This window comes from Staurois parvus, unplaced genomic scaffold, assembly GCF_062004578.1.
Source record: "Staurois parvus isolate SC_StPar_1 unplaced genomic scaffold, SC_StPar_1.0 ptg000546l, whole genome shotgun sequence".
Taxonomy (NCBI): domain Eukaryota; kingdom Metazoa; phylum Chordata; class Amphibia; order Anura; family Ranidae; genus Staurois; species Staurois parvus.
The window spans coordinates 3,115,633-3,187,721 of record NW_028318342.1 but is presented as its reverse complement, the minus strand read 5'-3'; positions in this window follow the sequence as shown (position 1 = coordinate 3,187,721).

Below are 72,089 nucleotides of genomic sequence, written 5' to 3'. Positions count from 1 at the left end.
GTCATGTGCAGTGAGGTGTGATGTGTTAAAATACAACATGAATGCATTTTAACCTCCCTGGAGGTATTCCCGAGTGTAGCTCGGGGTAAAGTTTCAGCACAACAAGCGGTGACCCCGAGCTACACTCGGAATACCTTGCAGCGCTGCTCCGGGATCTCTTCTGCAGTGTCCCCGACAATGTCTTCCGGCCGATGCTGGCATCTGTCTTCTGGGTTCCTTTCACTGCGACGTCAGGACGTACGGGGACGGAACGGCGGGAAATTTAAAAAAGTGCCATTCACTAAATACACTAAAATCACATAGTAAAACATTACTGTATCAAACCATTTCACATACATTTTGCCCCTAGTGCTTTGTCCTGTGCCCTGCCTGCATTTTTACCGTTCTTTCTGCCTGGAAACTGAGAAACGTCTATGGCATCCAAAAAACGCCCCTTTAGAACAAAAGCGGTTTTAGACCAGCTAGAAAACAGTGATAGTAAATTAGAACCACTTGCAGAATTGCGTGATAATGATTTGTGGGGAAATTCGTCATCAGACACTGAAAACGATTTTGCGACTTTGCTCAGTGATGTGTGAACTTGGCGCTATATTTCAAATTTCAGTGTGTTTGGTTTGATTATATTATTGACTTAAATGTATTATTATTATATTATTTTTTTATGATTATTTATTAAATTATAATTTATGATTTCGTGTTTCAAATTTTAACATACCCGGTATGTTTACTAGACTCTTGTTCGGACAGATTTCAGTGAGTTATTCCTAAAAATTACAGGCCTACAATAAAACAAAAACATATTTCCATGCAAAAAAATTTACCGTTTTGAGCACAGAAATACTGACATAATCAGACCGCTAGGGAGGTTAATACAACACAATGCACGAAAATGCATGTAAGTCAATACAATGTAAGTCTATTGAAAAAAAAAACCATATTTTTTTTTCCTTACAAAGAACCATATGGAAGATATCTTAGTGGAAAAGTAGAAAGCAGGCAGTAAAAAGCTGGATAGTGAGGTGTATCAATGGCAGTGTTTATAGAAATAGATAAGTGACATCATAAATACTACCCTTTACTCTCTTGTTGTGTGAGCAATGGATGCATTCAATAGCGCCATTTGGCGTGCCCCAATCTTCTCATCCGTTTCCTTCTACTCTATACAGCTAGCACAATCACAATGATTAGACTGTTCTGCTAAACATCCTGTTTGCCAATGCCTCTCCGAAACAAAAATGTGTTGTTCTCTTTCTATTTTTCTCCCTCACTCCCCCTTTCAAGTCAAACAGGAAAAAGGTGTGATGTCAAAGGAAATAACCTGCAAAATGCATAGCAATTGAACATGCATAAAAACGCGTGAGTGCGCGTCAACGTGCATTAAAATGTGTGTCAACGTGCATGTAAATACATGTCAATGGAAGGCATTGCATGTCCATTTTGTGAGCATTTTTATGCATTTTAATGAACCTTTATGTGTGAACAGGCCCTTAGAAGTAGATTTACTTACATACAAAAGCAGCATTCAATCTGATTCCTATCATCTTTATAAAAAAGATTTGTCTTCTGGTGGCAAGAACTACATTTTTTTCATCAAATGATAATAGATCTGCTTTGACCAGCAGATAAAAGTCGTTCAGTGCACCGATTCCTCTATCCATGCTATACAATGCAAATGGACGAATCCCCCATTGCTGTCAAGAGTAGTCAGAATTTCCAAACAGCGGCTGAATTTGACTTGATGCAGCCTCTGTTCAACTGACAAATTTCCTCCCGACAACTTCGATTTTTCAGTTGAAAGATGCTTAATGGAAGGGAGCCGACAGGGCCACCCACTAAGCGAATTTCAGCTAGTTCACCAGGAACTGGCTGAAATTCACACTTATGTATACTTAGTGGTGGTTTTTGAATGTTCTATGTACATCTTAAGAATAGAGAAACAAAAATACAAATCCTTTGGTCGGTAAAGCATCTCTCTCTTTATTTAACTTCAACTTTACATTTAGCTTTTTGCCTAAAATTCAGCTTTAAATATTAATTTCAGAAGAGGTTAGTACTGTATAAAGACTGTGCCGTTTTTCCCACATGGGTTCAACTAATAAAGAGCCATCTACATGGTATCTCTGTAGTAGCAAACTTCAATGGAGCTCTGCAAAGTTTATATTAAGGAAACTCACACAGAACCTAATGCAAATGTGCAACCTTAATGTGATTCAATCATTTTACTTCCAAACCTCTGTGCATATGTGCACTGTAAAGATCAATGTATTATTTAATAAAGCAATATTAGTGTAGAGGGAAATATTGACTTGCCATTGGTGGCAAGCCATAATTTATGTTATCATTCAGCGTTTAGAGTAATATTTGATGAGCATCCATCAAGTATCAAATAGGAAGGATACTAAATGAAATTGCATAATGACATGAGTGCCTTGGGAGAAAAGCACTATAGAAATATTATTACGTTGTATTATTATTAATAATTTATTGTATCTGGACATTTTATGAACACAATTCAAAAAGGAGCACAAGGCACTTTTGCACAGTAGCATTGTCAGTCTGGGGTGAGCAGATTTAAGCAAGCTAACAAATTGAAGGTTTTACATTAATAAATAAAAGCACCTCTGTCAGTCGTGAATGGTTTGTCTCAAAACTGATACATTTGCAGGGCAGCTTGTCCTGTTGAAAAACAACAAATTTACTGGCCAGATCACCAAATGAAAAAGAAGGAAATAAGCCTAAAAAATGAATGCAGCCACCATATCTAAGAATCAGTAAGGTGCAATATAATAAATGGTTTGGATTAAATATCGCTTTAAATCCTATGTGTTCACTTCACAACACTGGTTTGTATTGACAGTTTTAGGACATGCAGTACTTTTTTCAATGCTGTCTTGCAACACGGTATACTGCACTGCAACCCACTGAGGTGAATTAAGATGAATAAAATGTCATTTTGTAACATTACAAAAAATAAAAAAAAATTAAAAAGCAAGCAGTGAGATGCATAATTTATGACACATCGGCACCTCTGCCTTCACAGCACACACAAGCGACCATGGTAGAACATGGCTGCTGGTATGAACAAGCCGTCAATCTGTTTGATAAGTAACTGTGTCAGTTACATCGTTTTTTACTATCTCCGAGAACTACAGAGCTATGGCTCTCTATGTTAGGAAGGAAAGGAGAGAAGCGGAGTCCTATACTCCTATCCTTTTTCTGCTTTCACCTATACAATAGAGCGAATGAGCAGTGTCCTCTTAGAACTTGAAGATACAGGTAGAATCACCAGGTGAATATAAAAGTAATACAGATTGAAGAAAGAAAATAAATGCCTTCACATCCAAGCATTGGTAAGCTATAATATAGGAGATTGGAGATAACACTGACAAATACATTACGATTGTAATTGCAGATGCACAGTCCTAATTACTGTTGAAATTAAAGTTTTCATTCCCTCTTAGCAGTCATCCTCATCCAATGAATTAATGTCTTTCTGCCACTAACTCAACCAAGTGTAAAAGGGTATGGGGCAGAGACTGACGGTGGGAGTTAAATGACTCTACCATCTTTTTAACAGAGTCATTGAGTAATTTGGTATGTTTGAAAAATTCCGTTCAAATCACAAAGCACCACAATTTTAGAAAGTTCAGTGTTTTCTCTTTCAGCCTTTCTTAAACAACTTCGTGCTTCTTAGGGAGAGCTAAATAGTCCTATGGAAATATATTGGTTATCCAAGCTGTGCAATTTAAATCACAAGGTTGGCTGACCAGACTGCACATCCTTTGGCTGATAAAATGGTTAGCATGCATGTATTTCAAATATGCATTTTTCTGTTTACCTGAGTTTAAATTTAAAGCAGAACTCCACCTAAAACGGGAAGCTCCGCTTGTTTGCACCCTTCCCCCCCACATTACCACATTTGGCATTTGTTATGGGGGAATGGGCCCCTCCTTCCTTTCGCAGTCTTCTGGGACACGTCACAGGTCCTAGAAGACTACGGAACCAATCACAAGGTGCAGCGTGACTTGTGCATGTGCGGTAGGAAACTGGCTGTGAAGCCGCAAGACTTCACTTCCCCTTCCCTTACTTGCAATGCTGGCACTGGGAACCCAGAGGCTAGTGAAGAAGTCTGGGTGACAGTGGCGCTGGACCCCTGAAAAGGTACGTGTGGTTATATTAAACGTCAGCAGCTGCAGTATTTGTAACTGCTGACTTTTATTTTTTTGGAGGCAGCCTGGAGCTCCTCTTTAAGTGTACTTTCTACATTTTATACTCTAATCTTCTTTATTTGAATCCACTCCCACCTGAAAATTTTCAACCAATCACACCCCAGTTATTTAATTCACCTGACTATTCTCACCCAAGTGCAGTACATTCCCATTACCTCACTCATTCATCCATTATTACCCCATCACACCCCAATTATGTCATTCACTTGACCATTCCCACCTTATACTTATTACCTTACTTACCTGACTATTCTTACTCCATCCCACCTCCTTCATCTCACTCATAAATATCCTCAGCCCTTCATATTCCCTTTACATGGCCAATCTCACTCCATGACACCCCCATAACCTCTCTTGAATCTTCTCAGTTTATCACATCCCTATTACCTCTTTACATACCTCACATTTCCTCACCTCCCGAGTTCACTGTTAAATTTACCTCTTTTTCTATTAGTGCTCCCAGACTCTTCCCCTTAGCAAAACTTCCTGCAATTTTTTTTCAAACATTGCTGTTCATTACTGGTGCAGTTGCATTCAGAGCTGAAAATAATTGTAAATACTGTAAACACATCTACAGTTGTGCTTTGTATTAGACATTTATCACCATTCCTTAAAATTTAGCCAACACTACTAACCTGCACATTAAAGCTGATCTCCAGCATTTAGTGTTTAAAACAGCTTGTTGGGACAAAGCTGGTCCAAATGAACTATTACCTTCACTAAGTGATGGAGCAGTTGGGAGCACTGTGTGAACTGTATGTAGCCTAAGCTACAGGTGAAACTCGAAAAAATTAGAATATCGTGCAAAAGTTCATTTATTTCAGTAATACAACTTAAAAGGTGAAAGTAATATATGAGATAGACTCATTACATGCAAAGCAAGATAGTGCAAGCTGTGATTTGTCATAATTGTGATGATTATGGCTTACAGCTCATGAAAACCCCAAATCCACAATCTCAGAAAATCTGAATATTGTGAAAAGGTGCAATATTCTAGGCTCAAAGTGTCCCACTCTAATCAGCTAATTAGGCCATACCACCTGCAAAGGGTTCCTGAGCCTTTTAATGGTTTCTCAGTCTGGTTCAGTAGGAATCACAATCATGGGAAAGACTGCTGACCTGACAGTTGTGCAGAAAACCATCATTGACACCCTCCATAAAGGAGGGAAAGCCTCAAAAGGTAATTGCAAAAGAAGTTAGATGTTCCCAAAGTGCTGTATCAAAGCACATTAATAGAAAGTTATGTGGAAGGGAAATGTGTGGAAGAAAAAGGTGCACAAGCAGCAGGGATGACCGCAGCCTGGAGAGGATTATCAGGAAAAGGCCATTCAAAAGTGTTGGGGACTTTCACAAGGAGTGGACTGAGACTGGAGTCAGTGCATCAAGAGCCACCACACACAGACGGATCCTGGACATGGGCTTCAAATGTCATATTCCTCTTGTCAAGCTGCTCCAGAGCAACTAACAACATCAGAAGCGTCTTACCTGGGCTAAAGAAAAACAGACCTGGTCTGTTGCTCAGTGGTCCAAAGTCCTCTTTTCTGATGAGAGCAACTTTTGCATCTCAATTTGAAACCAAGGACCCAGAGTATGGAGGAAGAATGGAGAGGCACACACTGCAAGATGCTTGAAGTCCAGTGTGAAGTTTCCACAGTCTGTGTTGATTTGGGGAGCCATGTCATCTGCTGGTGTTGGTCCACTGTGCTTCATTAAGTCCAGGGTCAACGCAGCCGTCTACCAGGAGATTTTGGAGCACTTCATGCTTCCTTCCGCAGACGAGCTTTATGGGGATGCCGACTTCATTTTCCAGCAGGACCTGGCACCTGCCAAAAGCACCAAAACCTGGTTCAATGACCGTGGGATTACTGTGCTTGATTGGCCAGCAAACTTGCCTGACCTGAACCCCATAGAGAATCTATGGGGCATTGCCAAGAGAAAGATGAGAGACTTGAGACCGAACAATGCAGAAGAGCTGAATGCCGCTATTGAAGCATCCTGGTCTTCCATAACACCTCAGCAGTGCCACAGGCTGATAGCTTCCATTCCACGCCGCATTGAGGCAGTAATTGCTGCAAAAGGGGCCCAAACCAAATACTGAGTACATATGCATGCTTATACTTTTCAGAAGTCCGATATTGTTCTATGTACAATCCTTGTTTTATTGATTGCATGTAATATTCTAATTTTCTGTGGATTTGGGGTTTTCATGAGCTGTAAGCCATAATCATCACAATTATGACAAATCATGGCTTGAACTATCTTGCTTTGCATGTAATGAGTCTATCTCATATATTAGTTTCACCTTTTAACCATTTCAATACCGTGCAATTTTACACCTTCCTGCCCAGGCCATTTTTCACGTTTCAGCGCTCTCACACTTTGAATGACAATTGCGCAGTCATACAACACTGTACCCAAACTAAAATTTTATCATTTTCTTCACACAACTAGAGCTTTCTTTTGGTGGTATTTAATCACCGCTGGGGTTTTTATTTTTTGCTAAATTAACAAAAAAAGTCCAAAAATGTTGAAAAAAATACACATTTTTCTTTGTTTCCGTTATAAAAATTTACAAATAAATAATTGTTCTTCATAAATTTAGGCCGAGATGTATTCTGCTACATGTCTTTGGTGAAAATAACCCAAATTAGGATGTATTATTTAGTTTGTAGGAAAGTTATAGAGTTCACAAACTATGGTATAGATCTGATTATTGATCAATCCTGAAGTACTGACGGCCAATCTAATTTTTTGAGGTCTAAGAATGTCAGAATAGTACAGATATCCCCCAAATGACCCCTTTTTGCAGAGTAGACAGTCCGACGTACTTCATAAGAGGCATGGCGAGTTTTTTGAAGTTGTATTTTTTTTGTCATAATTTTTCGGAAAATTAAAAAATTAAAAAAATTATTTTCACTATTTTTTTTTTTACATACTGTCACCAGTGCAGTACAGTGTCATCATATAACTGGCATGGCAGTGAACAGGGACACTGACTGGTGACAGTATGAAAAAAAAATATATATTTTTTTTTTAATTTTTTTTTTTTTTATTATTTTTAATTTTTTATTACTTTTTTTTAAACATTTTTTTTCATATTTTACTATGACCAAAGTAGTACAATGTTACCATAGTAACATTGTACTACTTTGGGGAAGTGATCAGTATTTTTTTTTTTTTTTTTTTTACACAATTTGCTTATAGCAAAGAAATACTTTGCTATAAGCAAGCATTTACCTGAATGAAATGGATTCATTCAGCTTTTTTTTTTTTTGTGCTTAGCTGTGATTTGGTCACAGCTAATCACATGACATGTGCATGTGATTAGCTGTGACCATTCACAGCTAGGCACTAGTATACAATGGATGGCATCATGAATGAAGCCATCCATTGTATACAACTGTCATGTGACCTGCTGTGATTGGTCACAGCAGGTCACATGGTACCTGCAACGGAGCTGGTACTCGGATCTGTCATCGGCCGTGTCCGAGGTACACGCCCGGTGACAGATCGAGCCGCTGCGCCGCTCTGCATTAGCGCAAATGGCGCATGTGCGGGAGCACGCCAAATGGCGCGCACCAGGAGTGGAGAAGCAACTTTCAAGCCGCCAAACGGCCATTGGCCGGGCGGCAAATGGTTAAGTTGCATTACTGAAACAAATGGACTTTTGCACGATATTCTAATTTTTAGAGTTTCACCTGTACACACAATATGCAATGCTGTGAGTGCGATCGGAACTTCCTTTCTGACATCTGGGGTAAAATCAAGCTGGGAAGAGCTATGTTCAGCCTTTCACAGAGAGCGTTGTATTCCATGGTTGTCTCTGCTCCACAATGCCTGCACTCTGCAGAGCCGTTGATTGAATATATTTAACCCTAACCATTCTCCAAGAAATAGAGCCCTGAAAAAAGGGGAAGAAAATTCCTCTGAAATGCATTGGCTCTACTTGTTTACTTTTATCTTCAATAAACTATAAAAATCATCAAGTGAGACTTCTTTTGGACATTGGGCACTCCTCTTCAGTCACCCAGGTGTTCCCTGCTGTAATGCCCCCATTGTCGTTATCAGAAAGGTAGCAGCCCTAGACTTCAATGGAGTCTATCACCCACCACCTACAATTGTGATATAACCCATTGGAATCAATACCTTCCACACAGTAATTTGCTGCTTGGCAGCCTCCAGCGGCACCAGTCCAGCACTGTCTTCCACCCAAACATGAATGAATGCAAAGCTTCCTTTCATTGGCTCAGTCAGAGATCATTACATCATCCACCCACATCTCGGCCTAAGGCAATCAGAGGAGACTTTATGTCCATTCATTGAATAGAAAGCTCCCTGCAAATGCTTGAGCAGTGTTCAGCCTGACTATTTTGTTCCGGGTGTGAGAAGGGAAGTCCCACTGGACAATTACATGGCTTGCATACACTTTACAGTTTGATCCATCAATGTACATTTTTATTGTGCCCAGATGTGCTCTTTTATGTTTAGTGCATTTTTTCATGCTTTGTATGTGAGAATCTGGCCTTTGAACTCTAGATACTGAACCTATAGCACTCCATACAACTTTCAGCTACTTTAAATAAAAGGAAGATGCATTTACTTTAATGAGGGTGGTGCATATTGTGGTGCCTGGACAGATGACAAGGCTTACAAGCAAAACATCCATATAGGACCCAATGCACAGAAGAGTACTTGAAGCAGTAGAGTCTTAGTAAACATATAAAAACAACAGTATGTCATATGTCAAAATTTATAAAAGTGTAAGGGCTTTAACTACTGCAAAACTGAACACATACTATGAGCCCAGGTAGTCGAAGACCCACCCCTAGTCTGCGAATGAAAGAAGCAGCACAGAGATGAGTTCACCTCTCTTTCACTCTACTATCTCCTCCATCCAGCATGTTTCTTAATACTATTTCTCTCCAACTCTAGGCTCTGCTGTACAGCAGCCGAAGAGGCTAATGCCAAGTCAATTTTGTGCACTCTCACTACCTACATTTAAAACATTTGATTTTAATCTTTACGTTTTGAATACATGCTAGTCAATTAATCTTAGAGCAGCTTTTCTATTGCAAAATACAAATAAGCAGAAGAGGAAATGTGGCAAAGGTGAGGATAAGTGGGTTGATGGTGGGCTGAATAGACAAACTGATGGTCTTTTGCCACACTCATTACAATCTGTAATTGTAAAAGAAAATGGAGCATAGGATTGTGCCAACATTTTTTCTTCTAAATAAAATCCAGCATGTTGGATAAGGCACTTTCGATTGCGACATGAAAATCGCATGTCGCAGCTGGCACAGTAATGATGCAAAAAACAAATGACCAAGGATTTTCGTTTGGTTTTTGACTCATCTATGGTCTGCTTTAGGGTCTGCCTAATTAGATACAAACTAGTTGGATTGTTTCCAAAATTTTGGTAAATCTAAAGGAGATGATATAAAAAATGTGGATACAAACCTAATTACTGAAATCTCCTATAAGCTTTAAATGAAAATTTCACTGAAATCCAGCCCTGGCCAGTAGCTGACATGGAGAAAAACTGCTGCACTGTGTCTGTTGCTGCCCTTGCTTAGTTCACAGGAGACTGCTATAGTTGAGCTGTGCAGCCAGTGTCAAGCCCGCTCTCTACCAAATTCACACAGGATGTGGACTGCTAGGATTGGGGAAGTTTAGTCTCACACAAACTGAGCTGACCCGATAAGCTGGAAAGAGGAAGCTACAGATTCCTGAGCTAAGGAACTGAAGGGACACAGAATGTGTTTCACCCAGCACATAGAGGGAGACAACTTGCTAACACAGGAAGTTAGTGAGAAGCCGTTGGCCAAATCCACACTACACTTTGACAAAGGAGGGATAGTGTTACTTGTACATATCACAGAGCCAGTGTTATTATCAGTACTTAAAGGGACCAGAGTCATTGCCATCATCAGGGACATTTTCCTAAGTACTCCATCATAATAGTTGGGCCCCAACGAACTGGCCAGCAGAAGAGAATATGTTACAGACTGCTGTACTGTAGCTCTCCTTAGTTCAGATTGCCCACTATAGGATTAACTAACAGTTGATTTCTTCACTCATTGGTTGTTATTTACAGTATATTTCTTTCCACTTTTTGCCTATTTTCAATAGATATATCTATTTTGCTACTGGGGTACTGCACATACATCTGTATTAAATTTTCCCAAACCAGCCATAGGTGGTGGTGCTATTATCGTCGTGAGCACATCAAGAAGGGACCCAATACATCCAGCAGTTCTTTGAGGGTAAGTGCTATAGAAACTTTTCTCCACACCCCACTAGGTTGCAGCTAGCTAGTAAAATGCTTATCTTCAACCCTGCTCCTGATATCTTCACTGTACAACCTGTCCAGTCCTGCAAAGCATTGCACCAAAAACTTCCTGCCATGTTCAGCCTCTACTGAACATGTGTGCTGCTCAGCCCATTCATTTCTGAGCCACAAGATGAATGAGCTGCGTGTCAACCACATGCGGTAGGAGTTGAACTTGAGTTTTTGCTGCAAAGGCCTTGCGCTGCCATGCAGGACTGCACAGTCAAAATCCTAGGAGTAGAGATGAATTGGAGATGAATTTTTTACTAGGTGGCAGTCATTCAGGGCATGGGGAGAAACGGTAAGGAACAATTTCACTGAAGGGAATTTTTGGAATTGGCAGCTTTTTTAACAATATTATCTGTTGATCCTGCAATGAAGGGTACTTACTGTTATGAGGTTAACTTTCCAGATTCTGCTCCTGCATTATAAGCTTTTCACATACTCCTTATGGAGGCTACAAGTGGCTGTGCAGACACACAGAAATGTTCATCAATTGTCACGATCATTAAAATGATCCTGAACAATAATTTTTAGATGAAACTGGAGCAAATGCAAATAGACAGTACGTAGCTGGAAGAGGATGGTGGAGATAAGTAGTGCTGCCAGGCAAGAAAAGATGGGAAAAAGTAAAAAAAGTATGTAAAAAAAAAGGCAATTTTTTTTCTGATACACAATGCTTTATAAAGCCAGGTAACATCCAAGTAATGTTTACATTTATTTTAAATCTGAAGTTTAGTGATAAAAAAAACAGTACTAGAGATAGTACTTACATGAATGGAGAATGTCCCATATAGCTGGTGGCTGTTCTGTTCTTTGAAATCTTCTGTACTATACTGCGAGATACCTCTGCAGATGTGAGGTTGTGCTGTGGGGGTTAATATGAGCTGATTCCCTTCTTGTAGGCACTTGCCAAAAGTTGCCGGCTATTTCCACCCTTTCTGTCCCCCTGTTCCATTTATAGAAGCTGTACTATTAGTTTCAGCAAGGAAAACAGCTATAATAATTGAAGAGGGGGACCTTTTATTCACCCAGCCTCCATTCATAGAGCACTTTTTATTTCAGGAATTCATTGGCTTCAACGAATAGAGCAGAATGGCAGCAAAGGATGGCATAGCCAGCAACTTTTGACAAGGGTCTGTGACATGTAAAGCCCTTTGATTAGTGCCTGTGACATGTTAAAGCAAAACATAACAGTTTATAAGTACCAAAATCCAAAAACACTATTTAAATTATTACTAATAGTTAAAGAAACCTCACCCATACATCCATGTCTCCATGCTTTATTCTGTTGAGAAATCATTTTGAAAAACACCCCCCCCCCCAGCATATCTAGTCATGGTCATCTTGAGTAAGGGTGAATGATTCATGTAGCATTTACATCCTGGAATCCATTTGTCTTTAGATCAGGCATGCAGGCAGGAGAGTGTGCTTAGCTAAGAAAACCCCTCCTGCAGATGTAAAAAAAAAACACCCATGAAGACTCCTGAAATGTATGACATAATTTTGGCCTAGACCAGAAACCAGGAAGCAACTGAAGAAATATAAAAAAAAATCAGTTTAAATACACCTTCCTATCTATTTACTAAGACTAGCAGCACAAGCATTCAAACTACCTGATGTTGATTGAGAAAGCAAAGTTCTGCTTTAGCCCCCACACAGCACTGGAAAATATCCACTGCAGGGATGTGGTGATGATGATGGTGGTGTTGGTGGTGGGAGGGGGCAAAACAATTCAAGCAACACAATATACAGGACACCCTTCATTCATGTAAGTCCTTGGTGGTGATTTACGAAAACAAACTCCCTAAACTTCAGCTTCTGCTTATCAGGTCTGTAAATGTTTTAAGTCAGCAGGTCCCTACAATAAAAGATACTAACCTCTCTGGCAGCCCATTTCTCCTGCTCCTCTGTTCCAGCACTGCAGCCTCAGAAAGCATCTTTGGCATTTGATACTTCCAGAACTGTTGGATATCTGTCTCCCCATCATCCTCTGGTTCCTTCCTCCGATCTCCTACTCAACTGCCGAGTCTTGCAGTGGTATAAACGGGACCTGCTAACTTAAAACATTTAGAGACCTGACAAGGGCTCTTTAAGCTCTTTAAGCATTCTACAAACCAAGGCAGTAACCTTGCAGTTTTTAAGCATAATTTGTGTGAATGACACGTGAAACAGTCATGGCTCTAAGTTATGAGAGATATAATACATACACCTGGGTAATCAAGCAATTGTGACATCATCTTAAGAACTGTGCCAAAAATGTACTTTGAGGCTTTCAAAATGTTAATTTACTGTTGTAAAACAAAATAAGGTATACCGTTAATATTCACAGCTGCCTCTTAAAAAGAAAACCCTTTCAAAAGAGCAAAATTTGTATGATAATTGTAGTTGGCAAAAACTCATAACTGGTGGAAGATAATAAAAATGAAGTGAAATTTTAAAACATAAATTTATGTGAAAGCAGACTATATTGTGCAAATCTAATGGCACTCTTAATAATGCAATCTATTAACTGCGAAACGAACTTTGTTAACTGCATCAATTTCATATTGTTTTACAGGGTACATTAGAAAAGACTGGAAATTAATGACAAAATAGCATAATTGAAAATACAGTGACTCAGTTCGTTAGAAGAGGTGACACTGAAGATAATCTACTGCAGGACATTTTTCTATCAAAAAGTGTTTTACAATGCTAAGCCTTTCATTTTCAAGTATCTAAATTGTTGCATTTGTAGATTTCAAAGCCAGTATAAAGGAATAGTAATGGTAAAACAAGGACTTGTGGATTTAACTAGTCATTTTTTGTGTATTAATTCTCCATGTAACAGCGGTTTGATAGGGATGTTCCCTTGTCTACATACTTTTTGCTAATAGGATTCCTTCTTTCCCATCTCAAAAATTTGGATGGTATGCACAAACCTATAATTGATGTTAATGTTAACATAAAACCAAACCAATTTTTCCAAGTTTCTGATACAGGGAATGGTTGAAACCTCAGTAATTGTTTTTTTTCTCCTGATTAGGGAGACTTTTCTTCTTTTTTCTGTCCTGGAGGCACAACTGGACAACTGGATGTGAAAAGAAATCTCTTTAAAGTGGTATTAAAGGCTTGTTTTTTGTTTAAACAACAAACATGTTATACCTGATCTGTGCAATGGTTTTGCACAGAGCAGTCCTGATCCTCCTCTTCTTGGGTCCCCTTCCGCCCCTGCTGAGAGCATTTGTGCATGCTCGCTCCCTCCCTCACTCTATAAGACACACAGAGTGGTGCTCAGCCCCACCCCTGCTCCCTCCTCACTGGCTGTGATTGACAGCAGCGGGAGCCAATGACTGACGCTCCTGTGCACAGGCACTAGATCAGGCTCCTGTGAGTATTAGGGGGGCTGCAGGCGGAGCAGCACACAGAAGGTTTTTTACCTTCATGTATAGAACTATACAGCATGGTTGGATGAATCTCCCACTGTGCATTTTGTATTTTGATGGCCACTCTCTGGCTGATTTCAATCCTCCAAATGAGAACAAAAGAAAGTGCACTAACCTTGTGTATTACCTCAGTAAGAAGATGTGATTTTATTAAAATAAGATGTATTCTCACAAATGTAGCACTATAAAACGCATATAAAGTCCAAGATTGGAACATTGGAGTACGAGACGCGTGCAAATCCCACCGAAAAGGGAGACTCTCAGAGTAAGGCTGACACATTTTGAAGGGAGATCTCCTCTTTATCAGAGCTGATGAAGATCCAATCTTGGACTTTATATGCATTTTATATTCCTACGTTTGTGAGTATACATCTTATTTTAATAAAATCACATCTGTTTACTGAGGTAACGCGCAAGGTTGGTGCGCTTTCTTTTGTTCTCATTTGCAGTATTGGTCGGGCTTCCCCAGCCTTGTTAAAGAGCTGCATAGCCTTTGATCCGTTAGATGGACGAACTTCCATAGAAGTTGATCCATCCACTTACTTCTGATGTGGGCCCCTGAGTGCAAGAGGTGTTGTTTCTGCTTTCACTGATTCCAATCCTCCACCTGGCTCCTTCAATTTTTCAATAGAGGGATATTGGGCTGAGGCAGCTGACAGTGCCACCAACCTAGTGAATTGTGACTGGTTCCTGTGGTGGTCATGAGAAAAGATTTCCTCATTTAAAGATTTCCGTTCACTTCCTGATTTAGTGACAACTGTATTGAATATTGGATTTCCCATTACTGACAGTTGTCATAATGACATAGAGAGGTTGAATTAAAACACACGCAGAAAAAAAAAATCCCTACTTTATTCAGATCTAAAAATAGTAAAAGTTTTGGCCTATATATACACATTCTTATATACTATAAACGACAGCATTTTAGCAATAACTATGTGAATATAAAATTGGTTTCATTTGTATGTCTTGATCTCTGATTCAGTTTACCCTTAATGCAGTAACTGAAAAACTACAGCCCAGTCTTTGGTAGAAAATACTGTACATGTGGTTTTAATAAGGAATTCACTGTAGGCAAAATAATGCAATTTAAATGCATCTGGCCACAAAAAATAAATAAACAGAATGTGTGGTTTTGCATTGTGTGCTCACAGTAGAGCAAATAGATTACCTTGTTTCTTCATTTATTGTCCAATTTTGTCAAATTTTTATTGCTGTCTATGACATCATTGGGGAACTTCTAATCTTTTGTATGATCATCAGGATAAGAACTAGGTGGAGTTTCTCTAACAGGGACACAGAGAATAGTTATAGGTTTGTTTTAGAAGAGTGAGGGCTGTTCACCCCAGAACAAAGTGGGGGAAAGGCATGCTCCGTGTGCTTTTCCTGCACTGCGCTCTAAACGCACTGCCTTTGCGATCTGCTGTGGATGTAAATTTATTGTTACTGACACCCCAAGGGCAGATCACAAACTCAGTGTATTTGCGGGCACCAAATTGCATGGTACCAAAGTATCATGCGACTTGTTGCAGTGCGTTTTTTCTGAAGTAGTGCATGCACTACTTTCTTTGCATTCCGATGCCATTTCAACCTATTTTAAATGAATGGGCTGCAAAATCGCCCCACAAGAGAATGTGCAGGAATCACACAAAAATGCACGTGCTGTGACTGGTCCTGAGGAAGGGTTAGAGTCCATTTGCTTTTTTAAAATTACTGTCTGTGTCCCCATTTTGGTGATATCTCTCACTTCCAGTGTTATCCTCATGGGAAGACATGGTGAGATATCCCTCTATTATGGAAACTTAATAAAAAATAAGTTTGGTTAGGGTAGAGTTAGAAGTGTTCCTATTTTTGATCTCTGAGACCTGTGGCCATAAAAAGAAACATTGGCATGATACAATGCTTGTTTGTTTCTTCATTATGATGAATTAAGTATCTGCAAAAATAGCAGTAACAGAGTTAAGAATGCCAGTCAAAGTATAGGAGCAGTATGGGAATAACTATGAAAATTAACTGTGACATATGAGAGAAGGAAAACAGCTGCAGTTTCCTCTGGGACAATGTTATTCCCTTTTTCCTTTACAGATAAGCCTTCGCCCACATCTACACGAATAAGTACCACTTAAGCTGAACATTATATAGATGAAAATACCATTAATAGTGGATTACTTTAATCCTTGTATACCTTTATCACTAATTATTCATCATGAATGACATATAATAGGTCTACGTAACATTTATGCCCATACCGATTCTTTATTACATATCACATACAAATATTAACCCTTGATAACATTTTGTTCTGCCAATGCATTACCAAGCCAAAAAAGCTTGTTGACAGTATAGTTGCCTATATTAATTTGTCTAATTACACATACATTTGCTGTACACACAATATATTTCCTTCTTGTTTTTGTCTTGCTCTATCATAAATTACAGCAGGGGAGTCATTCCAAGTATGTCTACATATACAAGCACTCTGTCTGCAAACCAGTTCAGTCCAATATATTATATCTTGTTATACCTGTGCACTCCTGCTTTGCTTGTAAATGTTTCCAATGACCCGTGGCATTCAATTCCATTGTCCACAGGTATCAATTTATCTTTCAACAGATACAAACTTCATATACAGACATCCAATTGCAATGTCTATATTATCTGTAATTTGCAATTTGGTATCCAGTTGCAATGCCCACAAATCTCTATTGATTTTTCCACAGTGAAAAACTTGAAGTGTTGGCATCCATTCACATTGGCCAAAAAAATCTCTAATCCCGGTGTACTGGACATTTTATCCTATTTATAACTTTGGTTATATAGAATTGCAGATTTTTAGGCAATTTTTCCTGTTCAACATTCATTGCTCTGTCACAAGTACTGCTAATACCACATGCAATCAGTAATGCTACACAATTTATATTTCTCATAGGTAAGGCCTTGGCTACCAGTCACAATGCCTTGAGGCACTTTGTTTTGGCACATGAAAAATGTATGAAAGTGACATAAATACAATTCAAAGAACTTCAATTCTCTTTATCCCAGCATTACACTGCTACTGTGCTGGGAGTTGCTGGCTGCAGGGACCAGGAGAAGGAAAGGCACATGCTTCCATGGATGTTCCAGAGAATGAGCAGCCATTCCAGTATACAGTTGTTCCAGAATGTTGTAGAATTTTCTAGACAGATCCAGTATCTTCCATTTTGCTTGAGGTGATTGTAGCTGTATTAGTGCATTTGCGACAGGAACAATTGAGTACTGATACTTTTTTTATTTGCACCGTGAGGATGTTGAAGATGAAACGCGTAGGGCGGCGGGACTTTGATTGATGTGACGTCATTACGTTTCCCAGCGATCGACTGCGTATGTGCCGAGTGGCTGGGTTCGTTCATTGTGTTTCTTACATGCTGTTAACGCTGGTGTCGGCTGGGACACCTTTTGAGTTAAGTGCGATGAGTGCATAATAAATGAAGTTGTTTTAAAGGTACTGCACTATGAAGTTGTTGTTGTTTTTTCCAAGTGTCTGGCATAACACCCTTTGGATATGAATAAGGTGAAGTCTTGGAGAAGTGGATTTCCTTAGTGGTATATTTGATCACAGATCATTGCTTCTTTCACATTGGTTTGTTTGGAGCCGGTTTCTGCAGAATATCATTCCCTGAAGATCTATCCATGAGTGGCTCATTACCCTGCTAACCATCGCTCCCAGAGCAATATATGTTTTGTTATCTCTTGTGTCAAATAGAATTATCATTCTTAGTTCAAAAGTTTTTCTTTCCTGAATGGATTTGAAATTTCCTTTAAGAACTAAAACATTGAGGTCTTCCATAATGTGGTCTGGTTGTGCAAAATGGTGTCCCACAGGTGTGCAAAGGTCATCTTCTTTATGTTCCTTGATGGTATGTCTGTGCAAATTCATCCTTGTTTGCAACTTCTGTCCTGTTTCGTCAACATTGCATTGCGAAATTGCGAGCTACATCCCTGATATCCACCCAGCAAAAGAAAATTCTGTACAATCTTTCACCACTAGAGCGAAGGGCTATACATGATTTGCGCAATAATCATGCCATCACCATCAAACCAGTGGATAAAGGGGGAGCAGTTTTTGTGATGGATACAAACAAATACATACAAGAAGGCCAGAGGCAGCTGGAAAATGCCATCTATTATAAGAAACTGGATTATGATCCGATCCAGGACTTTACAAAGCAATTAAAAGGTCTCATTAAAACACTTCCAGCCCACCTACATTCAGAACTTATAAATGCGATTCCGGATCATCCAGAAATCGGGGACTTCTACATGCTGCCCAAAATCCACAAGCCAGGAAATCCAGGCAGACCCATCATAACAGGTATGAATACACTCACTGAACAAATCTCAGGCTTTGTAGAAAAAAATTTAAAACCGTTAGTCAAGAATACTGCTAGTTTCCTGCAAGACACAACTGACTTTCTGAACAAGATCAACAACATACAGCAATTACCATCTAATACACTTCTAGTGACTATGGATGTAGTATCCCTGTATAGTAATATCCCTCACAAGGATGGATTAGCTGCATGTCACAGATCCTTATCATCCTCACCAAACCACAAATACACTGCTGAGGATGTTGCACAGCTCATTGAATTCATACTTACACACAAATACTTTACTGTCAATAAAGACATCTATCTTCAATGTATGGGTACTGCGATGGGAAGTAAAATGGCACCCCAATATGCCAGTTTATTTATGGCTGACCTGGAGGAAAAATTCCTGAACAGCATGGAACAAAAACCATACAGATACTATCGCTATATTGATTATATTTTCATCCTATGGACAGAAGGTAAAGAATACCTAAAACAATTTTACTCATTGATCAACACTTTTCATCCATCAATCAAACTAAAAATGGAATACTCAAACACACACGTCAACTTCCTAGACACCACAGTATACATCAGGGATGATACGCTTCACTCCTCAATATACAGGAAACCCACTGACAGATGCAACTACCTCCACAGTTTTAGCTTCCACCCCCAACACACGAAACGTGCCATCATACACAGTCAGGCCATTAGATACCACCGAATATGTTCTGACCCAAGAGACAGAGATAAACATCTCGGGACACTTCCATAAGAAAGGCTACAAGGACAAAACTATCAACACCAGCATAAACACAGCCTTGAGAACCCGAAGAGAAAATCTACTTCAGTACAAGGAGAAAAAAACAAACAACCGTGTACCTCTAGTAACCACATACAACCCAGCACTAGAAGGAATAAGAAAAATAATCAAAGATTTACAACCCATCATAACAGAGGATGGAACTCTGAAAGAAATATTCCAGCAACCACCAATACTACCTTTCAGAGAATCCCCCAACCTCAGAAATAAACTAATCAGTAGGAAACTTCCTTCTGATTATGATGTCACAAATAATGGAAGCAAATCCTGCAATAAGAAACGCTGCAAACTGTGCAACCAAATCAATGCATCAAAAAGTGTCGACACTCAAAAGGGATCTTCAATATCTCTGGCTCATACAGCTGCACCTCTAGTAATGTTGTGTACCTTATTCAGTGCAGAAAATGTAGCAAAGGATCTTATGTTGGCGAAACAGGACAGAAGTTGCAAACAAGGATGAATTTGCACAGAAATACCATCAAGGAACACAAAGAAGATGACCTTTGCACACCTGTGGGACATCATTTCGCACAACCAGACCACATTATGGAAGACCTCAATGTTTTAGTTCTTAAAGGAAATTTCAAATCCATTCAGGAAAGAAAAACTTTTGAACTAAGAATGATAATTCTGTTTGAGATAACGGCCTGAATTTGGACATGGGATTCCTCAATCATTATCCAACAGTTTTATGACTATCAGCTCAAGCATGACTGCCTCTGCTAGTGTTGTATCCCCCCCCCAGACTTTGCTCTTGCTGTATCTTATCTGTTTTTTTTTGTTTTTTTTTCCCACCCCCTACATCTCTTCCAACATTCTGCTAAATCTTTGTTTCAGTACTGCTGACATTCCCCAAAAGCTTGTCCTCAAAATTGTATGTTAGTGCAAATAAAAAAAGTATCACGGACAGTACTCAATTGTTTGCTAGAGAGATCCAGAATTTTCTAGCTGTCCGAGATCCTGTGCTGTAAGAGAATGCATCTTGATCTGGTAAGAGTTGGCTGCCATTTCCTCACCTTCGAATAAAGGGCCACCTACTACTACTGCTTGATGCTGACACGAGAGGGAGGAACCATTTGCTGCACCATGGGACCATTTGGAACCTAGAGACCAGCTATAGGGGAGTAAGTGCACCACTTCAAGAGCTCCAACATCAGAACTGCTATAGAAACATAGAAAAGTGACAGCAGAAAAAGAATTTGTATTTTTTTTATGTTTCATTAAATTTTTTATCTGTTTGTCCCAAGCATGTTAAAAGCCATTTACTGTTGACTGGCTCACTACCTCTTCTGGAAATTTATTCCAAGCATCAAGTACCCTTTCAGTAAAATAACACTTTCTATGATTAGTTTTGAACATTCCTCCAGTTTGTTTAAGGTCATGGTTTCATATTGAAAAGACTGCCCTCTTGAACTTTATTCATCCCCTTGATGTATTTAAAGGTTTCAGTCATGTCTTCCCTTTTCCCTTCTTTCCTCCAGACTGTACATTTTAGTTTCTGAAGTCGCTCTTGATATGTTTCATCTCCCAGACCTTTTACCATTTTTGTTATCCATCTCTGGACGTGTTCTATCTTATCAATATCTCGAACTGAATTGGTCACGAATCAAGGCAAATTTTCTCATAGGGTCCAATGTAAATCAGGTTAATCTGTTCTGACCCCTACGAACATGGTTGCAAATGGAATTTGGTTGTCAACCGAATCAAATTTTCCATAATGTTCAATGTAAATAAGGTTAATCTGTTCTGAACTTTTTTTTGTTTTTTTTTTGAACCACAAAAATATGAAACAGAGTAGAGTATAGTACAGTATGAGAGAACACTAACCTTGCTTGAGATGACTTCTGGCATGGAGGACAGGAAGGCGGGTGGTAGGCAGTTTTTGTTCGGAGGGAGAGTCCCCCCTCCATTAGGACATTGGGGAGATCTCCTTCAGGGGTTTCCTGTCTTCTTTGTCTCTTAGCTGCAGGCTCAGTTTTGGTGAAAAATCTGTCCAATGTCACTTGTCTTTTCCTGAGCTGCATAACTGTCCGGAAATGAGAGACCACGTTATCGTTCATCAGATTCAACACTCAACTGTTCATTACAGTTATGTTGGGGTGGTGATTCTGGTCACCTCCATTACCATCCTGCACTTTCTTTTTAACAACATGCTTGCTTTGCACATTCTTGTCACCTTCATTACCGCTCTGTACGTTCTGGTTACCTTCATTACCACTCTGCGCTTTCTTTTCAACAACATGCTTGCTCTGCACATTCTTGTCATCTTCATTACCGCTCCTCACTTTCTTCTTACCACCACGATTGCTCTGAATTTTCTTTGAAGCCATACTGGATGTCGGGTACAGTATGTGCTAAAAAGCACACAAAAAAGCTTTCCAGTACTGTAAGTGTCTTCACAGTACACTTTCAGTGTTTGTCTGTGTCCGTGGTCTCACCTACAGGAAGTAAGAACCACGTGTCAGGGCAGGGAAGATGGCCACAGCTCATGTTCATCAACCGAAGAGGCTTTTGCGAACCGAAGTCAATTTTTGCGAACTCTTCTATTCGCGAACCGAGTTGTACGTGAACAGAAGCGTTCGTGAACCAAGGTATCACTGTATTTTAAATGAGGTCTCACTAATGATTTATAAAGGGGAATCAGGACCTTATTCTTACTGCTGGTGATGAATCCTATTTGATCTCCCCACTGCCTGGTCACAATGTTTACTCATTTTGCAATCATCTTACATAAGTATCCCCAAATCCTTTTACTCTGTAGTGATGGCAAACACTGTACCCCCAATGTTGTACTCAAGGGATTCTTTTTCCCTAGGTGCATTATTTTACATTTAGAAACGTTGAACTTTGACCAATCTTCTAGCATTGTCAAATCTTAGTCCATGTTACAGACACCTCCAGGGATATCAACCCTATTACACACCTTTCCATCATCAACAAAAAGACATTTTAGTTGTATTGTTTACATTTAGCTTGAATAGAACAGGACCTAGTACAGAGCCTTATGGTACACCACTAGTGACTGGTCTCTGTTGCAAGTGAACCCCATTAACAACCACACTCTTGTATCTATCCTTTAGCAAACTGCATAAAACCTCTCAAAGGTTAAGTTGTAGCTTGTACAAATTTTGTATTAGATCAGTATGTGGAACTGCATCAAATACCTTGCTGAAATCTATGTCCATAGCACCATCCTGGTCCATATAGTAAAAATATTTAATCAGATTAGTCTGACATGATCTGCCCTCAGTAAAACCATGCTGCTTTGGGTCCAGCAAGTTGTGTGTTTTTAAGTGATCAGCAATCCTTTTCAGGAGTGATTCCATTAACTTGACTACAGCAGATGTTAATCTCACTGGCCTGTAATTGCCAGCTTCTACCTTGCTGCCCTTCTTGTGGATAGGTACAGTATTAGCTGTCCGCCAGTCATGGGGAACTTCTTACTGTTGGTAACTTTGGCAAGTGGTGCGGTAAGTCTTGGGAACATTCGACAGGTCTAAAGTACTTTAAACCATGTTCAATGTTCGATTCTGCTGCTTATTGTTTATGCTATTGTCTAACACAAATGAATTCCTGTAGGGCTTTTCTGCTTAAAAGAACCCATTTAAAACACAACAGGTGGTTTTCTCGGGTCCTGGCAAAGGCAGGTCTTCACAGCTGCAAGGCAGAAGGACAAGCCAGTGATTCCTCTGGGGGTAGTGCTACACAAGCATTAGACATCCAATGTGCCAGGAGAAATTAGTGCTACATAGACTTCCAATTAGCCTCATTTCCTTCAGCTTTAGACCTCATATCAGCCACAAATACTGCACTTTTAGACCTCAGATCCATCCCAATTCCTGAACCTCAGAAATGCAGGGGTTTTACATTTTTATCTGCAGTAGGTAATTCCACTATGAGGAAGAAGAGGGTAGTCCGGTGGGCTTCTTCATGTAATGGTGTATATAGCTGCAGGTTGGTGTATGCTGGTACTTTGAAGAGGGCTTACACTTGAAAGTCAGTGACATCAGTCAGGCCTCTCTGAAATATTATGGACTTGGGTGTGTCAAGGGTGCAGAGAGGCAGGCCAGGCTTTGCAATTGACAGCCTGGTGAGCTAACAATCACAGCCTTTGGCCACAGCGCTGTATTTGTAGGGAAAAGGAGCCCACTATATAATCCATAAAGTGGAACCCAAACTGCAATATTTTGCATATAATTTCTAACTGTTAAGCAATTCAAAGCAAGATTCCTTAACTATATATTCCCAATATACAGAAACACTTCTGCTAAGATTATTGGCTCACTGCCAAATCTTTGCTGAGCTGATAGTGCTAACACATGCATACAAACAAAGTGCATACGTTGAAATCAGAACTGAGGAGGTTTCTTGAAAAAGTACATAACTGCGATCAAAAGTGCCTTGATGCGACTAAATACCACAGTAGGAAACATGTCATGGATTTGATTGCTGTTATAGGGTTTCTTTTATAAATGTTTTGATTTTCCTCTCCAATCAGGGACTCTATTCATAAGAATGTATAAATATATACAGTATCCTCAATTTTGGCATGAATAAGTGCCGTTTTGATTACAAAGGTCAATTGAGTTCCCCCCACCGCTAGTTGTACTATGACATGGGATACTTGGACACCAACAGGTTCTTGCTATCACTCCATACTCTTTGTACAGATTGCTTTAGAAAAGAGAAAACTCAGTGCCCATATATGGAGGAAGTGCTGCCTGCTGAAGGAAATACCATTAGGCATCATGAATCGGTTGTTTGCTTCCTTTTCAAAAGCCCTGTCATCCAAAGTTGTTTGGGCCTTTCTTATGTGAAATAGAGGAGTAGAAAACATCTTATCTGTAGAGACTTACTAAGCACATCCATAGTTAGCGATGAATGCATTGAATCTCCCATATAAGAAGGCAATCGCTGAACATGAACTTGCAAGTAAATAAACATCTTTTACTGAGCTTTGAATTACATTTGTAAACCTTTGTGTACTTTTGAGGAAAAGTAGAACAAAATGGTATGAGTGTGAAATATTTGAAGAAAATCTTTTTTTTTTTCCACCAGTAATCTTTTTTTCATATACTTTATCATTAAAGTGGCTCTAAAGTCTAAGCTTCTTTTACCTTAATGCATTCTGTGTATTAAAGGACAAGTTCATCTTTTGGCAAAAAAGTAATAAATGCACATTTTCTTTGTAGTTAAAAATGTTAATTTATTATTTTTGGTTGCAGGAACCTGGAAAGCGTTGCACCAATGATCAGCAGATTTCTGGTGCCATGCAATTCTCCTGCAGACCTGTCAGTATATCTGCTGGCCCGTACAGGATGTATGGGCCAGCAGATATACTGGCAGGAAGAATCAATGAACTACCACAGTGCTCCACAGCACAGTGGTAGTTCATTGAGAACTACAAGCTGACAGCTGCTAAGGATGTTGGGACTTGTAGTTCATTCATTCACAGAACTCTGTAAATGAATGATGCTGCTGTGCTGTTTTTACAAAGTGGCAGCTTGTATGGGGGGCTTCTTCCCATACTGCTGTCACAGGAAGGGGGGGATCGGGCAGTGGCTGCAACATTGGGAGCATGTTATATGTTCCACCCCAAAAACAGGTGGAACATGTAACATGTTCCCAAAGGTGAACTTGTCCTTTAAGGTAAAAAATGCCCAGCTGTCTGTCCCCCCTCCACATCCCTAAACACCTACTTGACTCCTCCACTGATCCAGTGCTGTCCTGTCTGCAGTCCTCCTCTCATCTCTTCCTCTTACCACAGCAGACAGAGGCAGTAGTGGGAGCCATAGGCTCCTGCTTCCATCTGTCAAATTCTGTGAAAAGGGAGTCAGGAGCTTGGCCAAGCTTTGTTGTGTGTTTCTATGGATGCACGGGTGCCCCCTAAGCGCACGGCTTGCTGAGTGGGTGCTCATAGGAAAAAGGAGCGAACAGCTCCAGCAGGAGACTCCAGAGGAAGAGGTAAGGGGTCCCTCTGTGCAATACCATTGCATAGATCAGGTAAGTATAACATATTTTTTTAATTATAAATTTAAAAAATAAAATTTACAATCACTTTGGTGCTAAGCAGTACTTTTAATGACTTACAACATCTATAATGATGTTGCATACCATTTTTTGTTGGGAATTTCTTCATGTTGCTTCAATTTCTTTAGTATTCATTGCAACCATATAACTTCCATTTTGTTGGTATTATTATTATTATTATTATTATATTCTTCCACACAGATTGAAGTGTTTCATGTTGTCTTTGTTTTAAACTCAAAGTGCCCCCTTTTTTTGTTTTTGTGTTTTTTTTACTCTTTATTATATTATCTCTTTTTTAAATGACTTTATAGGAATCTGGAATGCTTTTTGGATTATATTGCCTGTAGAATACATTGTAGAACACAATGTAGAATGTGTAGTGGACGGCATGAATCAATGAAGTGTTCACAGAATAAGGTTTATAACAAATAGTGTACACTCCACAAGAAATATTAGCTTCCAGTATTAGATCTACAATTTTAATCTGTTGCTGAGCAACCACTATGAGTTTAAGATTAAAGTCATACAGTAATATTATAAGGATAAGTTAATGTCATTTTCTGTGCCCCCACTGAAGTTCAGCATACACAGCACACCCATTACAAAGTGCGCATAGTACAGAGAATACACAACACTAAACACACAGCTTATAAAAAAAAAACGGCATGCACAGCTAACATGACAAAACACAAGACACAGCAGAGTGTACATAGCTCTACTGCAAATGATCTATGTTAACAACCAGCAAACAGAGCACTGAATAAAGACAGCATATAACATACAGTATATACCACAGAACTTGCATAGCATACAACGCATTGGGCTCCATTCACATAGCGATATGCGGCACTTATAGATCTGTGGAAAAATACCTCTTAGCACTTTTCAACATTTTTTTGCAATTCACTAAAAAACACTACTAAAATAACACATGTACTATTTCTTTAAGTGATGCGGTATTTTAGTAGTGAAAACTAATGGTAATTTATCTATAACTTATCTGTTGTCAACGGGATTCCCCACTGACAGCACAATGTGAACAAAAGAAGAGCTGGCATTGAAAAAAAAACAGCTTGAGGGTCCCCACCAATCCCTACCACATCCTTAGGGTCTGGTATAGATTGTGAGGAGAATCCCATGCCAAAATTTAGAAAATACCATACCAGACCCTTAGCTGAGCATGCAGCCCAGCAGGCCAGGAAAAGGGGGAGGGGGCTTGCAATCCTGAACCATACCAGGCTACATGCCCTAAACACAGGGGATGTTTTGGAGGGATTCCCCCAAAAGCACCTTGTCCACATGTTGATGAGGACAAGGGCTTTTTCCCCACAATCCTGGTTCGGTGGTTGTAGGGGTGTGGGAAGGAGACTTTTCAAAACCTGAAAGCCCCCTTTAAAAAGGGGGCCCCAGATCCCGCCCCCCCCAAGTGAATGAGTAGGGGTATATAGTACCCCAAAAATGAGCAAAGTAGGTAATAAAAAAGAGACAGTTTTTGAAAAGTCCTTTATAAAAAAAGTAAACAAAAAAAGTCTCCCGAAGTAAATCTAACATCAATCATGATGAATGCTGGGTCATGACCAGTATGAAAAAAAACCCTGATCTGCACTTGACGCTTGGCCCCTGCCGAATAAAAGCTCTGCTTCCTGCCCAACGCTAAGTAAGGGGCTGGGACACCCACCTGGTGACCCCACCGCTTTATGATGTCATTGACTGAGGCATGCCGGCAGCTGCCAGCTCCTAATAACCAGATATTTCGGCTCCTTGACAACCCGCTAAAATAAAATACATTCTTTAACTATTGCATGCCTGGACCACTTCTTATTTAACACCTTCCCGCCCGCTCCATAGCAGATTGATGGCCGGGCAGGACACTCCTCCTTGTGACTGGGAATCAGATGATGTCCTGTCAAACGGAGCCACTCGTGGGCCCACGCAGCGGCACTATCTGTCACCGGCTGTGTTCACAGGACACAGCTGATGACATATCACTACACCGGCCTGTTGCCAGTGTCATGTGACTGCTGTGACCAGTCACAGCAGATCACGTCACTTGTATACAATGGATGGCTTTCTGTCATGCCATTCATTGTATACAATTGTGTTGTTAGCTGTGATTGGTCAAATCAGTCACATGGTACAGACAGGGCCAATCACAGCCCATCTGTATCATGTGATCAGTTTTGCCCAGTCACAGCTAATCACAACAAAAGACAGAATGAATCAGGTTCATTCAGTAGCAATAAAATATAAAATGAAGTGAGCGCTCATTAAATAAAATATCAATGAAAAAGTAAGCAGCTAATGGCACAAGAGGGGATCACAACCTCCTCTGATTGTATAAATAGATGAATAAAGTGCAGCGCTAAAGCATATCAAAAAAGTTCGTTCTTAGAAGTTCGTTGTCAAAAAGTTCATAAGATAACTTGATCAATACTATGGTGTACACAGCTAGAAGGATCCAGTGAAAATGACAGAAATGCGCACTCACCGACCGCGCATAGGAAATGCGCATTTGTGTCAGGAGTCACTTCCTGTCTGTGGTCACTTCCTGTCCCGGGAACACTTTCCTCCTTTCAACCATTTTAGATCGGCTTCCAGAAGTTCCTGTGATTGTCGGTCTCCATCCTGAACACACGGCCACCATAGGGCCAGCATGGGATCTTCTCCATGTCAGAGCACACGGACTGGCAGACACAGCTATATCTGGAGGAGGGAGCCCTCACCTGGCCGTCTTTAATCCTGATCTTAAGGAGGTCCTGTGAGCCTAGCAGATCACCGCCTGATGATACCTTGTCCTGAGGGAGTTCGACACTTGTGTTTTTAACACACAAATGCGCATTTCCTATGCGCGGTCGGTGAGTGCGCATTTCTGTCATTTTCACTGGATCCTTCTAGCTGTGTACACCATAGTATTGATCAAGTTATCTTATGAACTTTTTGACAACGAACTTCTAAGAACGAACTTTTTTGATATGCTTTAGCGCTGCACTTTATTCATCTATTCATTCAGTAGCAATGATTGCAAATATCAATTAAATACATTGGAATTAGCAATCATAATGTGTAACAAAAAAAAAAAGAGTACTTCAGTGTTACTATGGTAACATTGTATTGCTGTGGTCACTGTGTTGAAAAAAAAATAGTAAAAAAAGAAAAAATAATGTAATAAAAAATAAAAAAATAGAAAAATTTAAATAAAAATAAAAATGTAATTATTATTATTATTTTTCTTACATACTGTCACCAGTCAGTGTCCCTGATCACTGCCATACCAGTTATATAATAATGCTGTACTGGACTGGTGACAATATGTGAAAAAAAAACTATTGTTTTTTTTTTTTAAATTTCTACATTTTCCAAAAAATTGGAACAAAAAATTACAACCTCCAACTCACCATGCCTCTTACTAAATACCTTGGACTGTCTATTTTCCAAAAATGGGTAATTTGGGGGGGGGGGAGTATTTGTACTATCCTTGCGTTTTCAGGCCTCAAGAAATGATCTGGGACGTCAGTACATCAGGATTGATCCAATTGTCAGATATATTTACCATGGTTTGTGGACTCTCCTACAGGCTAAATAATATACACTAATTTGGGGTATTTTCACCAAAGAAATGTAGCAGAATACATTTTGACCTAAATTTATGAAGAAATGTTATTATTTGCAAACTTTCAAATGAAGAAAACTGCTTTTTTTCCCCCAAAAGTTAGTTTTTTTTTATTTATTTAGCAAAAAATAAAAAACTCAGTGGTGATTAAATACCACCAAAAGAAAGCTCTATTTGTATGAAAAAAATAACAAACTTTTATGGGTACAGTGTTGCATGACTGCACAATTGCCACTCAAAGTGCAACAACACTGAAGCTGAGAATTGGCCTGGGCAAGAAGGGGATTAAAGTGCCGGTATTGAAGTGGTTAACGCATGCATTTATTTATTTATTTTAGTGAATTTACTTTAAAGCTGTGTAATGTGGTATTTACTGAACGTTTTTGCTTTTTGTGGCAAATACAAGGATAGTGAATTTACATTTTCAGTATCCCATGCGCTATTTGGGAAAAATTTTTCAGGTCACCCAACTACCAACATGCAATATACTTTAGGAAATGGAAGTCCACTGAGGATGATTTACTAAAGGAATCAAGTATATTCCAGCAATAAATTGTTAGAATACATTTACTTCAATCATTCATTCATTTGAACAGAAAATCTATGTTTACTTATTTATTCTGCACATGACTGAGTAATTTAAGTGAATATTCACACTATTTGTTTTGCAAAAATTTCAAATCCCTTGGTAAACCAGGCTAATTGCATACAACACAGCACAGCTAACATACAGCATACCCCCCCCCCCCACTCAGTGTATACGAAACAATAGGGAAGATTTTCTAAAACTGGTGCACACACAATCTGGGGCAGCTGTGAATAGAACTTCTAAAACCACTGCACCCAGAATCTGGTGGAGCTGTGCATTGTAACCAATCAGCTTCTATGTTGTATTGTGAAAGCCTAATTGAACAAGCTGAATTTAGTAGCTGGTTGGTTACAATGCACAGCTGCACCAGATTCTGGGTGCAACTGTTTTAGTAAATCTCCTCTCTAACATAGCACAGAACATACATAGCAAACAGGGCACACATTAGAGAAATCACAGAACATGTCACATCTGGTTTGACAGGTCAACAGAAACAAGATATATGACAATAATCAGTGGTAATAATCATAATCATACAAGGGAGCAGGCTTTTAATACAATTATGGCAAGTTGGTGTCTCACAGGTAAAATGTTTGCATCTAGTAAACATCTATTTAACATTGCAGTTAATTCCTTGCATTTATGGGGCACACAAATCTGCGACTCCTATAGTGGCTGTTAGTGCAAGTGACATGATTAATGAATATGCAGAGGGCTAAAGGAAAACCACATTGTGTTGAACACATATTTATATGCGTGGCTTTGACCAGAATCCTCCATACACCCTGCATCCTCCAGATCTCTCCCATACAACCTGCACCTTCCACATACCCTCACACACTCTTATCTTCCACAATTCCATATCAGGACTGCTCATGATGCTCTGGTGGTGTTTGAGTTTGCATTGAGCACCTCCTGCCACTAGAGCCTTCTAGAACCTAGGTGGGAACTAGACAAATGAACAATGAATATTGTTAGAGCTCTGCCCAATTACAAGGGAGGGTGGCCCCCTTGCATGCTAGGAGCTGGTATTTACATTCTGTGAACACAGGGGCTCAGTGTCTTTCCAGGAGTGGATTGCACTACTCCAGGGCTTGCCTTCCCTGGCATCTGCTGCCATGAAGCCTCACGTGGGTGACCTGAGTGCCTGAAGTCAGAGAGAGTGACTCTGGTTTTACAGAGAGCTGGCTGAGGGGGCTGTCTATTGAAGATCTGGTCTGGTATCACTGGTATAGAGTGTCGCTTGTAAGTGTGAAGGAGGCAACCAGCTGTCTGTCGACATTTTGTGAGTACAGACAACCTAAAGGACGTATATAGACTCATGCTTTTACCCCCTCATGGTGCTATAGAATCGGCTAAGGGTCCAGATAAGGGAACACTGGCTAGTTTTCTGAAGAGTTCTGTCCATTTACTTTTTGCTGCAAGGGACTCTAACCTGACGTTACTGGTACTGCTACTGCAAAGAAGACGTATTTTACCGGCTTCAACGAGGACATCCCCTAATGCTTGATTAAGATCAGATAATGTCCTCAACTGTAATTAGTTAAATTCTTGGAGTATCCTACTACATACCCCATTCCTATCCCAGTTCTCCAATAAAACTACAAAAACAACATCCTTAGACTGATCATTGGAGTAATGAGCTGAAGTTGTGTGCACCTGGCTATAGGAAATACAGTGTACTTGGCTGTGGGTGAAGATTTGAGGAAAGGCCTGCACAAAATACCAGCAGCTTCCCACATACACATGCATCCTCTAGAATCCCCACATACTCCCTGCATCCTCCAAATTTTCCTCCCATACACACTGCACTGTACAGAATTCCGCACCTTACACCCTGAAACCTCCAGATTCCTCTCATACACCCTAGGAGAGATTTACTAAAACTGGTGCACTCAAAACCTGGTGCAGGTGTGCATGGTAGCCAATCAGCTTCCAACCTCAGCTTGTTTAATTAATCTTTGGCAATAAAAACTAGAAGTTGATTGGTTTCTAATCAGAACTGCACCAGATTATGCACTCTCCAGTTTTAGTACAGTAAATAACCCCCGTTTCATCCAGACTCCCCACACGGGCATTTCGGTTATGTGAGCACTGTGATTGGCTGTCACAATGGTTATATCATTGGAAAGCTCCCGATCGCAAGTAGAGATCAAGAGCATTCCATTGCCTGCTGGTAACTGTGCCAGTAGCATGCAGGGTGTGCACTTTTGGCACAGCATTGTTTACATTTTGGTACGTATATTGTATATGCAGTCTCTCAGTGTTATGGTCCAACCACCGAGAGGCTGCATATATGCACACGGACAGCAGGAAGAGGTTAAATATCTGTAATATTATGAATAATAATAAAAATAAATAAACCAAACAAAGTAATAAATATATTCTCGGGTCTGAATTCTGCTTTGTGCAGTGCAGGTTCTATGAGTAGATTAAGTAGTGATGATACTGTAGTACAGTGTGGCAGTTCTTGCAGTGCATACAGGGAGTGCAGAGTGAGAAGATCCATTCTCATGTGTCCCCAGTGTCACAGGTCACATGACACAGAACCACAGGAAAGGTCCACAAACATTTTCCCACCTATCTTTCCAGTTCACATGTTTATCAGATCTGCACAAGCACCTAAGCAAAAAAAAAAAAAAAAAATGCTGACTAATGGATCCTGGAATCTGGGGATTACACAGGAGGTACCAAGGGGCTGTATACAATCCTTATGCTGCAGTTCAGGAACTAGTTTACTGATCCTTTACTGAAGTTTAATAAGACCTGTAAAACACAGGAAATGTTTTCAACAAAGGATGGAGAAATTATCCACCTATTGCTCATGGCAATGGTATTGTATGTGCCCAGGTGTCACCTAGGCCAACCAAAATCCACCCTTACCTTCACTCTTCAAATTAACTGACACTACACTAAGGCTGAATTTGGTGGCCATAGTAGTCATTTATTCAAAACAAACCCAAATAAAATCTCTCTAAACCATAAATATAAAACAAGTTAACCAGTATTGGAATCAAGGTCTTTAAAGTTCATCTTATAACATACCAACTGATATCTGCACACTAGTCACTCCACTTCATGACACTGCCTTGGGGACAATACCATACAATTGAATATACAAAATTAAATCTCACATGACCCTGTTCCACAGGGATGCCATACCTGAGACAGCTCCCTAATCTTAATTGAAACTTAACTGCAGATGCAGTCCTTCAAAGACCCTAACACCTTGCCCCACTGAGTGACAATATAGAGAGTTACTGATACTGCAATATGCATTATCGTGAACAGAATCTAAAAAGGCAGGAGGGTGGTAATGCTGCTCCATTGCAGCAAATTCCATCTAAAGATAACCTTTCTATCTCCTCAGACCATACAACAGCTCCTCCTTAATCTTCCTTCAACCAGTCAGGAATCACCTCACTTTCCTTTTCTTGAAATAATTGTTTAACTATCACTAAACTTTGCTACTTCCCAATCATGCAGGCCTTACACAGACACTTCCGTCTGCCTCTTCAGGCCCCAATTTCATCCTTCCTAAGGTACCTTATTAAAAAGGAGCTCCAGGCTCTCCCCAAAAAATACAGTATTTGTAGCTGCTGACATTTAAGATAAGGACACTTACTTGTCCAGGGATCCAGTGATGTCCTCACCGAGGAAATTCTTCAGTCGGCTTTGAGTGCAGGCACCGGTATCTTAGTAAGGGAAACCACAATTTCCTACTGCACAAAGCATGCTGTGCTTTGTGAATGGTCCCACAGTCTTCTGGGACCTGTGATGTGTTTCAGAAGGTTGCGGGGGAAGGGAGAGGGGTCGAACTTCTGGATCAGATCACTGCAATGCATCTGAAAGGAAGTGGGGGCCAGTATCTATCAAAACTTGCTCCCCCCTCCCCCCAAAAAAGTGCCAAATGTGGCAGTGGAGGGGGTGGGGGGATGCAAACAAGTGGAACTTCCCTTTTTGGGTAAACTCTTACTTTAAGTATTTTAAAATTAGGTATGATCTGGAAATTACGCTTTCAGGTCATCAAACATAATCTTAGTAAGGCTGCCCTTCACTAAACTCTTTTCATTTCATGCTTTACTTTAACTTTAACCAAGGATTATAGTCTTTAGACTATAGTTTTTAAAAAATATTTTTTAGGATTACAAAGCTGACATTATCTTATGCAGACTTATTTAACATTGCAATGGAGCCACCTTCATCTGCCAAAACTACAATGGAGTCCAGAATAGAATGAACATTCTTTAATACTCAAATTTCCTTTGAAATCTAAGTAATAATTTGAAATGTCAAGCAATTTGCTTTCAGCCAAGCATGAAATATAACATACAGAGTGAGGTGTAAGAAAACTCTGTCACAAAAATTTTAAATTAATTTGATGAAGGGGAATTGTCTGCTAAAGTTTCTTCAGAAGCCAACACATCTGGGAGTTGCAATCTCTTGTGTCTTCTGCTGCTCTCTATGGTTCTTCCTGCCAAGCCCTTCTTCAAGTCTGTTCCTGTATTGACATAGAGGTTGGTGAATGGTAACACTAAGCTCACTGGGGGACACAGGAGATTAACACTTACAGATGTTTTACTTTTTTAAGAAACTTCATTGAACCTTTTGTCTCAAAGTGGGGTTCTGCAGAGTGGGCAGTGGGAAAGGTAACTATTTACTTTCTTCTTTACATGTTCTGATAAGTGTGTGCAGCCTATTGCATTAGAGTGTGCACCACAAAGCTCAAACACAAATGCGTATCTTTCTGATCTCCTTGCAGGCACATTATCTCCCTGCCGGCAGTTTCAGAGTGAAAGAGAAGTGCTTCCACACTTCTCTTTTAAGCAGAGATGCTCAGTGGGAGATCTTTCCCATCTCCTCCTTGCCATTCAGTGCAATAATATTAATGTATACAGGGTGATTAGAGTGTTCCCAGGCACTTCTGAAACACCCTGTGCTCACACCTATGCATGTACTTTATCTCAACTTAAATTTTTCTGACAGTCATTCAATGTGTATCAATGTGTTCAATGTGTATCTCTAGTCAAAAAATTTATTTTCTAGATCAAAATGAAAACTTCTTTTAGGTTTTAATTGCTCTCTGTGTCCCTGTTGGGGAGATTAACCCTCTCTGTTTGTCCTGGTGTCTATTGTCACAGAGACAGAAAAAGATGGGAAATCCAAAATATTACACTTTTCCACAGTTTCCACTGTGTCATGGACAGAGGTTTATTTCCACTGAGAAAAGGACTGCCCAGATGATGCATTGGATATTTATGTGTGTTTGATTTCCACATTTATTGTAATTATGTTGCCTTGAGGAAGAGACCATGCATAGATCAATACCTTAGCTGCATTTGGCCTATACGATGCTACATAAATAAATGCATAGGATTTATTTGCACTGGAGCCTCTGAGTGACACAGGGTGCTCTGGAGTCATGGAGTTTACAGGGGTGTGTTGGAGTCACAAGATGTCAGAGGATTATTATTACAGGTACTTAAATAGAGCTGTAAATTACGTATATATATTGTACATTCACATCAGTCCCTAACCCGCAAGGAGCTTACAATCTCAGGTCCCTAACTCACATTCATACATACACATATTAGGGCCAATTTAGACAGGAGTCAATTAACCTACCATGTCTTTGGAGTGTGGGAGGAAACTGGAGTACCCGGAGGAAACCCACACAGGCACAGGGAGAACATGCAAATTCCAGGCAGGTGGTGCCGTGGTTGGGATTTGAACCAATGACCCTAGTGCTACCATGCTGAATTGCTAACCGTTTAGACACTGTGATGCTCTGAGATGCACTTGGGGTCATTGGGTGTATAGGGGCGCACTGAAGTCACTAGTTGACACAATACAGTTGATGCAACAGCATGCTTTGAAGTCATGTAAGAAAAGTATCAAGCAGGTCTGCATGTTCCAGCATCATGGGGGCAGCCTCCGGATAGGCCTCAACACCATATTAAAGGGAATGTGTGGCCCTGCTTGGTGTATTCCTTACATGCAATTTTGGAGTGGTGTGAGCAGTATTTTGATTTATCTGGTAAATGATTTAATTTTTTCTCCTTTTTTGAGGATTGTCTTCTTTTTGGGGAATTCTGTGTTGGAGGAGAATGTTTACCTCCTTCTTGGGATAACTAATATTTATATGGAGCATAGAATACTAGTATAACACATGGTTATGTGTGTCCCTTTTGGATCTCTTGTGCTTCTTTTTCTCAGAATTTTTTTAACCTACATCTTAATTTTCCCTTTTTTTGCTTATGATTTTGTGCATGCCGTACACATGGTTATGTAGCTTTCCTAGCAGATTGATTGTGGAGCTTGAATACACTATTAGAGACCAACAAGGGCACCTTGCTTCTAATATTATGGACATACATTTTGTAAATTATATTAAGTTTATTTGGTTCTGTTAGTTATCATGTATTCATCTAGTCTCATCTGATGCTTTACATTTGTTATAGAATATTGAGGGTTATAATTACTGCGCTGATAGAATAAGCATTGTAGGTTCTGAAAAAACGGGGTGATCTGCAAAACACGTAGACCAGCTTAATTAATTCTGACACCTATTCCTTGCCATTTTGGTTTTATTGTTACATTTACAGGTGCAGTATATCCTACTGTGTATAATACAATAGTGTTGTTTTAATTCTATCTGTGAAAACTGGTGTGTGTGTGTGTGTGTATATATATATATATATAAATATACACTATATTGGCAAAAGTATTGGGGTGCCTGCCTTTACATGCACATGAACTTTAATGGCATCCCAGTCTTAGTCCGTATGGTTGAGTTGAGTTGGCCCACCCTTTGCAGCTATAACAGCTTCAACTTTTCTGAAAAGGCTGTCCACAAGGTTTAGGAGTGTGTCTATGGGAATGTTTGACCATTCTTCCAGAAGTGCATTTGTGAGGTCAAGCACTGATGTTGGACGAGAAGGCCTGGTTCGCAGTCACCACTCTAATTCATCCCAAAGGTGTTCTATTGAGTTGAGGTCAGGACTCAGGCCAGTCAAGTTCCTCCACCCCAAACTCGCTTATCCATGCCTTTATGGACCTTACTTTGTGCACTGGTGCACAGTCATGTTGAAACAGGAAGGGGCCATCCCCAAACTGTTCCCACAAAGTTGGGAGCATGAAATGTTCCAAAATGTCTTGGTATGCTGACGCCTTAAGAGTTCACTTCACTGGAACTAAGGGGCCAATCCCAACCCTTGAGAAACAAACCCACTCCATAATCCCCCTCCACCAACATTTACACCTGGCACAATGCAGACAGGCAAGTACCATTGTCCTGGCAACCGCCAAACCCAGACACGTCCATTGGATTGCCAAATAGAGAAGTGTGATTTGTCATTCCAGAGAACATGTCTCCACTGCTCTAAAGTCTCTGCTCTCCACTGCTCCACTGCATCCCATGTTTTTCAAGGCTTGGATGCAGCTGCTTGGCCATGGAAGCCCATTCCATGAAGCTCTCTACGCACTGTTTTTGTGCTAATCTGAAGGCCACATGAAGATTGGAGGTCTTTAGCTATTGACTCTGCAGACGGTGACTTCTGCGCACTGTGTGCTTCAGCATGTGCTGACCCAGCTCTGTAATTTTACATAGCCTATCACTTTGTAGCTGAGTTGCTGTTGTTTCCAGTTGCTTCCACTTTGTGATAATACCACTAACAGTTGACCGTGGAATATTTAGCAGCAAGCAAATTTAATGGATGGACTTATGGCACAGGTGACAACCTACCACGGTACTACGCTTGAATTCATTGTGCTCCTGAGAGCTTACACAGGAGTTTGCCCCATTGCATGGGCACCATTCAGAGGGCACTTGTATTTTTCATTGAATGCAATGCGTTCCCTGATTGGATAAGGTAAAAAGGCAGAGGCGGTGACTGTTAGGCATGTGTGTAAAATCAATCTGTAATTCTTCAAAAGGACCCTGTGGTGGAGGAAGATGGTCATGTTGACCATACTGCTGTCCTGTTCTTGTTCTCATCCAATCACTTAAGGATTTTCATGCATTGAAGAAATGTAAAGCATTCTTTGAATAGCTCCTGTGCTGAGCAGGTGCCTTCAGTAAGCAGCAGGGCATTTGCTAGGCATGAGACTTGGAAGCGAGTCGTGCCTACTACAGTGATTTCCAGCTTTCAGTGGGATCAGCCAGGTATGGGATACTGTATACAAAGTGGGATTAATGTAACTATATAAAAGTATCCATTCCTGGAATTCATCTTTAAACAGAATTTGAACATCATTTTTCATTCCACAATAACAAATGTACAAACGGATACACTGAAAATTCAAACTCAGAATGTAGGTGGAAAACAAATCACTTGTTTTTATTTGCATCTCATTAGAAGCTGATTAAATGTGATTATAATGGTTGTGCACACATTGAATAAATTAATTTGATTGCACAAAGATCCTGTTAGTCATGTGCAAACCAATCAAAAGTTGATGCTTAGCATTAGTCTAAAGAAAATCTTAAAAACATTGTTGGCTTATAATCTATCATGTAATGAGAGCTATAGCTGAAAAAAAATAGATGCTGTTTTTAATGCCAAAAGTACACAGTGAGAATTTCCAGAATATATTACTGCATGGATACAGTTTTATTTCTGTTATATCTGTTACCTACAGTATTACATAAAACCTGAGCTGAATATATTACACATTGCCTTTGGAAAGCAGGGTGAACGCTTTCCATTTTATTAATACATTGTGACACCATGCATTAAACTGCCAACTGCTGTTTAGTAATTAAAGCGGCCAGCTTAATATAGTGTTCGATAAGAATATAGATTCCCCTAACTCATTCTCTCCATGTCCCAGAGTTTATATGATAGTCAAGTGTAACAGATGTTTCAGTCGTATAACCCACATCTGGCTACAAGGCATTCACTGGTGTCATTTAAATTAGCCTTTCCATTTTATTATGAAGAATAAACACCGTCTCAGAGATTCTGTCTTCTGGGAATTTTGCAGGTACTCTTGGATAACGGTGCATCTATAAAATAGTTCAGCTCTACAAAACTCAGGCAAAACGTGGAATAAAAATGAAGACATCTAATGTATTTTTCCTTCTTTAAACAAGCTGCTGCCATTTCACTGAACAAATGTTTATCAGTCTTTATAGATACACAGCTAACTTGTTAATGGTCTGTGCAGAATACTTTGAAATGTTTTCTCTGTATTATTTGCAATGCAAAATAGGTGACTTTCAAAAAAATTTAGCTTTTAACTTGTTTCTTTTTTTCCCCTTTGAATAGACGACTTATTGTAATTAAATGCATTTCATTTGAAAAGTAATACTTTGATTTCACTTTTGAAACTTAAAGATGAACTCTAATGACAAAACAAAATTACCAGTAAATAGTCTTCAAGTGTAATTAAAGGCACAATTAAAAATAAAATAGCAATATTTTCCCCCCATGTATTATTCCTTTAAATACCCTTCAAGTACAGAAAAATAACTGTTCACCTACCAAAATTGCACTTGGGTCCTAATCCCATCGTGTGTGTTGATAACACACAAGGTTTTGTGGACTGAAATCACAGGAGAAATTGTAATCCTTTCCCAGTTGTCTGTTGCTAAACTGCTTAATCCTACCTATTTGCCTTTACAACAAAGAGATCAATTGTTCCATCCAAGATAAGAATTGGAAGGTCTGACTGGGCTCCTTGGGATAAAATAGGCAGTGAGAACAAAATCAATAGGTCTTTTGCACCTATAAAGCATATGTAAAAAACACATTAAATTGTTTATTTAACAAAGGAAAACAAAATAGCAAAAAAGGAGAATTCATTGTTAAAGTTATCATAAACTTTGAGAACACCTCTAGTTTTAGTAAACCATTCTTTAAATGACACTGTGCCCAGCACCCCTCTAAAGTCTTTTACTCATCAATTGTTTCCTGGCTCCCTACCACTGGCTTTTTACCACCGTACAGTTTACTTGCCAGGGAGCAAAATCTCCAGTCCTTCCTATGGAGAGATCATCCACTTCATCCACCATAGGGAGGCATAATAGACAATATCTCTATGAATGGAGGTTTTTCTGAGCATACACAGAATCTTCTTGATCAGGATACTTAGCACTAGAGGTGTGAAGCCCCTAGAAGGCCATACAGCAAAGACTATGAGCTGATGCTGGGGGGAGGGGGGGGGCAGCTAAAGGATACCTGTTCCAAAAGTACAGTTAGAAAAATTCTCAGCACACTTACCTGCTTGAAAAGACAAAAAAATGTTTGTTGCCTATGTATTGTAATGATTGCCCGTGAATGATTTCAAATAAAATTTTTGTCACTATTGCCCACTTTTCTCTCATGACATGTCTTCATGAAGTCCAACACTACAATAAATTATAATAATGTGTTAAAGTTTATATGAGATTATGTTTTTTATGTTTGCATATAATTTGACTTGTTACCTTCCACATAACACATATGTGGGAAACAAAAAGCAGACTTTAACGTCTACACGATTCACGTATGTGTCACTGGGTGGCCAATGTTTCTGTGCTGAGAGTGCACTCACTGTGTGCTCTCAGCACAGAGACAGATCTATCAAAGACTAACGATCGGCTCTTCATATGGTCTCCGACCCTTCCTGCCCCCATAGTATTCAGAACCTTTTAAAAGGACACCAGGAAGGGATTAACCTATTTACTTCTTCTGGCACCCCGATTAAAGAGTAAATATGAAAGATGTCAATCAATGTTTATGAAATGGAGGCTCAGGATCGATATTGAGTACCAGGTTTTTATTGACAATGGACAGGAAGGAGAATAACATTTTTCATTAAATAGCATAGATTTATGGTTGTGATGATTTTGAACTCTCATATGTTGTGACACAACCAGGATCGGAGAGAGCAGATTCTGATCTCTCAAAGCCCATATTATATATTGCAAATGTCAGGACACCCAATACATTTTACAATCTCATTGTAGTCTACAAGTCTTACGTCTCTGAACATAAGGGTGATACTAAAGGTTCCGATGCTTTGTTTTAAAAATAATAAACATGTCATCCTGTATGATAATACTTACATGCTCTGTGCAATGGTTTTACACAAAGCAGCCCTGAACCTTCTCTTGTTGGGTCCTTTGCTGAGTTCCCCCAGAGCAAGCTGCTTTCCTTTGGTGCAGTTGTGCATGCTCACTCCCGAGCCACCACAGTGTGTCTATAAAACACACTGAGTGTGGCGTGGCCCCGCCCCCCACTCCCTCCTCACTGGCCATGGCCAAAGGCTACCACTGCTCTGTCTGAACCAATGATGAGGGAGCAAGCCAGGAGAACTTTTTCTCATGCGCATATTGCTGGCTGAGATCTGGCTCAGGTATGTTGGGTGGGGGGGGGGGGCTGAGGGGGAGCTGCACACTGAAGGATTTTTTACCTGCATGTATAGAATGCAAAAAACCTTCAGCTTTTAGAACCAATTTCAATTTTATGTCTATCCATGTTAGCTTGAAATCCAGGGTCCCAGTATATTGTCTCTATTCACTTGAGCAAAACAAAAATGCAAAGGCAGTGTGCACCTAATACACCTCATGTTATAACACTCATATTCACTACATCGCTCCTTTCCCCAAAGTAAATTAAAATTAAGCATACACTGCTTAGGTCTTTTCTCCCTGATTAAACGTGTCCAGTTGCTGACCAATTTGTACATAGCTGTATCATCTGCTGAATGACACTATTATATCTTGTTCAAAAACACCTACCTGTGCCTTGCATCTCTACACTTTTACCTTTTCTTACTCATTAAAATTGTCTTGCCACTTGCCAGTTTTACACAGCTCTTACATCTGTGGGCTGACACTCTTAATTATTGTAAGAAAACACCTGCCAGTTACTTATGTATCTAAATATTGGCCTATTTTTGCTAATGAATCTCTTGAGTCCCCAGGCCTTTATTGCCCTAAATCCTCTTGGGTTCCAAAGTGTTATTTTTAATTTCAGCGATAACTTGGTCGCACTCTTAATACCTTTTAGAGTTTGTGGTCTAGCTAACATGTTATACATTGTGTTTTTCAGGATAGATAGAGGTTTAATTTGGTAGCAAATGTGTATGTGTCTATCTATCTATCTATCTATCTATCTATCTATCTATCTATCTATCTATATATATATATATATATATATATATACTGTATATATATACATACATATATTATTGGCCTTTATTGGGAATAAATAGTTAAAAATGAGAAAAAACAATTTCCTGTAATTTTTTTCCCAGCACAATATTTATGGCACCCCGTATATTTCCGCAAGTATATATTTAATAAATTCTTCTGTTTAAAGGGATATCATATCAGTGCAACGTTTATGTAGCTGAATGGTAAAGCTCAAAGTGAATGCATGCATTACATTGTGACACACGCAGCACTATTAGTGTAACATTAGGGTAAGATTAAGTTTAGTTGGCAAAGGCACAAATTAGCATGACGTCAACCTTTTCACTGGTTTGCGATTGCTAAAAATTTGAGTGAGATTGAATTCAATTATTTGATCATTTGATGCTCCTGTAGTAAACGCAAGATTAATTTTGGAAGGCAATATTTTTTATTTATTTTCAGAATAAATTGGATATATATTTATTTTTTATGCTGATTTTTTTTCCAAGGTGGATCTGGGTCTGTTCAGTGGAGACCATATGAAGACCATGCATACAGCTGGCATGACATCACTGCACTCCCAAAGAAAACACAATGCAGAAGCATTTTTGTTTAAATTTGCTTCTACAGACACGCTCCTATAGAATGAGCTATAGAAACATTGGAAGCCAAAGGGCTGATTGTTTGGGCTCATGTGATTAGTGTTTGACTCTGGTTATTACTGACAGCCTGCAGTTCCAGCACTAGTGCCTCTGTCCCTGTGCTATTTTAAAATGATACCCAGGACTCATGTAGGTAAATCTGACACAATTTAGTTAAAAGGAAATTGGCCAGTGAAAGGACAGTTTTGCATCAGTAAGAGCAGAAAGTAAGCCTTAGGGAACCAATAGCCAATTTCTATATACTGGTCAAAGACCTATTACAGCTTGCTGAAAAATCATGTGGCCCTGCTAAAATAATCTAAAAAATTACTGGAGTGCTGCTGTATGTGAGCAAAGTTAATTGTAAAATAAAAACTATATCCTATTTCAATTACACCCATTCTAAGATCCTATAAACAGATGTCAGCTGATGTATTATAATGCTAGACGATGAAACATGTCGGGGCTGAGCTACAGGAAATGACATTATGCCACACAGTACTCCTGGAGGTGATATTTTCACACCCGGAAGTAAGGTCTGATATTGGGAACTAGGCTTGCCCAGCAGAGAGTAGAGCTGGTCCCTTAAAAAGATAATGCTGTATACACCTTTGTGCAGGACATGTGCACTAAAACATGTGAGTGGGCACTTTTTATATGTTTTATTTTATTCTTTATTAATAAGGCTTTTCTTCCTTCTCTATGATATTTGTGGCATGAGACAATTGTCAGAGGAGTGGAAATGGTCCTGGATGGTTTAATCCTTGGGGGATACAAGCTCCTAATGACATACTGGAAACCAGAGGGTCATGGAGATCGGGTGAGTTCTTTGGTGTAGAGGTGAAGGATCATGCAGGGCATGGAGCACAGAGTATAATAATAGCAATTGTTGGATGAAGTAGGAGATGAATTATATAGAAGGGGCAGAAGAGGAACAGCACTGAGCACTTTTTATCTTGAGCACTGGACTTTTTTAAGCACGGACACTATTTACATTAAGCACAGACATTTTAATATGAATTTTCAGGATTGTGATTTTAGTTATAATTTAAAGTTTGCTTTGAATATATAGTGCTGTATGTATATGTGCAGAGTATAAAAAAAAAACTCCACAACCAAAATGCATTGCCAGATTAGGCTGTCACTGTCCATGAAAGTTAGTAACATCCCATACAGTTTAAAGGAATTACTCAAACCTATATTTGAAAGGATTTCAGTTTTTTCCATTTTGCCTTTGAAGCTGCATACAAAGGGACCTCTCCCCATTTTATTTATTTAAAAAAAAGATATATATCCTCCATGGCAGTGCCCAGCTTCCAATACCTCTTTTTAAACAATAGCTATACAATATTGAGGATATGGGCTGAGAAGGGGATTTAGGAGAGGGGTCTGTGCTCAAGGGGGAGTCTGTAATGAAGGGTTTGTTGTACAGAGGAGGTGGTCCATTTGTACTGAATGGTCTGTGCAGGGGAGTCAATCTATACTGAAAAGTCTGTGCTAGGGGGTTAGTCTGTGTTGGGGGGTTGGTTTATGCTGAAGAACCTGTGCTGGGGGTTGGCCTGTGTTGAGGGGCCTGTTCTGGGGGAATCAATCTGTCCTTTTGGATGGGGGAGTCTGTATGGAGGGGTTGTACTGGGGGTCAATCTGTACTGAAGTCTGTGCTGGGAAGGAAGTTTGTAGTGAGGGGTATGTGCTGGGTGATGTGTATGAGAGGTTAGGCTGGGAGGGGGCATTTCAGGATGTTGGGGAGATTTGTACTGGGAAGTGGGGGTCAATTTGGTTGTAAAGTGGCCTGTGCATTACACACTCTTGACACCTGCACTATGAACAAGCTGAAGTTGCTCCAGATTCTGTCTGCTCCCGTTTTACAAATTCCTCTCACTGTTTTTACATTTCACACTCTTGACCACCGCACTTTAAGTACATTATATACTCCCGAAGTTCTTTGTTAGGGTAGTTTGTGTGTAGAAAAGCGTATGTAATGGAACTATTTCAGTTTATTAAAATGAATGTGCTGGGGATTTTATGTGTCTGTCACACATAATGTCTTGCTTATGGCACAGTTATTAAAGCATATTCTGTGGGTATAAGGACTGTGGCATTTGTGTGCTAAGTATGGGGGGGGAAGAGTTATTTAATTATATAATTATGTCCTTTATGCCCCTTCCACAGTCAATGTCACAATCTAATCACACCTACAATTCGGCAGGTAGTTTTTCAGACCATTTTGAAATCCCCCCTCATCATGCCTCTTTCATAGTTACCAGATATTGCTATTAGGGTGCTATATGGGTTAGCAGCAGTCGCTGCTAGTTTCAAAAGCTGTGCAAGCTGCTTTTTTGTGTGGACTTCATCCCCTGCACCCCCCTTAGTATGCCACTGAGCCACACCTTAGTATGCCAATGGACCATCCACAGCACCCCCTTTATCACTCCACTGGGCAACACCTCAGTACATATAATGTAATAAACAGGAGGCAGTTCCGCAGCCACTGCTAGTTTGAAAATCCATGCTGCTCACCCTCTCTGCCATTCACAGTCCTTGTACTACTATTCTTCCACAATGCGTCACATGCTGTGTATGGATGAGGAGCAGATACTGTAAATGATAGACTCTCCACCAACCATTTTCAAAACATAATGTATTGTGGAAAAATAGTAAAAGGTCTCTGAATGGCAGAGAGGGCAGAAGAAGGCAGATGAATGGCGTAATTTACATACAGAACCATCAGATAGCCACTCAGGGCAAAATGTGGCAACTATGAAGATGGCATGAAGGGAGGATTTTTACAAGAAGCAACAGGCTGCAGGTCATGGGTTACACACTATTACACATGAACAAAACATATAGTATGGTGCAAACTGAGTGAACAGGAAAAAGATATTACTAGGGTTAAATGGATATCCTATGTTTTCACTGTATAATAGTCCAGTACAAAGTCACTCATATGTATAGCTGCTGCTTCTCAGATTAAGAGTATTGGATATTCCTCTGTTTGCAAATACTGAAAGAGAATGAAAAAACAGGGGTTACAATCACCTAAGCGTACCTTTATAATAACAGCTTTCCCTCCGCTCTATAGCAGAAGTACTGCTACAGGGTGGCACGGATGAGCAAAATCACATATATATACATGATTTGCATTTCTGGGTAGGGGGCGCACGAATGCGCCACCCTACCTGCACCGCCATTGGCGGCTACAGATGTCAATCACCGGGTTGCGGCAGGAGATTCCCCGCCGATCGCCAAGTAACACTGACAGGGAAGAGACCTGTGTGTAAACAACACAGGTCTCTCTCCTGCCAGCAATAATAAGCCGCTGTCTATTTCTCTGCACATGATGTAAAACATGGATGTAGCCACGCCCATATATGATATCATCCGCTCTTGCACCCACCTGATGCCATGTCACTTTCAGTTCCGATCAGTGATGTGTTCCATGACAGCTCTAATAGCAGTACCAGTGGGTTCCTGCATCTGACTCTGCATTGCCTGGCAATGCTTCCCTAGTAAATTCAGCAATAGTACACAGCAGTCTCCAGGTTTCATCCATCCATGCCAGCGACCTTCTCTGATGAACTCTGCAGATGCCTGCAGGACTTTTGCTGTTCCCAAATGAGCTTTTTAACCAAGTGAGTGTTTATTGATTTTATGGATTTTGTTTCACAAAATACTACACCTAGATGGTGGTAACCCTGTCTTGTCATTCTCTTTCAATTTTTACACCATTACACTACTGCATTTGGTGCTGTATCCAGTAAAAAAGTTAAACTTCAGCTTTAAAGAGGACCTGCACCCCCCAGCTTTATAGATCTGACAACAGGGGTGGACTGACAACTCATGGGGCCCCTGGGCAATAGGAGATAATGGGGCCCCTGTGCCCTTGCCCAAACTCAAAAAAGCCTATGAAAAAGGTACCAGGGGCATCTTATGGGGCCCCCTACTGACCCCGGGCCCTCGGGCAGTGCCCGAGTTTCCAAGTGGTCAGTCCGCCTCTGTCTGACAATAATATATAGGGGGAAATAAACTGATATACTTACCTATGTCCTTTTAACCTTTTCTTCATTTTTACAAGTTTTTGCCTCTGTGTTACCTGGGACCCCTTTGCCCTGCAACCATTTTGAAAAATTTCTTTCAATTTCACATGTGCGAGATGAAGTGTGTGTGTCATCTTGCACATACACTGCATACCACTACATGCATCTGTTCCAATAAAAAAAATCCCCCAAATTCTTGCAATATCAAAGGGGAAAGTTCTTTTTTTATTTTTCTAGAAAATGGATGTAATTTTGTATAGTGCATGCACAAAATAACAGCACTGCAAGATCTTGTGAGATACCACAATTTAGGTAGAAGATTTTCCTTTTCCTGGGCATATCACCACTGCCTTCATGGAAACCAGAGTTTGGAAACAAGTTGAAACCAAAAAAGGCAGGTAAAGCAAAAAAACTTTTTGTTTTTTGAATAGTAATCTTAGGCAATTTATATATCAGCATGCAGAGATGTAGCCTGATGTGAGCTTTCAGTAAAGGGGAAGGGGGAATTATTCGCTTTAAGGATAATCAGTTGTGGTAATCTGAAGCTACACTTTTGAAATGTGATAACAGTGTGGCTAAATTTTTGAAGGATAATGTCTGTCCCGTAATTAAGTTGCTTACTTTCACGATAGTGCAGGTTCTCTGTAGGGCTGTAGCACTCCATAGACATAGAGGCTGTATGTAGTCCTTTGTGAGTACAGTACTAAAGACAGATGCTCTGTCTGGGCTGCTGTTGAAGGGTTCATTTGTCAATTAATAAAGCCTTTAGTTTTCTCTCATGTAAACCTGACAGCAACCATTGGAGGAAATGATTGACTTTACAGGTTCATAAACTTGAGTCTGATTGCTATTCTTTCCTTTTGAAAAGCCAGTGAAGGATGTTTCTCCGCTCACCTCATCCTTTCCCTCTGTATAGGCTAACAGGAACTTTTTGCCTGTTTAACACTGTGTTTAGGGCTGCTGCCATGGACACTTTTTGTGTTTGCAGGCAACTTTACAATTTTCATGATTTCATGATTGTTTTGCATGAGGTAGGCAGAAAGCTAAACAAAAAGGTTCTGCCTACTTTACCCTTGTTATTCTTCTCAAAGACTGAGGTCACTGTGCCATCAACTTTATTGTTTTTCCGAGAGAGTTTGGAATTAATATGCATATAGAGTGAGGAAAGCACAGAGAAAAAAAACAGCCCAATGGACATATGAAGCATATGAAAAACTACAAAAATTACAAACATTAGCTAACTATAGTTCTTTTGTTATACTACCATTAATGTAATCTTGCCAGGCTACATTCAACATGAAGGTAATGTCCTGTGAAGGACAGCAGTAGCGATAACAAATATGGGGGATGACCTCCTTCTAGGAATACCATTTGCTTGGCTGTCTAGCCTCACTTATTTTTTGAGTTACAGACTTGCAAAAACATACGTAGTGAAATCATTGAACTCCAGAGCGTCGCACTTGTTCTCGGTAAGTTCTTCAGAACAGCAGGCAGCTAAAATTTTTAAAAGCCTCCTTCGGCGGCTATTAGAAAAGTAGGACGAATATCTCCAACCTTCACTTTATATAGAGGCACCCATCAGGAATGCCTGTTGTCCCCTCTTTTATTTGCTATTGCAATTGAACCCTTTGATGTCCTTATTCGAAAACATTCCACCACATGCTGGTTTAAATATAGTGAGCAGCAGGATAAGACCATGTTATAAGCAGATGATACCATGCTTCTATTGAGTGACACCACCATATCCCTGAAAGAGGTAATGTCTATCACTACAAATTTTGGGGTATACTCCGGCTTAAATATTATTTGGTCTAAATCTTCAGTCATACTCCTGGATGCTACTCCTGACCAACAGATCTTCAAACTGCATGATATTTCAGGCCCTCCTTCCTTTAAATATTTGGGTATCATTGTCACTCCTCACCCCAGCTGAATATGTCCACCTTAATCTGTCACCCCTGTTGCTTTGTACAAGGGACAAAGATAAAGTTTGGAATAAGCCAAAATTGTCCGTGGTGGGGAAAACTAACCTTATAAAAATTATTTTTATGCCACAGCTCTTTTATATTACGTACAATTCTTTGATGGTTATACCCCTGAACATGTTTCACATTATTAATTCCATTTTCCGCTCCTTCCTATGGCATAATAAGCTCCCAGGGTGAAACTAGAGCAGCTTCAATGGTGGCTGATGAAGGCGGCTTAGCCTTATTACATTGCAGCCCAGTTGCAGCATATAGCGAGAACCTTGCGCCAGCCGTCCAGACCAACAGATAGTAAAATTGACCCTACTACTACATTACTACTATCTATAATGAGAGTGGAAAATGTGGCTGGAGAGACTGGAAGCACTGTCTTTTAGCAAATCTAATAAGCTGTTTCCCACATATGCTCTTATGCAAGAAATATGGAACAAAGTGAGGTGGGTGTTACTGGTTTCACTAAAGTTAGTCCAATTTGGAGAAATGGTCATTACCGGTAATTTAGATCACTGCAATGGTATTACCCATCCATCTCACATTTTTAATTCTATTAGGCTGTGCTTGTTTACAGAATTTCAAGCTAAATTCCAAATCCTCCAACATATGCACTTTTATTATTTACAATTGAAGCATGCAGTTAAATCGCTGGCAGGAATGGGTATTTGGGTGCAATCGCCCACCCCTATATTTAATTTCATGTCAGAAACTACCACCTATAAAGGTTTTATTTCAACTAACTACTCAATGTTACTGAATATTTTCTTGAAAGATTATCCCACTAGGGTAGCAACTACAGGGGAATGGGATATTGGCATTTTTGAGAAGGTGCAGTGGGCAGAGGCCATACAGGCAGTGAAGCTTTGCTCTCTAAATGTAACCCAGTGCTTTTCACAGCTTTACATTCTTCTTCAGGTACACCTCACCCCTGTGAGAATTAACAAAATTGGGGTTAGAAAGGACCCTATGTGTACCAGATGGTCTAGAGATCATGGGGATTTGAATCACCTTCTGTGAAGATGCCCCAAACGTTACCTATACTGGAGGAGAGTCCTTAACACTATTAATACGGTATTTCAGGTTACCCTTGCAGAGGACCCTAAACTTTGCCTTTTGGGCATCAAGCTCAGAAAATAATTCTTAGAAATTGGAAACCAGTAAATCCACCCACTCTGAAAGAGTGGCTCACTCAAATGGGTGATATGTTGCGTTTGGAAAAATATATCTATCAAAACAGAGGGTGTCCTGGTAAATTTAATAATGTACAGTCCCTGTGGTTAGACACACCTGGGTTATCCCCAACAGATCTCATATTAGACAGACTACTGTGAACCCCACACGGTTTTATCACCGCTGGTATATCGAGTTATTAATATGCTGCTTTTCATCATTACCCTGAGAAAAGGCTACTGAAAATATGTATAATGCTATGGATTTTAACGTTGATAAGGTTGATAATGTCTATCTCTGTAAATGCAAGGACGCATGTACTCTGGAACTTGTACTTGTTTTTTAGTATAATAAAAGTCTAAGAAATGCAGCGCTGAAATTAAAATTGTGGTAATGACCATAAAGTGCAAAAAGAATGTTCATAAAGATTGTTCATTCATAATACAAATATATAAAAGTCCTGAAAATGAAAAGTACTCCAATACTGTAGAGGTCAAAGTGGTGTAATATACTCCTGGCTGCTCCGTGAGGTAATAGTACAATAATGCACTTACCAGAAGTACATACAAACTGAGCGTTGTATATAAATAATCCGTGTAGACATCAGGGTCTGGTCACCGGAATGGCGTCATCTAGGGCTGCAGCAGACTCCTAGGAATGGTGTCACTCACACTTGGGGGTCATCACAGGCTCACCAGAGGGTCCAACGCCGTCCAGACTCCTGGAACCACTCCACCTTAGTTGGCTCGAAACATAACGAGCCCGGGAGGCAAAATAGTGCTAATAGTGTAATACTGTTTATTAAAGATCCAAAAATTTGTAAACTGCAGGACGCTCACATGTGATGCAGCAAAAAGGCTTTCAGGCATAACCTCAAAAAAGTTAACATCTGGAAGAAAACAGCGTCAAATTAGGGGATTCCCCTGACATGTTTCGTGTGAAACGCACATTATTTTATATTGTTTATATGTTTTTCTCAATAAAACTTCTTTGAGATTAAAAAAAAATTAAAAAGCAGAAATCAGCAATGGTACCTCATGATAGGTTGTTTTTAAAGTATATCTAAAAAACAAAAATAGTATATGGTACACCTAACCAGTCCTTATATGTGGTGGCTACATTATTTTTTCAGGCTTTTTACCTTTATTCTCATCTGGTAATCCTTTTATGCAAACACTTCGTGCCCCACTCATTAATCCACTATATCTATTTGGGAAATAGTTATCATAGAAGTTGGACATCAAACACATATACCTTTGTTCATCTAATACAGGGTTTTTCAACCAGGGTCCCATGGAACCCTGGGGTTCCTCCAGAGGTTGCTAGGGGTTCCTTGAGCAATGAACAATTTCTGCCTCTCAGATAAGTTCCCACTGACACCATTGATCTTTTTAGCTATCCGTAAGGGGGGAATTCTTCCCAGTAACCACAAGTATTAGGAGCATTCTTCCCACTGGTCATCACATTGATGTTTCATGAGTTGTAGATATAGTAATTTTTAGCATGGGTCCCCTGAGACTTGAAAGTTATCTTAGGAGTTCCTCTGTCTCAAAAAGGTTAAGAAAGACTGATCTAATATTTGGTGAATTGATGGGACTAGTAGTTTACACAATAGAAATAAGTTCCTTTGTGCTTTCTTATAAAGACACAGAAAGTGACAACACTGCATTCTGGCAAGAGATATTTTCTGTACTTGCTGAAAATGTTCATGAGCTCAATAGTGAAATCTAATTCAGCCACTACGTCCAATTACTGGTACTCATTTAATTTTTTAGGGGGTGGGGGTTTAGGCATGCTTTAAAGGTGACCTGAACTGAAAAAGTGAAGATGTGCTAAATATGTTACGAGGATAACACAAATGAGTGCTGTCTGTGAAGCTTTTTAATTTATATTTTCAGGAAAAGCATTTGGGCTTATCCCTTTCTTTTAATGCCCAAACAGTAATAATACCCAACATTAGCAAGATGTTGAGAACAAAAATCTAAAAAAAAAAACACAACACATAGCTAGAAATGTTAACTGTGCCTAAGCAGTACTCTGAAAAACGTATACTTCATCTGGAATTTCTTCTGCAAAATAGCAGTGTACTTCTTAATATGTAAGTGTACTTACAGTAGACACTCCCATACCTACAGAATCATAGTAGTTTATCTGTAATGTGAATCTAAGGCACTGCTGCCTGCTCTTTCTGACAGTTAGTCTCAGAAGAGTTGGATTGAGATTTAGTGGTGTCTCTTTTGTGCTGCTCACTGTTGCCTTGCTGGAGACTCTAATGTAGCACCCTCCTAGATAGGTGCTGGAATAAGTAGATTATAGTTGGTTCCTCTGCTTAACAGGAGAACTATTAGGAACATCTAATTGGGCTTTCTGCTTAACAGAGAGCTACAATTGTTTAGTAATGCTCAGTGTGTTCCAGTGCTGCTAGTGCTGCCTCTGTCTTCCTCCATATCCAAGCAACCTAGGAAGGTTCTGGATCTATAGGTGGAACTCATACAGAACACAGTATAAATATTAATGCCACTCCAATGAATCCCAGAGAGTGTATCCCTGAAGGATGCTGGAAGGAGGTATTTATTCTTTGGGCTCCCCTGGAGATTCTACCAACCTACCCAGTCACTTTCTACCATGCTGCCTCAGGTAGGCTACCTGAGGACCTAAAGTAAGAAAGAGAGTGACCCTGGTTTTTCAGAAAGCTGACTGAGGGGAGCTGTCTGGCATTGATATATCTGGTATCACTGGAGGGCATCTCTTGGAAGATTGGAAGGAGACTACCATTCTGTCCTTGGGCCTTGTCAGTACAGACACTGTATGATCTTGGGGACTCTGTGTGCTTTACTACCCCTCTGGTGCTTTATAGTCAGCTTGGGTCCGTAAAAGGGTACACTGGCTGGTGTATTGAAGAGCACTGTCTGTTTAATCTCTTCCTAACATTGGAACTTTGCTCTAGGCTGCTATTTAAGAAAGTTCTGTCCTCACTTGGAGTATGCTACTAAATACCCTTCTCCCTATTCAAGTTCTTCAATAATAAAACAGCAAAAACAACAACCCTTACACTGATCATTGGAGAAAATCAGCGAAAGTATGTGTGTACCTGGCTGTGAAACTACCTTGTGCCTGTCTGTGGGGTAAACAGACCTGGATAATAACGTAGTGGCTCCTACAAGGGTAGTGTAACACTTACATGAGGAAGCAAAGGCCTGCCTCTACCAAGATGGCCATCTTTACACAGAGGCACAGTAGAAAATAAAAATATTAGCTGCTGGGTGATGACAGGCAATACTAACTGCTAGTCCATTCCCTTTCTTTTTTTGGGCACAACTTCCAAAGTTCAGTTCCTCTTTAACTTAAGAAATGTTACCAAATATAGAAAAGCTTACATGACACCTCTGGCTCTAGGTGGGGGGTCATTCTGCAAGCTACTTGTCAGGATCCAGGTCTGAACCTGCAATCTCTGCTATGTCTGGTAATGTCTGTTCTTGCTGAGCCACCTGAGATGCTGGACAGCTCCCTGCCTGATGTCTTATGGCAACCTTGCCTTGTGTCTTCTTTGAGTTGAACCTTGAGCCCTTGAATATCTTTGCTTCTCCCATGGGCTTCCTATTGAAGCCATGGCTTTGCACTTCCTATCTTCAGATTATTGTGCTCTCTTCAGCCAATATCTTGCTCTTGTCTCTCCTGCTGCTGTCCTTATCTTCTCTACCACTTGTTACCGACCTTTGGCTTGTTCTTTGACTATGCCTCTGCTTGATCCCAACCTGCTGCCACACATTACTGACCTTTAGCTTGTTCCTTGAATACACTTCTGCTTGATCCCAACCTGCAACCACTTGTTACTGCCCTTTACTGACTATGTTTCTGTGTGATCCCTACCTGCTATATCTGCTACTAGACCCTGGCTTACTCACTTTTGGTAGGGCGATTCTGAGGACCGGGATATGGTACCCATCTCCACTATCAAGAGCTCTTGTGAATACTGGGTAGTGCATAGACCCCATGCCTTGAGAGAGCCTGCGTCATCCATCTGGGTGACCTGCCCATGTACTCTTCATGTTGGCCCCTTTACAGCTTTAGCTACTGGTCTCCGAGCCTGATCTCTGACCGTATGAATGGTATTCCTGTACCCCTAATGGTCATTGTTTAGCATCAATATAAAACAAACATTCTTCTGATTCAGGGACTCAACTCACCCAATGCAGTGCTCCACCTGTAATTAAAATCATATGTACTTACTGTACTTTGGGAGCAAAAACAATATATTCAACTTTGTAGAGCTTTCTTTAGTGTTAATAATAGCAAGCAGAGAATTTATGACTTGCAACCATGAGCATCAGAGCAGAGAACAACTAATTAAAAGTTTGCAAAGATGTAGATTTTCTTTTCTTTCTCTCTTTATATAATTTACAGCCTCAAGCACAGACAGATTAATTTATGTCTTAGGTGTAATGAATAATTCATCTAACTCTAAATAAAAGACAAATATATACTCTCCAAGCAAATATCATTGCCCCTACAATAAATTATTTTATGAGCCCTAAAAGGAATTTCTTGTCAATGTTTATAAAAGGCCTGCAATTAAATTATATGTGGTTAGGCTTTCACTAATAAAGGTGTTAAATAACAAGTAAATTGAACTTTGTGTCATCTGAAAGCTATTTGCTTCTGGTTTAGTATTAGAGTGATAGGGCAGTTCTGCCTGAATTTCATTATAATATTTTTTCCACTGAACTTTCAAGTTCTAATTGACTAGTTTTTCCAAAAGTAAGATTATACAGTATTTGCTCTACTTCCTTGACTTCCTTAACTATCACTGACCATAGAAAGGCATGAAATCTCCCTATTCCAATCGGTATTCCAGGTATAACTGTGACAGTCACTGAGGATATAAACTGCAGTGCTTTCTGTGCAATTCTTTACTCTGTGCAGTGCACCTTTTTAAAACCAAATCAATCTTTTATTGCTAACATGTTTTATTCCATCTCAGTATGCAAGACATTGTACACTTAACTTTACTATACTTTAGAGAGTACTTTAAAGAGTATTCCTAGGCAAAACTTTTTAGAGTGGTAAAGGTTTGGACCTTTTCTTTTTACTACTGACTGTTTCTCCATTGGAAAGATTAATTTCCCTATTTGTATTGGTGACCATTGTTGCCGGGGAAAGAAAATGAGGGGAAATACAAAATGATGGAGCTGTCTCCACAACAAGAGATTAAGGCAAATCACTTATTTGAGATATCTGTTCCAGGGACAATGTCTAATTGGAGAATTCCCCTCACTTAGGGAAATTTTCTCTTACTTCCTCTCATATCTGTGGTAAAGGTAATAAAGGTAACCCAGCACACAGATGGCAAAAAAATAATAGGCATTTTAACCCTTTTTCCTATTCTATAAAAAAGTGCGAATACCTGATTTGATCTGAAGTCAAAGTGTATGATGAAGCAAATAAATCCAGCTCATGTATTGATAAAGAGCATGATAAAAAGAGAATAAAATGTGACAGAGAGCTCCTCACTGTGCTACTCTTTCTTTTACTGTCCAATCACAGGCTGGGTCAGGTCTAGGGTGATATGGGCTCAGAAAATGTGGGCTGAATGATCCTGGCCATCAGACTGAGGAAATCTAGTGTCAATAAAAAGTACTGTAAAAATTACTGTAAAAAATATATTTTGAATATATGTAAAAAAAAAAATATAAACATAAAAGAAGAAATAACATAGTACAGTAAGTCCCCGATTTATGGACATTCGAGTTGCGAACTTTCACAGATACGAACGGACCTCACATTACGAACATTCGTAGATGTGAACAAGGAGCCGGAAGTAGCTCACGTGTCTGCCAGACATTGTCACAGCTGCGCTGCTGTGTGCTTACTGTACAGTACAGTGCGATTGTGTACTGTACAGAGCCCAGGATGTCTGGAAGCAAGAGGAAAAGCAGTGGTGATGTGGAGGGGACTGCTGGGAATCGCAAAGCAATAACCATGGAAACAAAAGTGAAAATAATTGAAAAATTGGACGGAGGCAAAAAGATGGTAGACATCGCTCATTCTTATAACATCAATCGATCAACCATTGGCACAATTCTAAGGAACAAGGCCAAGATTATGCACCATGTGAAGTCTACTGTGCCTATGAAGTCAACAACAATATCCAAAAAGCGTGGTAAAGTGATAGAGGAGATGGAGAAACGTTTCAGTGTGTGGATTCAGGATCAGCATCAGCGTTGAGTCCCACTCAATGCTTATTCAAGAAAATGCTAAAAGCTTGTTTGAAGACTTGAATAAAAAAAGGGGTGAACAGCGTGCATCTTTTACTGCCAGTCGTGGATGGTTTAACAGATTCAAGGCTAGAGCCAACCTTCACAACGTATAAGTAAGTGCTGTGGCTGCCATTGCAGATACCATAGCTGCCCTAGAATGTCCAGCAACACTTAGAGAAATTTTTGATGAAGGTGCTTATTTAACCCAACAGGTTTTCAACATTGAAGAGACAGGACTGTACTGGAAGAGGATGCCAGAACAAAGTTACATCAGTAAAGAGGAAAAGGTGATGCCAGGCTTCAAAGCAGCAAAGGACAGACTTACTCTGTTGCTTGTTAGGAATGCTTCCGGTGGTATGAAACGAAACCCCAAGAGCCCTCAAAAACATAACCAAGGGCTCTCTACCTGTTGTGTGGAAGAGGCCCTTTTCCAGAACTGGTTTTCCCACCACTTTATCCCAGAGAGAAATATTATTTGGAGAAAGATATCCCATTCAACATTCTTTTGATGCTTGAGAATGCACCCGATCACCCCCAATTGATGGATGATGTTCATCCGAACTTCAAAGTAGTGCATCTGCCACCGTTACTGCGGCGCTTATCCAACCTACGGACCAAGGAGTTATTGTGACTTTCAAGAAATATTATATATGTCACAATTTTCGTTAGGCAGTGAAGGCTATTGATGAAACAAGAACAACCTTGCAACAATTTTGGAAGAACTATAACATCTACAAGGCCATAAAAAACATCAGCTTTGCTTAGCGTGAGGTTTCGGCTGTCACCATGAATAGGGATTGGAAGAGCTACAAGAGGACAACTTAATTGAAATCCTTGCTGTGCAACATGAGGAGCTTACTAATGAGGACCTGATGAAATTACAGGCCCAGCGAACAGACAAAGAGAGCCAAGAGGAAGATGTAACTGAAGAACCAAAGAGATTCAAAACACAGGAAATTTTTTTGAGGCACAGGACCCCAATGTAGAACGATAAACAAAGTTTTCAGCAGCCATTCAGAATGCCATCTAGTCATCTATGATGAGAAAAAAGAGCTACTACTCAAATATCACTGGATAATTTTTCCAGAGCTTAGACAGAATTGAATCCATCAAAAAACCTGTGTCATCAACATCTGGTGTGAGTGAAATTCCATCGTGCCCTCTATCTCCTATTGTTGATGATCCTTCAGCTCTATCAACATCAGGTATGGGCCAAATTCCATCTTGTCCTCCATCTCCTATTGCTGATGATCCTTCAGCTTCACCTTCTCCCACTTACCTTCCCTCCTCCAGTTAGTAACTCTCTTCCACTATATGCCAGTTGTGGTACTGTACCACCATTTTAAGGTAACTGTTGAAGTAAAAATAGTTTATTTACAGTTGTACTCTACCACCATTTTAAGGTACGGTAACTGTAAAAGTAAAAATGTTTATTTGCAGTTGAACTGTACCACCATTTTAAGGAAACTGTAAAAGTAAAAATTGTTTATTTATAGTATTTTTGTGTGTGTTTTTTTACATTTTATATTTATGTCAAAGGTGTATAAGACTCACTTTGCCGGACTTACGAATGAATCCAATTTACAAATGTTCTCCCAGGAACAGAACGCGTTCGTAAGTTGGGGACTTACTGTATAGATAATAGAGTCTGTATAAAAAAGTCTTGGCATGACACTTTAGAAAGGAAGGAACTATGGGTGAATGAGAAGTGCAAAAAGGAAAGGGAATAAATAAGGCCAGGCCTGGACAAAAATCTGAAAGTGAAAAACATACATGTCCAGATGAAGCTACTAAACAGTATGAATATATACAGCATAATATGTAAAAATGAGAAAAAGGAAAAGAACAGAAATCTAGAATAAGAATAAAGGAACTGCGTGACAGAAAAAAGATGGAAGTTTGTGCTAAATGAGCCAGTGTAGATAAAGGACAAGTTTGCCTTTGAGAACATGTTACATGTTCCACCGATTTTTAGGGTGGAACATGTAACATGTTCCCTCTCCTGCAGCTGCTTGGCAATCTGAGCCCTCTGTGTGACAGCAGTGTGGGGAGAAGTTCCCCATGCCAGCTGTCACTTTTGGTCAAGAGTGCAGTCATGTGTGGCTTTCATGTGTGGCTTCGCCCACAAGGCTGCATCATTCATTCACAGAGTTCTGTGGATGGAATACTACAAGTATCGACATCCTTTTGGATGTTGGCTTGTAGTTCTCAGTGAACTACCATGACACTATTAAGCATCTGGTAGTTCACTGATTCTTCCTGTCAGTGTGAAACAGCTTACACTGACATTCTGTAGGAGTCCTGCATGGCACCATCTGTTGATCGCTGGTGCAATGAGATTCCTGACTTCTAAAAAAAAAAATGGTAAATGCACATTTTTTTACCTGCAAAAAATGTGCATTTCTCTTTTTTTTTTAAACGTGAACTTATCCTTTAAGAAAGTGTTTTAATTGCAAAGGTTCAATTGTAGTAAAAATTAACAGCTACAGGTCTTCTGTGTTTTGTATTGACATGGAGGTCAGCTGAAGAACTGCTGAGTACAGTATGAAACACAGCAGACTGACACTCCAGAAAGTGTTGGTTTCAGAAGACACTGCAGCTTTATAACAGAGCATCAGTGTAAAACAAAGAACATTAAAGCCCAATATCGGGCATAAAAATTTCACTCCATCATTATTCATAACTAGCTCTTTACCTTAGTTTTCAGTAATATACATCCTGGCCTACCTTTACTGGTAAGAACATTTTTCTCTTAGTCTTAGAAAGTACAGCTTCTGGTTTGCTGAAAAGATCGCTGCTGTAGCTCTATTTTCATCAGTGCTGGTGTCATGTCTCTACCCTCCTTTTCGTTTTTCAAAAGGCAAGGCTGAAGGCCATATTAAAGAGAAACTAGAAGACTATCTAACATGACAAACAAAAACATTACTTTTTTAACTTTTAACATTAACATTGTACTGCTCAACAAATCCCATATTGTACTTGTAGCAAATGAGGGTACTAGAGAATAGGGCATATGAGAAATAGAGGAATTCAAAAAGTCTAACAGAAACTGGACAGAAGCCTAGCTAACACCTAAGCAGAAGACATAACTGAAGAACCAAGCAGTAATAAATTAAAAAAAAAAAATCCAACTTGGGAATTGAAATGCTGAAAATAAAAATTACACCAAAATGTAACACAAGGAGACAGACTGGGAAATTGTAAAGGAGACATAAGGCACATAGTGATTCAGCTGGATGGGAGAGGACTGACCATGGAGAGGCAGCTGAAACAAGAAATATGACCAAAGGTAAGACTCAGCAAGGGTGACAGGCAAGTGGGGAGGTGCCAGGTGCCAACAACACAAAGAATTATTGATACCTGAGAGGGAACAAAGATACTCAGAAGTGGGGCCAAAAATGTCAGATTTTTGTGGTAGTGAGCCCTTGAAGAAAGTCAACTTGGGGAACCCCGGGGTGCAGAGTCTAAGCCCAGCCTGCTTTTTCACCAGGGCTCCTGATAGTGAGGATGGCAGAGACCTGGAACCAGTTTGCAGCCCCTAGGTACACCCAGCTGACAATGTGGAGACTGCCCGCATATGCAGAGTACAGGGATCCAGGAAATTAGCTAAGGGTCAGGGTGGGCGGCAGTCAAGCAAAAATGGTAAACAATGCTGGGGTCAGTACACGGAAAGTCAGACACAAAATAAAAGTAATGCTAGGCAAACCAGGAGCTCAGAGAAAAGTTGGGCTGCACTGAGCATGTCTTATACAGGAAAGCAGACTGGGAGTCAGGCCAGGATGTGATAGAGGGGAAAGGGATATAAATCCACAGTAGAGCAGGCAATGCCCACAGGTGAACACGGAAGCTAGCAGCACATGTGAATAGAATCTCAGGTCTAGCAGAAGCACTGCAGCAAGGAGGTGTGCATTTCATAGGCAGGACACTGCAGGCTAAACTGCAACAAAACAGAAAACAAGAACTGGGTCTATGGCACCCAGAGACTGAAGATACCAAGCAACCACTTGGACTACAATCAGATAGTTTCCAGTATAGCATCATAGAACTTTCAAACACAAATCAAAAGTTTGGACTAAATAAGGGTAGTCATAAATATTTAAAAAAAAATAGACTTGTTCCAGCTGTGGCTATAATACTGTAAAAGTAATACATTTCTAATTGCAGCCCTGTTGGAAAAAGAATCAAGTGATAGTGGAAAAAATAGATGACAGGTGAGACGGTTAACAGCAAGTCAGAGCAGAGTGAAAAGACACACTGATATACAAGATACATATATCATGCAGAGAAAAATGCCAAGGGTGTTGAAGACAGCATAGCACAATAGGCAGGGAAACACCTAATGAACCAGAGAAAGCAAGATCAGATCCAGACATGCCTAGCCCCCTGTCCAATCTATATATAGCTGGCTCAAATCTAATTATGTCATGGCATTTCTATTACTGTGACCCTGGAGTTAATTTCTTACTTTCAGATTTGTTACATTTCCTCATAAAGCGCAGGCATTCTAATTGTTATTGACAGCATGTCTGTGCTAGTATATGGCTTCCCTGCTAGTGGGAGAATATATATGGATTGTGTTCAAGGGAAGAGGTCAGTAAGATCTAATCTTCTAGTATTCCATTATACCAAGAGTTTTGGTAAGTCCAGTTACAATTTAAAATTGTAAAGTGCAATTTTAATCTTTTATTTTACAAATCTTTTTATTGGAGAGTAAAAAAGAAAGATACAGTAACAAGATCAAAGGTACATTACTTACAAGGTTGGCAAAAGTACAAATGTGTTGTCACATGCTGAGTTTGCATTGGCATAAGCAATAGCATTAGGTACAGTACATTCTTAAGAAGGACTCTAAAGAGTGTGGTTGATGCTCCACAACATTGTTTAGGCAAGTGGTAGAACGTTCCCCTGAGGTATATACATTGTAAACACGTATTGGTGTAGAACTGTGTATAGGGGACAGTTGGTAGACTTAAAATATAAAATACAAGTGGAGAATGCAGTTAAAGCATATAAAGAGGATAGAAGGAGTAGGACAAAGAAGGAAAAAGAAAAAGCAGGGTGTCACGATCTAACGTTAGCTCTATGGATCCACAGTCTGGGATTCCCCAGGGCGCGGAGTCTAAGCCCCAGTCTGCTTGTTCACCAGAGCCCTTGATGGTGGGGATGGACTTGGAGCAGGCTGAGACCAGGTCGCGGCCCCCGGGTACACCCAAACTGTAGTAGAGAGGACCGCTAGTGGAACATAGCTGGGTAAGAGCCTGACGTGAAGAGGCAGGGAACACCTGAGTGGTAAACGGATGGATCCGTGCAGGATGGCTGGATGCGGATACACCGTGAAGCAGGTAGCGGAGTCAGACAGGCCGGGTCAGTAACTGTTGAGGCAGAACGGAATCAGAGCAGCAGACAAAGGATAGTCGGGTCACAGGCCAAGTTCAGCAACAGGAGGTCAGACGATCAGGAGCAGGCAGAAGAGTGGTCAGAGGCAAGCCAGGGGTCAGGGCAGGAGATGGTCAGCAGTAATCAGGAGCAGGCTGGGTTTGGCAACAAAGGTACACACACAGGATCAGGACACAAGCAGAGGATAAAGACCATATGGCAACTTGGACATTGGAATGGCCAGTTTAGATAGCTCGCCCGGTGCCGACATGCGCGCCTGGGTCCTAGTGCCTGCCCAGCGCCGTCATTGGTGACAGGCGTGCCTGGGTCCTAGTGCCTGCCTGCATGTCTTGTCGGGATGCTACGCATGCGCAGATTCATGTGCGGCTGAGATCTTCTCGTTCCCTGACACAGGGAAGGGGGAGGAACCCCAGGGGGTGCACTATCCTATCCTAAAAAAATATGAACTTAGCCTTTAATGCTTTTTCAGCAGCTATACTGTCATGGACCATCCACACTATTTAAAAAACAAATCGATAGAAATTTATAACGTATTTGCTAAAATTCATTTCATGTGTATAGTTAACCTGGCATGGTAATTTTTAAAATTCATGTTAGAATTGTAACATGAAAGCTGCTTCTGTAAAAACAGAAGCTGATTTTGGGATGCTATCCGAATCTTGGTTTCACTACTTTTTGGATCGTCGACCTGGAACAAATATGCAGGCTTTGAAATGTGTTGTCATCTCCCTTATGCTAAAGCATCACAGTGGATCAAGGGGGTAAAGGAATTTTGGATTACATTAGAATTTCCTTGGTATGGAAAATCTCTTCTGAATTCTGTATATGTTTATACTGTAAATATGAATGCAGTTTGATAGGAGTAGCCTTTTCTTTATATAATCATATTTAAAATCTGTTTAAAAAATGTTTTTCGGCATTCAAAACAGGTTTGCACGGTTTGTACACAACCAATGTGAAATGCAATAGGGGCTAGTCATCTGAAAAATTAGTATTTTTTTTGCCTAACAACTCCGTGGAAACATGACAGAAAATGTAAGTGCTTTTTCTGGCAAATTAAATTTCAGCTCTCATTATTAATTGGTGCAATATATCACCTGAGTAAATTATAGCAGAAATCCTTTTATCAACAGCTTCAGGGAAAGAAATAGCATAGAATGATATACTGAATATATCCAGCTTAAACTCCTTTGTGTGTTACTTGGCTGTTACAAGCAGGAAATAGAATATTTACTGTCTAGCATGCAAATGGTTTATTTCAGAACACGGAATCCATTGATTTAAAATTCTTACAATGGTGTACGTATTACAAAATCAAACCATTGAATCAAAATCAATTTACTTTTTTTGTGTATTTCCTCTTAGAGTCTGTGCTGGTTCAGAAATAGTCTGAACAGACAATTTAGTTTTTTTTTCTTTGATTGATATAAATCCATGTTGTATTTTGTACCTCTTTGGTAATTACTATAATCATGTTGTACTGATTCTGCATTTTAATTCCACATGCACATATCAAAACTTCAAAATCCAATAACACATTTTAAAAAAATCTTAAATATAGCTTCAAAATGTTCCTTTATGTGGTCATACTTAAGCAAAATAAGAAACGATACACTTGCCTGAAATGGAACATTGAATGATTTTTTTAGTAAGACAAAGAGTACTAGAGTAAAATACAGCTATTACCTAGAAAACATGAATTGTGAATCTGCTGGTTATGGGCAGTTACTCAATTTTGATATTTTTTTTATGTTATGTGTTTAGGCCAGGGTGTTGCTCAAACCTGCACCCAGAGTACGCAGGCTCTTCTTTCACACCATCACAAATAACTGCATTTTTACCTGTACATAACTCTTTAATGTTATGTTAGGTAGACTAATTAATGTGCTAAAGAAACTAACATAAAAATGATGAGGGTTTTATGTATATTTGTACTTAGCAATATACATTATATTTATTTAGCTAATAAGTTAATTACTATTGATTAATACAATGATTATACAATTTATGCACAATGCACTTTTAGAAAAGCATGTCATTTAGTTACATTGGAATTAATTAAATATAATTTTTTATTTTAAGCAACAATAATATATCATGCCATCATGTTTATGAAATTACAGCTATTACTGTCTGAGGCAAACTAATTTTTCTTCAGAAAAAAAACATTATATAAGTCTTAGGCCTGAGTCTGATCTTACCAGTAAAAGACATTCCCAACTGTGATGTACACACTATCAACCTGACCCTGCACAGAGATTTTCCAGCTTGCAGGACAATAATGTAAGCACCAGCAGGCTTAGAATGACTGTCAATGTGGCAGGTCAACTGAGCAGTTAACCCTTTATGCACACACAGTAGCTGCCACCACAGGTTTTACGGGGGAAGAGGCACAGCATCCATTGTTACAACTTTAAACTTTAAAAACGTTCTCACTTTCTGCCATGCCTAGACACAAATGTATTAGATTTTACATTACAGTAATTTTTTCATAAATGCAGAGTTCCCTAATTTCTAGTTAGAGCATTTAGAGATTCAGCTTAAATATTTTTTAGATACTGTTTAATAAAAAATAACAAAAAAATGGAGCAGTAAATATTTAAAAAAACATTTCAAAACAGATATGAACAACAGTAATAATAATTGGGTTTAAACATGAAAATGACTTATATAGAGTCTTTCAAGCCTTAGGTACAGTGCATAGTTTGAAAGATTTGAAGATTAAATTCAATCTCATGTTGCAGGAATTACTGGCCCCCATAAATGACTAGTAGCTGCTTGTGTAGCAGTTTTTTCTTTACCCTTGGACAGGGTGGTAATAAGCTAAAACCACCCAATCAATATTTCTTAGGGATATGTTATAGGTGTGCTGGCTTAAAATGCTTAGTGACACACCTTTAATAACAACTATCTTGAAGGCATCCGTATTTTATATATTAAGGCTTCACAATTCATAAACCAGCCTTTAGCACAGTAATCTCCAAACTGTGACTTGGGGGCCATATGTGGCCTTCTGCTTGTTTTTATCAGGCCCTTGGGTCACTATTTCTCTACTGATACAAGGCACTATTTCTCCCAATGACACCAACAATGGGGCAATAAACTATGCACTGACACCAACAACAGGGGCACTATTTCTTCCACTGACAATGATAGAGCATTAATCCTCCTCCAATTACCAAAGATAGGACATTGTTAACTTTCACTGATGCCACAACATTTTCAACTCCCACTGACCACACTCTGAAGGACTGTAAACTGGCCTTTGTTTAGAAAGTTCAGATACCCTTGATTTAGCAGAATTTAATTATTTTTTGTTAGACATCAAATAAGACAGGTTTATGATGTGCTTTTCTCCTAGGAGATCTAATGTTGTGCTTGGTCAATATTTTTCTACATGAATGTAACCAACTTTTAAAATGGTAACTTTGTTAGTGTAGTGATTATGGAATCAAATGTGGAGTTCAGCTTGAGGTCAATAAAGGATATAGGCCACTACCCCAGTTATACAAATGTGTATTCCTTTACCATTTACAAATGCTTTGAAGTCTCCGGGCTACTGGAAGCTCATGATGCATCTGCATTCTTTCTAATTTAACTGTTTTATTAAATGTGCTGTATTTCGTGACTCAAAGAGTAACTTAAAGTTAGTTGAGAAAAAAAATACACTCTGAGTGATCTATAAACATTGCAAGGATTTTAGCAAACTTTGTTGCAAAATCCTAATATTTGTTATTCTGAAGAAATAACTGTTTGTTTCCATGTGCAAATTGAATGTGAATGGGAGTGATTTTATAACTATCTATCAGCTGGTACACTTGCAGGGTTATAATGAGGAAAGGTGCAGGATCTGCATCTCTTTGAATGTGATTTCCCCTTCTGGAGTGTCTCACCAAACATTGCATTTTTTGTTGCAGGGGATGCCTAAAATCTGACTTGTACCTTAGTACAGGCTTCTGGGAAAATCAGCCAATCACACAAGCAGGAAATTACATTTCTGGGGGTGTTCTGTATACCATCTGTGTACAGAATGCCTCCAGGTTGCCATACTACATTGCATTTTCAAATAATTACAAGCACAATTACAATTATAAGCACTGTAGAATACAAAGGAAAGGTAACTTTTAATAACATTCAGTTACAAAATAATTTGAAGCAGGATCCAACATCAGTTCATAGGCAAGCCGGGGTAGCAACAAGAGAATATACAGGGTGCAAGCAGGACATGGAGAACAATTGAAAGACCAGCCAACACCTGAGCCAAGGCAGTAGCATCCTTAAATAGGCTGTCTGGTGCCAACAGGCACTTTGGACGTGCTTGTGTGCATACCTGTTCTTGCCTGGTCACCAATCTGCATGCCAGATGTCTCACAGGAATTCCTCAACACTATGTTATTTTTTTTTATTTGCTATTTTTTACTCTTTAAGCATTTTAATCTAATCATCTTTTTTAATTTTGTTGAATTTTGTGGAAAATCGGGGTGGCATTGTGTTCAATGCCACTTTCCCATTCTCTTTTGGTTAATCAGACCTCACTATTGTCACATCAAATATGAATTTATATTTATATATTGCTAATAAACAAAGGCAAGCATAATGATCTCCTTGGTAGAAGCAGCAGGTTTGCAAGGTAATTATGGGTACCCATTTGAAACCCTTGTTCTCTGGCTTGAATATTATTTGTATTTTATTGTAGAAATCCTTATTTTCTCCTTGATTTTTGTTTTACATCACAAAAAGGCTCTATGCAGTAAGTTATAATGCAAGCCTTACTTGCTAATAGAACTGTTATTGTCAAGTGTCATTGACTGTCATTGCTGAAAATAACAGTACTTTTGGAAAATAACAATAATTTTCACTGAGTAGGAAAAGCAGGTGTGTGTGTGTAGGGAAGGTGGGAAGCAAACAGAATTAATAATGTAATGTAGCTAAAACACTATTCAAACCAGTGCAAAAAAAGTTATGATATATTGTAGCTATGACCTGAAAACATCAAACAACAAAAACTAGCCCCTGGCAACAGTCAGTGGGAGAACAGTACACATCTTATATTTGGTATCATAAAGGCAATCATTCTTAATCAGAAGGGTACCAGTAGTGTGTGCTGAAGGTACACAAGATAATCTTTGAGAAGCCCCTTTAATGAATAATTAAACTCCCATAGTAGATACTATGAGACTAAATAACTAAATAGGATGCAAAAAATGTATATTTATGTAAATGTATATATATATATATATATATATATATATATATATATATATATTTACACACACAGATAGGTCCATATATATTTGGACACAGGCACAATTGTCATACGTTTGGTTCTGTATGCCACCAAAATAAATTAAAATGAATCAATCGAAATGAATATGAGGTGCACAGGGGGTGGAGCCTGGACATGGCGGCTGAGGGGAGCGAGCGGCACTAGCTTTCGGCTAGGTCCTGCTTCCCGACCTCCCTAGTGACTCTTAGAGAACGACTCACCGGAGTCTGGAGAGCTTGGAATGGAGCCCGGAGAGACGGAGATGGGAACTGGACGGAGGCTGCAGTGACGCGCCGGCTCCTCCGGAGCCTCGTGAGAGAGGGATCCGGACGGCTGGGAGGCGAGGTGACGCGGCGGGGGCGTGTATGCAACCGCGGAGGATCTCTGGGAGAAGCCGGCCGGCCGCCTGATGAGACAGGGAGACGCCGGCTTACTGTTACCGGCTCCCTGTTGCCCATAACCCCCGGCCTATTGCTGCCTACAACCTCCGGCTTGTTACTGGCCGTGTCTCCTGGCTTGCTGCTGCCTGCGGCCCCCGGCCAGTAGACTGCTCAATCCGGGGAGACCCGGGAGTATTAGGAGACCCACCCTGCATCCCTGGGACGAAGCCCAGAGAGGAAAAACGAGGCATAGCGTGGGAAGACCAGAGGAATCCCCCCCAGGACAGAGCTGATGTGAAGGCCCTCCACTCATGCTTGGAGCCACCGTCTTGGGAAGAGAAGGGTGAGTGAGAGCTTTGGGGGGTCTATTGTGCAGTGGACTACTGAGTGACATTGGGGATCAAGGGGTCAAGGAGGAGAGAGGAGGATTCCCAGGGTTTAGAAGAGAAAAGCCCCAGGTGCCACAGGAGAGCAAAATACAAGGAAAATCTGCAAACCTTTCTGAAGCACAAACCATAAAGGAGAGGTACACCCCCATCTAGAGCATATAGAAGACAAAAGATATATAGAGAATATGAAGAATAAAGGTCCTAAGGGAGCAGGGCTCAAAGGGTCTCAATCAGACACGCTAAGGAAATTTCCATCATACGGTAATACTACCCCAGAAAGGCCCCAAGGCGACAGTGCTAAAGGGGAAATGGACACTAGATCCGGAAATAGTCCTAGATTGTCATTGGGTATGAACAGCAGTAGAAGCCAACAAATAGAGGATGGCTTAGGAAAAAAAGAGCTTGATGGTGAACTACAAGTACCGAATAAGAAGGAGATGACACAAATGTTGGAGAAAAAGTTGGAGAAATGTTGGAGAACAAGTTTGGAGAAAATGATAAAACATGAAATGACAGTTATTCGAAACGACTTAGGGCATTTGCTGTCGAGAATGGAAGAAATAGAGGAGAAAGTTAAAACCCAGGCCCAAACCATAGATAATCTAAGGAAAAAAACGACCCATTTGGAGAAAACCCAGAAAAAATTGCTCTATAGGATGGAAATTCAAGAAAATAAAGAAAGAAGGTGTAATCTCAGGATGCGAGGAATTCCAGAGTCTGTAAAAGGGGAAACATTATATGAACTAGTTAATAAAATCTTAAACTCCATAAGAGACAGACCTGAAACAGATGTGATTGAACTGGACGGAGTGTTCAGAATAGGAAAGTTTAAACAAGAGACTGAGAGGGAAAGATCGAGAGATATCGTTGTCCAGTTCCAGAAATTTGGGGTCAAAAATGAGATTTGGAAGAAGATCAAGGGAAGATCATTAATTAAGTATAGAGATTGGACTATTCAAATTTTTGCGGACTTAACATCAGAGACTCTAAGGAGAAGGAGATCCCTGAAACCCCTGTTGGAGCAAATGAGAAAACAGAAAGTGCAATATAGATGGGGTACCTCAGTATCTCTAATTGGCTGGAAAAATGGGGTCACAGCATACCTGAGATTCCCGGACGAACTGAGAGAGTTTTGCGATAGACTGGACTTGCAAAGAATGGAGATAGCTGGGTGGGAAGAAGAAGAAAAAGGAGATACGGTTAATGCAAGAAAGGAGGACTGGCAGCGGGTCGGGTGGAGGGGGAGGGAGGCCTTGGGGTTGGGGGGAGGGGGGGGGGAGAATTAAGTAAAATATATGCTTTTCTTCTTCTCTCTCTTTTCTCCTCACCCCCTCTCGTATCCCCCCTGTAGAAGCAGAGGTCCCTCTGGAAGCTCAGGTTAAGGGGGGAAGTAAAGGTATTGCAGAGCCCAGTTGATAGAGAAAGGGGAGCTGGGGAGGTCGGAGGAGAGGTGAGCCGTCCACGGGCGGAGCTTACGCCCAATATTTTAAATCAACCATGGAAACCGTTCCACAAATGATTTGTAGGCAGTTATAAGCCTAAAAATGGGTAGGGGGAAAATAAGAGAGGGGGGGTGGGGGAGGGGGTGGGGGATAGGGGTTGGGTGGGAGGGAGGGGGGGGAGGGGTTACGGGGCTAATACTCTGCAAGACAGCTGGGCCTAATAGGAAGAGACGATTTAGAAGAAAGATAGACAGACTTATGAAGGATGGAAGAAATATAGTTTATAACATATAATGTGAATGGGTTGAATTGTCCTGGGAAAAGATTTAAGTTGTTTAAAGAGTTACATCACAGGGCAACGTCAGTGGTATTTTTACAGGAGACACACTTTGAGATAGAGTCAAACGTGAAACTAAAATCTAAATATTACCCAACATGGTATTACGCTGACTCTCCAATTAAAAGAGCAAAGGGGGTGGCAATAGGTTTGCCAAAGAATATGAGATTTGAGCTGGAAGAGAGAAAGACTGATCCGGAGGAGAGATTCCTATTTTTGAAAGGTAAACTACAGGGAATTGAGTGTACACTAGCCAATATATATTGCCCCAACAAAAAACCGGAGATCTTTTTGAAGGGTCTGCTGAAAAAATTGATTGATTTTAAAAAAGGGCGTTTAATTATAGCAGGAGATTTAAATCTTTGTATGGACCCACAAAAGGATGCAACCTCCCTTGTGCAGAGAGAGGGGGGTAGGTCTCTGAGAGCTTTGAAGAAGGTGATCCACGAGTACCAACTGGTGGACTCTTGGAGAATAATGCATATGAAAAAAAGAGACTATACCTTCTTCTCTAATGCACATGAGATATACTCGAGACTGGATTACTTTTTGATAGATCATCAACTCATTGAACTGTTGGTTAAAATAGAAATAGAGACAAGAACTTTCTCGGATCATGCCCCTGTCATAATGAAAATAGGATGGGGAAGAAGGTGGACGGGAGGCTTAGGATGGAGGTTAAATGAGGCTCTTCTCTTGGATGAGGATATTGCGCAGAAGATCAGGGAAGAGATTAAAGTATATTTCAAGGAGAATGAGACAGAGGAAGTATCGACAGCTACAGTATGGGAAAGCCATAAGGTATATATAAGAGGAATCTTAATTGCGATGGGAGCAAGGAAGAAAAAAGAAAGAAGAGAGAGGGTTAGTGGACTCCTAAAGGAAATCCTGGACTTGGAGCAGATACATAAGAAGAAAATAACAATAGAAACAAGACAGAAGTTAAAGGATAAAAAAGACGAGCTAGAGAGACTGATGGAAGAGGAGAGGAGAAGAGTATATAACAAAGTATTAAGTGAAAGATATAGATGGGGAGATAGACCAGGAAAATACTTAATGAGAGCCCTGAATAAAAAGAAAAACAGGAATTATATAGAAAAGATAAAAAGTCCTAAGGGGGAGTTGGTCCACTCAACTAAAGAAATTATTAAAGTATTCACGGAGTATTATAGAAAGTTATATAACATTAGTCATCAAGGTGCACCAAAAGAAATTAGAGAAGGTATTAACGAAAAAAGGATGATATATTTAAAAAATGCGGGACTACCTAAGCTCAGTGAAACACAATTGAATTCCTTGGACGCGGAAATTTCCCAGGAAGAAATAGAAGCAGCATTAAGAAGTACAGGGGGTGGGAAAAGCCCTGGCCCGGATGGTTATACAGTTAAGTACTATACAAAATTTAGTGAATTACTGTTACCAAAGCTGAAGAAGTATATGAATGACTTGGGAGGTGGGATGGAGGGGAGGAGGGAATCCCTTCAGGCCCATGTAGTTCTCATTCACAAGGAGGGAAAAGATCCTTCTCAGTGCTCTAGCTATAGACCAATTTCATTATTGAACACTGATACCAAGTTGTACGCAAAGGTTCTAGCAAACAGGCTGAAAGAACTAATGCCTGAATGGATCCATGGAGAACAGGTGGGCTTTGTCCCAGGGAGAGAGGGTAGAGACAACGGGTTGAGAACTTTAATGCTTATTCAGAAAAGTAGAAAAGGAAAAGCTCCGGTGGTGCTCTTGTCAATTGATGCCGAAAAGGCGTTTGATAGAGTGGACTGGGGCTTTATGATGGACAACTTGGAAGTGCTGGGGATCGGAGAGAGAATGCGGGAGTGGATAGGTAAATTATATAGGGAGCCCACCGCAATCATTACGGTAAATAGGGAGAGGTCGGAATCCATTGGGATGTCCAATGGAACAAGACAGGGCTGCCCATTGTCCCCCCTGTTGTACGTTTTGACACTGGAACCCTTGTTGTCAATAATAAGGAATAGTGGAGCGGTAAAGGGAATCCAGATAGAAAATATAGAACATAAGGTAGCGGCCTTTGCGGACGACCTATTGTTTTATGTAGGCAACCCCCGAATAACATTACCAAGTATAATGAAGACCCTGAAGGAGTATGGTGAACTATCAAATCTAAAAATTAACCCAACAAAAACAGAGATTCTGAACATCAATATACCAAAGAGTGAAAAAGAAAAGTTACAAAAAGAATTCCCCTTTATATGGAGAGAAAAAGATATAAAATACCTAGGAATAAAACTGGCTACTTCATATAAACAACTGTATAGATTAAACTATATTTCTTTGATAAACGAGACTAAGGATGAATTAAAAAGATTAGAAGGAGGAAATCCATCATGGTTAGGACGTATAAACCTAGTTAAAATGGTAATTATACCTAAAATACTCTATAGATTTCAAATGGTCCCAATTAAACTCCCAGAGGCGTTTTTTAAGATAATGAGAAGAATGTTAACAAGATATATATGGAGGAATAAAAAACCAAGAATATCATACGAAACATTAAGTAGGACTAAAGAGAAAGGGGGAATGGGACTACCTGATGTCAAGAGATATTATAAAGCAGTAATTTTAGCGAGAATATATGACTGGACATTTAACCATAAGGGAAAAAGTTGGGTAAAAATAGAAAACGAACTGAGTGGAATTAGTTTGAGTAAGATGATATGGGTCCCAGCACAATATAGAAGAATTAAAGAAAACACAAGCACTTTCACTTTAAATGTTTTAAGGACATGGGATAATTTACATAAACACATGAAATGGGAATTCAACTCTATATTAATGCCACTTGCAAACACGGAGTTTTTTCCTCCAGGAAAGGATGAGATATCAGGGAGATGGTTTAAAAAAGAAGATATCCAATTGAGAGATGTATTGGTAGAGGGGGAATTGAGAACATTTAAAGAATTAAAAGAGAGGGGGGGGATATGTTTAATAGAATAGATGAGTGGAAATATCACCAATTAAAATGTTTCATTGGAAATCTCCCAAAACCCTTGAGATTAAAAAAGGAGTGGAATTTGTTTGAAAGGCTATTAGAAACACGTAGGGATGGGAAACACGGTGTTACAAAAATGTATAGGATCCTCACAGAATTAGACACGGACACAAAGTTAATTTTTATAACAAATTGGGAAAGAGATATGGAGGTGGTGATAGATGAGGATCAACAGAATAAGATATTTAGATTGGTACACGAGAGTGTTAGTATGAGAGACGTTGAGATTAACTATAAATGTCTGACACGATGG